A 72,089-nucleotide genomic window follows, 5' to 3' on the forward strand; every position below is an offset into this window, starting at 1 on the left:
TAGCCGAGTACATGGGGCGTACACCAAGCGTACGTGGGGTGTACTAGTGAAGAAGGAGTACGCTGGGCGTACTGACCAGGATGGTCGCGAATGTTCTTCGGAGTATGTTGGGCGTATGCCAATCAGATCAGAACCCTATTTTAGGGTCTTGGACCATATTTAAACACCTTATCTCATAACCTAACCCTAATATCTTCAGCCTCCACCCCTCTAAACCCTAGAAATCGTCCTCAATCATCCATGGTGACATTTTGGAGCTCATGGGGTCCATTTTTGGAGTATTTGGTCCATTTCCAAGAAGGTGGAGTTGATGCAAAGATGGGGGATCAAGGAGAAGCTTATGGATCTGGGTTTTGTGACTCATTTTCAGCTTAATGAAGGTATAAAGTTTTGAACTTGATCATTCACCTCGTAGATCTATCATTTATGGGTTTTGGTTCCTTTTTGGTTGCAAGGATGAAGCTTTATGGTTCAAATCTGATTCTTAGGCTTAGGGTTGCCACCCTTGGTGTTATTTGAGTCCCTAAGGCAGAAAGTTTCCATCTTCGAGGTCTTAATGGGTTCATGCTAGAGTTATGGCTATTTTCAAGAAAGTAGATTGCTATACTTTGAGTATTGGGTTCATGTGGGTCATATAAGTCACCAAGTCAGTAACTTTATGGATTAAGACGTTAAGTAGAACTCATATCTGTAATTTGGTCCCTTGGTTTGAAGCAGTAAGTGCTTAATAGCAAAAAGGACTTAACAGAGGAGTACGCTTGGCGTACAAGCTGGTACGCACAGCGTAGAAGTCACGAACCTAGTACGTGCTGCGTACAGATGAGTAAGTCGTGCGTACTCAGTCAAGATGGGTTTCACTTATTGGGCTTCAGTGTAGGCCAATTGTTGGGCTTGTTTATTTTGGGCCGTTGGGCCATCTGGTTGTGGGCTGTTAGTGATGTGGGAAAAGGCCCCGAAAGCATTTGGGCCTCATGGAAAGGCCCATGTAGAGGTTGGGCCCAATTTGGAAAATTGGGCCATTGATGGATTTATGGACATTATAGTGTTGGGCTTTTGTTCGAGTTGGGCCATAGTTTTAGGATCATACTGGGCCAGGGGTACAATGGTCATTTTACCCCCATGCATGGATTAAGGGTTTTAGTAAGGGACCCAATTGCTAATTGGGTATATTGATCGGTATTGATAGCTCTGGAAGTGGACAGGGCAGCAGCTAAGGATTTCTTTCAGGAAGCTTCTGCATTCGAGGTGAGTTACCTCACTATACTAAGGGGTCTAAGGCACCAAGGCCGGCCCATTGGATATGATATTCTAGCAGTTGGTAGTATGTTGATTATGAGTTAGTGTTGCATGCTAGTTGATATGCCAGTTAGGTAGATCTGTAGGACTACCTGTATTATTATGTGATTATTTGTATGCGCATTAGTTGAGATATCTGTCGACATATGATGTGGGGTGGGTTGAGGTGATACTGCTCCGTGCGATAACCTACAAACCCGGGAGCATTCCAGATACGAGCTGAGGGCCAGGTGGGGCATGCCAGACTCGTACTGTGGGGTCGGGAGCATTCCAGATACGACCTGAGGGAGACTCGTACTGTGGGCTCGGTGGCAATCCAGATGTGAGTTGTAGGCCCAGAAGGCAATCCAGAATCACACTGCGGGCCCAGGGTTAATCCAGATGGTAAAGCTGTGGACCCAGTGCATGTTGTTATTTATATATGTGTTATGCGCAGTGTATCGGTATTTGGGGTTAACTCACTAAGCTTTCGGGCTTACAGTTTCAGTTTATTGTTTCAGGTTCAGCGGATGGCCGCGGGAAGGCGAAGGCGTGACCGTACACTTCCTCGATTGATGATTATGATTTCTGGGAACTCTAATGTTTAAACTATTTTGAAAACAAATTGTAATGACTGAATGGTTTTAAATGATTTAAAAAGTTTTAAATTGGCTCGAATTTTATGGATGTTAGAGATGTTCAATTTAGTAGTCGAATGTAGTTCTCACAAATATTTGTTAGGAAACATAATATTGAATACTGAGATTGTCCCTTACTCATGTCTCAGATTCATAGATATATCCTGTTGAACAAAGAAATAGTTGGTGACTTGTCCAAGTGGGAGAACGTTGGAAAGAGCATCCAATGTCATTAACTTTTGGTAATATTTCTAATAATAGCAGGGTCCTTTTGGATTGCCCTCATGACCCAAATTTAGTAGAATAAATAAAGCAGAAATTAGTTTATTAATTATTTTGGTTTAATAATTAATTAAAAACTATTTAGGAATTAAGTTAATTCAAGGGATTGAATATTAATTAATCAATAGTCAGTTAATTGGAATATTCCAGAATTCCTTTTAAGGATAGGGTGAAGGAAATTTAGGGCTATCCCACATGGGATTGGAGTAGCTTTAGGCCTAAGAATCCGTATCCTATAAATAGGGTGCTAGGGACCACACCTTAATTGCTCATTCCTTTAGCTTGAATTTTTGCCTACCTTCTTCTTCTTTTTCTTCTTCTTCTTCTTTTGTTAGTCAGAGTTCTCACCCTCTCGAAGGTTTGACAAAATAGTTCCTCTCCTAGTTAAATTTATATCGCTCTTTAGTGTTCTTGAGCATGAACCGAAAGATTGATTCTGGTTTGGGTCCTTACATCAAAACAAGGTGGCACACAAGAGGTCTCAAGAAAGGAGGTCATTAGCATCGAAAGAGGTATGTAATTCTTCCTTCTTCATGCTTTTGTAGGGTAACAGTAATATCATGAAACTTAGATCCTTATGATGCATGAACACATATGATTATTGTTTTGTTTTGCGGTGCCATGGTTTCGTGTTTGCATGGATCAAAAACCTAACATTAGAATTCTTAGCTACAACCCTCATGTCATTGAATTTGAAGCTTACAACCACACCCCTACTAGGTGGTACCACCATACATATACAACAAACTCCACCACCGGTAATCATGGTTGTTTTTGGTGAAGTATTTGGTGGTTTAGCATATGAAAATCTGAAGATGATGGAGAAAATGATGAGAAATCATACCACTCCGTGAGCCTCTTGCATCACCACCTTTTCTCTCATATCTTTTCTGTTTGAAATAGGTGTCTAATGTGATACTAACTGGTATAACTTTCAGAATAATAAAAAACTTATTCTTGAGTTCCCCACAATTGCTATAACAACTAGAAATAAACTTTGAGAGAGTGAGATAATTAGTTTATTAGTTTATTTCAGGTTAATAAATTAAATAGAAACTAGTTTAAGTTAATTAGAATTAATTTGGAATTAATTGAAATTAATTTGGAGGTACATGGGCTAAATGTTAATTTCTCAATAGTTGAGAAAATGAAACATTTTGGAACTCCGTAAAGGTGGACGGTTTGGAGAGTTTCCAGAAGGCTTCCAGAATCTTTCCAGGTAAAAGATAAGGATAAAGATTTGAATTAGGATTAAATATGATTATTTAATTGTTGTAAATCAAGATTATCCGAAAGTTACCATAGCTATATAACTACCCTTGTAGACCTTCATTAAACCGATTTTACTCTTCCCAAGGTTGGAATTTTTGGGTTTCTCAACCTTTTGTCTTCCATACTAAAGTTTCTAGAGTTTTAGTGTTTTGGGTGTGAGCAATTAGAGGCATTCCTACTTTGGATGCTAGATCTTCCAAGAGCAACAGAGGAATTCAAGATATTCCAGGATTCACATATATATATGATTAGAGTTGAAAGGTTAGTAAATCTATTCCTTTTGATAGTTCAAATTCATAGATTTGAAATTACGTTGCTATAATATTAAAACCTAGATCTAGGGCGCATGTACACTTACGATTATTTATTGAAGGCTTTTGTTTCCAAATTTCTTTGTATAGATGCATAAAAAAACCCTTCAGTGGTATTAGATCCATTAGGTTTTAAGTATAGACACTACTTGAAAAAACTGAGAAAAACTGAAGAAACATGCTATACCCTGTCACTCTGAAGTCATCACTGCCACGAAGGGTGAGCACCCAGTCCTTAGTCCTTCGTAGATACATAAGAATGTTCTTAACTGTTGTCCAGTGAGCTCTACACGGGTTCCCTTGATATCGGCTTACCATACTCAACGCAAAAGCCACATCAGGGCGAGTACATGTCATAGCGTACATGATCGAGCCAACGACGGACGCATATGGCCCTCGACTCATTTCCACTATCTCAGCATCGCTACTCGGACTCTGAGTCTTACTCAATTTAGTATTGCTCTAGATAGGAAACTCTCCTTTCTTGGAATTCTCCATGCTCGTTTCAGCACCTCGTTTCAGTACTCTGAGTAAGTCCAATTAATCTTTTACTCTTATATATCAAGATCCTTATCCCTTGAATATAAGCAACTTCCCCTAGATACTTCATAGCGAAACACTTTCCAAGCCAGGACTTAACTTCCTGCAAGGTCGGAACGTCGTTTCCTATGAGCAGTATGTCATCGACATAAAATACTACAAAGCTAACTATACTCCCACTAGCTTTGACATACATACATGACTCATCCTCACTTCTAGAGAAACCAAACTCTTTGACTTTCTGATCCAAGCAAAGATTCCATCTTAGAGACGCTTGCTTCAATCTATAAATGGATTTCTTAAGCTTGCACACTCTATTGCGGGTATATAGCATCCACAAAACCTTCTGGCTGACACATGTAAACATCTTCAGCCAGCTTCCCATTAAGGAAAGCAGTTTTGACATCCATCTACCATATTTTATAATCATGAAATGCAACGATAACTAACATAACCCTAATAGACTTGATCTTGGCCATTGGCGAAAAGGCCTCATCATAGTCAACCCCTAGGGTTTGAGTAAATCCCTTCGCAACCAGCCGTGCCTTGAACGTGTGCACCTTTCCATCCATGTCGGTCTTCTTCTTGAAGATCCATTTGCACCCAATTGTCTTTCGACCTGGTACATTGTCAACCAAGTTCCAAAATTGATTGTCATACATGGACTGGACCTTGCTGTCTATTGCCTCTTTCCATTTTCCAGACTTAAGGCCTGTCATGGCTTCCTTGTAGTTAGTAGGCTCATCCAAATTTACCACTGTACTACCACTGATAAACGTATCACCTTCCGTAGTAATATGAAAACCATAAAACTCCGGTGCCATTCTAACTCGAGTGGAACGTCGAAGAGGTAATGACTTGTCAATCGGTTCAACAGGAATCTCTTCTTCTGGTTGAGCGCTAGTGTTACACGTTCCGTCATTGATTTAATATCGAAGCTATTCAAGATCAATTGTCCTCCCACTGTCCTCTTGGCATATGAGTTCCCTCTCACGGAAAACCCCTTTCCTTGCTACGAAGACCATGTTGTCACTAGGTCTGTAAAAAAGATATCAAAATGATTTATGTGGGTAACCGATGAAAATACACCGCTCATTTCGAGGTTCAAGCTTGCCGTGAGTCTCTCATCTTACGAAAGCTTCACAACCCCAAACCTTGATATGTGCCAACGAGGGAACCTTCCCTGTCCACATCTCGTGAGGTGTTTTGGCAACCTTCTTTGTCGGGACTAGATTAAGGTTATGGGCAACAGTCTCTAAGGCATAACACCAGAATGACATTGGAAGCAAAGCTCGACTCATCATGGAACGAACCATGTCTAACAAGATTTGATTTCTCCTCTCAGCTACACCATTTAGCTGCGGTGTCCTAGGAGGTCTCAATTGTGAAACAATTCCACATTCCTTAAGATAGTCGTGGAACTCGATGCTAAGATACTCACCACCCCTATCGGATATGAGCATCTTGATCTTCCTGCCCAATTGATTCTCCACTTCTTGCTTAATCTCTTTGAACTTTTCAAAAGTTTCTGATTTATGCTTGATTAAGTAAATATATCCATATCTGCTATAATCATCGGTAAAAGTCACATAGAAGCGGTTTGCATCCCTTGTCGTGGATCTGGAGGGCCCACACACATCTGTGTGTATGAGATCCAACAATCCATTTTAAACCACTTTCAGCGGCTCTCAGCAGACCTTGAAGTTTGCTTAAGCTGACTTCTTCCTTGCTCAAATGATAAGTCATCTTGATTTGATCATAGCAGGGAGGAAAATAGTGTAGGAATATGTTAATAGCCAACTCTTCATCAATGTTCACATTCAGCTTGAGCAGACGATCAACATATCTCTGCATACGTTGCAGGTGGGTCGTGATGGACTCTCCATCCTTCATCTTGGTTTTGATGAATTGCATGACTATCTCGTACCTCTCTTGACGTGCGCTTTCATGGTACTTTTTCATCAAGTCCTGGCACCTCTCGTAAGGTCAATAGTCTTCGTAGAAGCGCTGCAGTTAGGGAGTCATAGTGGCAACCATAATGCACGACACTTTGGTCACATCTTTGACATGGGCCTTATGCTCAGCAATTTCTTCGCGAGTTGACTTGGACTCATCAATCTCGTTCAGCTCTTTATCGAGGACATACTCTTGGTCTTCGAATCGCAAGTCCATGCAGATGTTGTGGATCCAATCATTGAAATTGGACCCATCGAATGTCACCTTCGCGCAGATGCTCAAGAGTGAGAAAGTGTTGGAGGAGTTGTTCTTGTTTGAGGAGCCAGAAACGTTATTTGAAGAAGAGATCCGCAAAAGAAGAAGGACAAGTTTTGATTAGATATGGAAATCCTCAATATAACACCCAAATGAAATATCAAGGCTAGGACCCAACAGAATAATTCACAATTCGGAAGATGGATGCCATAATCTAATTGTAATTTATTTGAAGGTAGGTAAATGACGATTTACTAATTCCACTACGAAAATGAAATTTAATAAATTAGGTTTTATTAAATGAAATTTCTAGATCTTTTGAGATTCATTGAACCTTTCAATGTCATGTTTAATCTCGATTATGCCCTTCAATTTTGTGACTGGGATACCGAGGATCACAAACAAGGTGTGAATAACCATACAAATTAGCTTGGTACTCTCGTTGCTATTTACCACCTAATCAATGTGCCGGTTAACCACACACGTTTCATTGATCAATGATAATTTACGAGCTACCCATTGCCACACTTTTCTAGTCCAAGTTAGTGTGCCGGTTAACCACACACGCTCTATTAACGACTTGGCAAAGTGCAATGTGCAATTTCATGGATTAGCATCAAATTCACATTTTCCTAAAGTATCTAAGATTGGGAATTTATAAAAACATTTAGTTACTTTATATTTATCATTATACTTATTAATGAGAGAATTAATGTCCTATCCTACCCGTTCGGCTAACAACCCTTCACTAGTCAAGAGTGTGGTGGGTAAGAGTGGATACCCAATGACGGTCATTTTATAGGCCGCTTCCTTAAACACCGTTTATAGACCAGCTTCGTGAATAAGGCTTACTAACGGTAAGACTGACTCATCTTATATATATATATATATATATATATATATATATATATATATATATATATATATATTAATCTTTTAATATTATAATAGTATAAAGTTTGTATTTTAAACTTTTAAAATACTAGGGTTTTAGAATTTAATATTTCAAAATTAATCGTTTAATTAAATTTTAAATTACAAAACTTAGAGGGTGCAATTTGAAACTTTAGAAATTACTAGATCAAATTTTAAATAATTAGTTAATCATATAGTTAGACATTATCTTAAAATTTGACCAAATCCATCTATTTTGATAAGGAAATCAGATTACCATTCTATAAAATCAATTTATGGATATAAAAGCGAGTTATGGTAATTATCCGAATCCAAAATAGATCAAAATTCAGAAAATCAGCTAACAGACGAGCCAACTTGTCGAGTCAGGGCACCGACTCATCGAGTTCATCGAACTCGTCGAGTTCATCAAACAGATTGCGAATCTGCTTTCATTTCTGGTTTGGAAAAATCACTATTGCATCAAATATAACAGAAAAACATCCTAGGATCTGATACCACTTATAGGTTTTGAGAATAACAACATTCGTATGTGTTCATGCAAACCTAATTACTTTGGATCTAAGTTTTTCTCTAGTTATACATATAAATAGATCTTCCAAAGGAATAACCCTAATACTAACATATAATTTTGAAATTCAATATGAAAATAGGGTTAGAATGTTACCTTGCTTGTTATCTCGTAATAACAAGGATTCCACTGATGATCTTGACTCTTGAATGCTTGAGTACCCCAAATGTTACACCTCCAACGGAGTCATAAACACCAAAAGCAAAGGATGAGTGAGAGAGAGCACAAATTCGGCTAGGGTTTCTCTTGGGAAGCAGGTGCCAAAAATTGGAGGTCAGGGGGTCCTTAAATAGTTGTGGCTGCTAGGGTTTTCAGGTGGAAACCCTAATCCTTGCTTAGGATCCAAGCAACCCATGAACCCACCTTCTAGAAGGCCTTGGACGATTTCTATAGGGCCTCCTACAGATTTTGTCCAACCCTTTCCAAGGGAGTCCATCAGCCCAATACTGCAACTATCATTGGTTTGCAATATCAGTCCCCGTACCTTTAATCAGTTCCTTTAATCCCAAAATTAGTACCAAATTAATTTCTGATTAAATACTAATTAAATAATATGATTTTTAATTAATATATTATTCTTCTAATATATTAATAAATCATTAAATAACCTCTTTTTCTAAAAGTCATCCTGTCAAGTTGCTATGGTGAAGGCAACCCAAAAGGACCATGCTACTATCCAACATATTCAACCTCCTTGATGGTAAGCTCGAGTTGGAGGGAAACGAGTTGATCGAGCTGGGCTTTCCTTTCAACAGTTGAAGGTCTGCAATTTGTGGCTTCAGACAAAGAGTTTAAAATTGCATCTAGCTTGGAGTCGAGACCATAAACCTTTTCATCAATCTTGTAATATCCCAACCGTCAGGTATTATTAATTTTTCCTTTTAGACTTCATGTTTAAGGTCTACTCGACGAGTTGGCGCTATGACTCGTCGAGTAGAAGCGGGCCAGGACACGTCAATTAATGAGTGACTCGTCGAGTCGGCATGGGGGACTCGACGAGTAGGAGCTGGCAGTGGAAACCCTAATTTTCAGGGTTTTGCACCCTATATATTGGACCATTAGCGCCTCCTACTGTCCTCTATCACCCTCTTGAGACCCAGAAACCCTAATTGCTGTGAGTGAGAGCTTGGAGAGTGTTTGGAGCTTTGGGGAGTGACTTTTGTGAAGGAAACTTGTAGATCAAGAGGCTAGCATCAAGATTTCCGTGTGGATCCAGAGTCTACTTCAGTTTGGGCACGTTTTGGAGGTAACTAACTGTTACCTTAACCTCTTTTTCTTCTAGAATCATTCATATGTGAAAACTAGGGCTTTCTTTAGTTATTCATGAAGGGATGTTGGTATGAGAGCTAGATCTGAAGTTGAAACTTCAGATCTGAACCTCTTTTGAGTCCTAAGTCCATAAAGTTTCCAGCTTTTTCAAGGACGAGACTTTCCTATGGTGTAAATCTCCATTAGAAGCTTAGATTGGTCATTTAGAGCCTTTAGGGCCTTGCATCTGTGTAAAGTTTGCAACTTTACGTGTTAAACATGCCTTAGAAGCTTGGATCTGTAATCTGGAACCTTGGCATGGCTTAAAAAGTGTCTGCATTGATGAAGGTCTGCAAGGACTCAACGAGTTGCATAGTCAACTCGGCGAGTCATATGAAGACGGCCGTGAACTCGTCGAGTTGATGAACAAACTCGGCGAGTCCGTTGAAGATTGCCTTGAACTGGGCGAGTCGTTCGAAGACTCGGCGAGTCGGCTAGGGTTTCTCCCAATTCTTGGACACGTATGAACTCGGCGAGTTAAAGGGGAACTCGACGAGCCAATCAAGGATTTCACAACTTCTCGAGTTCAGGAAGGACTCGACGAGTCGGTGAACTGCACTCGACGAGTCAAGTCCACACGGACTGTTGACTTTGACTGTGGACTTTGACTTTGACCAAGAGTTGACCAGTTGACTTCTGAGAGTATTCTGGTAATTTGGAGATTTACGAAAAAGGGTTTTATGGTAACAATAGGTGGTGGAGTTAGTGTTGGTGATCCGGGAGTTGAGCTTCTAGTTTCAGACGACAGTTGTGAGGTGAGTTTTCCTCACTATACTCAAGGGTCTAAGGCACCAAGGTCGGCCCTTTGGATTATTATATTGTTATGTTATGCTAGTATGATCTGTTAGATCGGTATCCTAGAGGGTAGGATAATATTATATGATATGTAGTATGATATGTTAGATTGACATCCTGGTAGATAGGATGGTGTTATGTGCTATATGGTAAGATCCGTTAGATCAAGTATTATCTATAGACTGTTATGTGATTATCTATTATATGTGCACATGTTGTTTGGCGGTTGAGGCTTATCTGCTTGGTGCGAAGGCCAATAGACCTGGGCATTCCAACCTATAGGTTGTGGGCCGTGAGTATTCGATCCCGAGGATGATTGGACTCAGAGTATGTAGGCATTCCAACCTGTTGGTTGTGGGCCTGGGGTATTCCAACCTGATGGTTGATTGGACCCATAACGTGTTGGCAATCCAACCTGTTGGTTGTGGGCCTGGGGTATTCCAACCTGATGGTTGATTGGACCCATAATATGTTGTTATGATTCTATGTGTATTGTTGCGGGTATGGGTATTTTGGAGGAACTCACTAAGCTCTCGTGCTTACAGTTTCAATTTATTTTTTCAGGTACATCATGGGATCGTGGCAAGGCGAAGGCGTGATCGTACAGCTCCTCATGTTTTGTCTATGTTTCTGGGAAAACTCTGATATCATACATTTTGAAAACAAAGTTGTAATGATTTTTAGTGGTTTGAAATGTGTTTAAAAGTTTAAATTGGTTGAAAGTTATTGGGTGTTACAAGTTGGTATTAGAGCCTTGGTTTGAGTGAATTGGAGGAACATGCGTGTGAATCTAGTCTCAAAACAAGGAAAGGTTTTCAAAATGATTTCTAAAATGGTTTTCAAAATATGTAAATGAGGATACAGGATATACGATCACCCGGAGCCAGTAAGTAGCCCCAAAATACCATGCAGTTATTTGATATGTTAGAACAGCATGCTAGTGCTAGGCTAGGGGTCTTCAGGAATTGCATGATAGAATTGCCTGATTGTATGATGCCTGGTAGCCTAGGGTTTCCCTTATATGAAATTGACATCATTATTGTAGTTGCTTAGTGTATGCATCATGGCCGTACATAATTAAGATCTTATAGCCTCAGAATGTTTGATTTAGCCTTATGTTCTGTTCTTGTTTGATTGGGAGCTTAGGGTACGATTGGATATTCGAAAGTCTATAGGGTCTAGCGTTATGTATGACTGGCATACACTAGGGCTGCAGGGGTTGGTGGAAGTTTCATGGATAGGTGAGTTGTAGGGGACTGGTAGGTCAGTTGTGAGATCAAGAGGCTAGCATCAAGATTTCCGTGTGGATCCAGAGTCTACTTCAGTTTGGGCACGTTTTGGAGGTAACTAACTGTTACCTTAACCTCTTGTTCTTCTAGAATCATTCATATGTGAAAACTAGGGCTTTCTTTAGTTATTCATGAAGGGATGTTGGTATGAGAGCTAGATCTGAAGTTGAAACTTCAGATCTGAACCTCTTTTGAGTCCTAAGTCCATAAAGTTTCCAGCTTTTTCAAGGACGAGACTTTCCTATGGTGTAAATCTCCATTAGAAGCTTAGATTGGTCATTTAGAGCCTTTAGGGCCTTGCATCTGTGTAAAGTTTGCAACTTTACGTGTTAAACATGCCTTAGAAGCTTGGATCTGTAATCTGGAACCTTGGCATGGCTTAAAAAGTGTCTGCATTGATGAAGGTCTGCAAGGACTCAGCGAGTTGCATAGTCAACTCGGCGAGTCATATGAAGACGGTCGTGAACTCGTCGAGTTGATGAACAAACTCGGCGAGTCCGTTGAAGATTGCCTTGAACTCGGCGAGTCGTTCGAAGACTCGGCGAGTCGGCGAGGGTTTCTCCCAATTCTTGGACACGTATGAACTCGGCGAGTTAAAGGGGAACTCGACGAGCCAATCAAGGATTTCACAACTTCTCGAGTTCAGGAAGGACTCGACGAGTCGGCGAACTGCACTCGACGAGTCGAGTCAACACGAACTGTTGACTTTGACTGTGGACTTTGACTTTGACCAAGAGTTGACCAGTTGACTTCTGAGAGTATTCTGGTAATTTGGAGATTTACGAAAAAGGGTTTTATGGTAACAATAGGTGGTGGAGTTAGTGTTGGTGATCCGGGAGTTGAGCTTCTAGTTTCAGACGACAGTTGTGAGGTGAGTTTTCCTCACTATACTCAAGGGTCTAAGGCACCAAGGTCGGCCCTTTGGATTATTATATTGTTATGTTATGCTAGTATGATCTGTTAGATCGGTATCCTAGAGGGTAGGATAATATTATATGATATGTGGTATGATCTGTTAGATTGACATCCTGGTAGATAGGATGGTGTTATGTGCTATGTGGTAAGATCCGTTAGATCAAGTATTATCTATAGACTGTTATGTGATTATCTATTATATGTGCACATGTTGTTTGGCGGTTGAGGCTTATCTGCTTGGTGCGAAGGCCAATAGACCTGGGCATTCCAACCTATAGGTTGTGGGCCGTGAGTATTCGATCCCGAGGATGATTGGACTCAGAGTATGTGGGCATTCCAACCTGTTGGTTGTGGGCCTAGGGTATTCCAACCTGATGGTTGATTGGACCTATAGCGTGTTGGCAATCCAACCTGTTGGTTGTGGGCCTGGGGTATTCCAACCCGATGGTTGATTGCACCCATAGTATGCTGTTATGATTCTATGTGTATTGTTGCGGGTATGGGTATTTTTGGGGGAACTCACTAAGCTCTCGGGCTTACAGTTTCAATTTATTTTTTCAGGTACATCATGGGATCGTGGCAAGGCGAAGGCGTGATCGTACAGCTCCTCATGTTTTGTCTATGTTTCTGGGAAAACTCTGATATCATACATTTTGAAACAAAGTTGTAATGATTTTTAGTGGTTTGAAATGTGTTTAAAAGTTTAAATTGGTTGAAAGTTATTGGGTGTTACAAGTTGGTATTAGAGCCTTGGTTTGAGTGAATTGGAGGAACATGCGTGTGAATCCAGTCTCAAAACAAGGAAAGGTTTTCAAAATGATTTCTAAAATGGTTTTCAAAGTAAGTAAATGAGGATACAGGATATACGATCACCCGGAGCCAGTAAGTAGCCCCAAAATACCATGCAGTTATTTGATATGTTAGAACAGCATGCTAGTGCTAGGCTAGGGGTCTTCAGGAATTGCATGATAGAATTGCCTGATTGTATGATGCCTGGTAGCCTAGGGTTTCCCTTATATGAAATTGACATCATTATTGTAGTTGCTTAGTGTATGCATCATGGCCGTACATAATTAAGATCTTATAGCCTCAGAATGTTTGATTTAGCCTTATGTTCTGTTCTTGTTTGATTGGGAGCTTAGGGTACGATTGGATATTCGAAAGTCTATAGGGTCTAGCGTTATGTATGACTGGCATACACTAGGGCTGCAGGGGTTGGTGGAAGTTTCATGGATGGGTGAGTTGTAGGGGACTGGTAGGTCACTTGTGAGACGGTTAGCCTTCCTCTAGGAGTGAGGATTGAGTGTTCTCTATGATATGTATGTTGTTAGGGTGTTGTGGTGATACTTGAGACAAATATGGGTAGGTGTGGAAGGTAGTATGGGCCCGTACAACTGAAAGCACAGGACCCATACGCGTAGCAAGGAAGTCACAACCCCTAGGGATTAGTCGGGAGTTGGTTCCCAGTTACTTATGCGGATTGTCCGATATCTTCCTGTTATGTTTCAGAATGGCAGTTACGAGGCGTTTCACGTCGGGATCCGGATCAGGATCAGGACAGGGTGATCAGGAGGCCCCAGTGGCACCTGAGGTTATCGGCCAGGAGGGGCCAATGTTGACAGAGGATCGGGTCAGGGAGATCATCCGTGAGGAGGTGGTCGAGATTGTCCGGAGTCAGATTACGGAGTTATTCGGGACTAATAAGTCCGCTATAATGGAGTATTTCGACGATAGATATGCAGCCCTCGCTGAGACAGCTGCCGCTGCAGCCACCGCGGCTATAACAGCGGCGGGAGGGGGAGCGGGACGAGTTTTTCAGTACAGGGACTTCGATAACACGAAGCCCCCTACTTTTGATGGGACGCAGGATCCCATCAAGGCTATGAGGTGGATCTCGGATGTGGAGGGGTGTTTCTTCATCTGCTCGTGTACTACTGACCAGAAGGTCAGGTGTGCTCTAAACCTGCAAAGGTCCGTGGCCAAGGACTGGTGGAGACTTACGACTGGGTCGTACACTGATGACCAGAGAGCTGCTGTTACTTTGGAGCAGTTCAGAGACATGTTCCGCGCCCGTTACATTTTGCGGGTCGAGCGGGAGCATTTAGCATAGGAGTTTCTGAGTTTGAGACAGGATGGGGAGTCGATGACGGAGATCACCCGTATGTTCACTGAGAGGGCGATGTTTTGCCCGGAGTTTGCTTCTGAGCAGGCTCAGATGACCCGTTATCTGAGCATGCTCAAGACTAACATCCGTCAGTTTGTGTCTACCCAGCGATGTGATACACTTCTAGAGTTGCAGGAGGCTGCTAGACGGCGTGAGTTGGAGATTGAGCTGCAGTTGAGGGAGCAACGACAGGCCCCGACACAGTCGTAGCCGGCGCCTAAGCGGTCCAAGACCGCTGATACGAGGACTGGGGGACAGCCAGGCCGCACTTGTGGGAAGTACGGGAAGGATCATTCAAGGATGTGCCAGACAGGGAGTGGGTGCCACCGATGTGGCAAGCAGAGCCATTTGGCCAGGGATTGCGGGCAGCCGACTAAGACTTCCGGAGTCAGGCTTTGCTATCATTGCGAGCAGGTGGGCCATATGAAGGCCCAGTGTCCTCGACTAGCCGCCAAGCCGGCGCAGGCTCCAGCGCCGACTACCTTGACGATCACGGATGGGAGACCAGTCAGGGCAGAGCCTCCGAAGGCTCAGGGCCGTGCTTTCCAGTTGACCGCATAGGAGGCCAGGGCAGCGCCAGATGTGGTTGCCGGTATGTTTCTCCCCTCTATCTCATTTATTATAATTGTGTTATGCTTATCTGTTGTACCTGGGATTAGGTACGTTTTTAGTGAACTCTTTGCCTGCTTTGGTTTTATTTGACTCGGGGGCGAGTCGGTCTTTCGTATCTCAGTCATTTAGTAGGGATAGAAGTCTTAGAGGCTGCCAAATGGAAAGAGAGCATGGAGAGCAAGATTCAGTCCATGAATGATAACCAAGTTTGGAATTTGGTTGATCCCACACCAGAAATAAAACTGTTGGGTGAAAATGGATGTTCAAGAAGAAGTCCGATATTGATGGGATTGTCCACACATTAAAGGCTAGGTTGGTTGTGAAAGCTAATACTCAAACTTAAGGGGTTGATTATGAGGAACTATTTTCACTTGTAGCTAAGATCATATCTATTAGGATATTACTTGACACAGTTTCCTTCCTAGTGGGAGTATTGTAGTCTTCCTAGTGTTGTATGTTGATAACATCCTACTTATAGGAAACAATATCCCAACGTTGCAAAGTTTTAAGACTTGGCTTGGGATTTGTTTCTATTTGAAGGATTTAGAAAAGACTACATACATACATGGTATACGAATCTGTAAAGAGAGATCAAAACGTCTAATAGAGCTTAGCCAAAGTACATACTTGGATAAGATCTTGAATAGGTTCAATATACAAGACTCCAAGAAAGGGTTTCTACCCATGCAACATGGCATAACATTGAGTAGATCAATTTCCCAATACTACTGATGAAGTAGACAAAATGAGTTGAGTCCTATATGCTTAAGCTATATGATCGATCATGTATGCCATGGTATGTACTAGACATGATGTCTCATATGTACTGAGCATGTTGAGTTTTTATTTGGAAATCCTGGCGATTGTCAGTGGACAACAATAAAGAACATTTTGAAATACTCGAGAAGAAAAAAATGATATAATCTTGGTGTATTTAGGCAGAGAAGAACTAATAGTTACAGGTATAGTGATGCATGTTCCCAGACTGATAGAGATTACTCAGGTTCACTGTCAAGATGGGTATTATTGATTAGTGGACAAGAGGTCACTTAGAAGAGCTCTAACCAATAGATAGTAGCAGACTCTATGTGCAATTCAGAGTATATATATCTGCCAATGAAGCTACAAAAGTGGCTACATGGTTGGAAAATTCATCGATGATCTTTGTGTCATTTGAGCCTCAAGGATTCCATGGAAATCTTCTTTGATAACGGGGGTTCATTCGCATTGGTTAAAGAACCTAAGGATCATGGGAACTTGAGACATATACTTAGAAAGTACTACTGCATAAGGAAGCATATATATATATATATATATATATATATATATATATATATATATATATTGGTTGAACATAATGGTTGAACATAACATGGAGATTGCGACTAACACTCATGTATACTTAATGGAGATTTAAGTATTGGACTAACCCATAAATAGAGATTACTTCATCGATATTGTCACACGTAATTGTAAGATGATAATATCTTCTATTTTTCAAACAAAGATACATGGGGTTTTGCGCTACGATTAATTTATGAATTGGTTTACTCCAATGCTGTCCATAACTATTAGTAATAAAGGGTATGTGACATGATGACTAGACAGAAACTATGTAGTTCAATTTTATTTGTACTTTCTATCTTAATAGGAGAAGCGATATATATATATATATATATATATATATATATATATATATATATATATATATATATATATATATATATATATATATATATATATATATATATATATATATATATATATATATATATATATATATATATATATATATATATATATATATATATGGCCCCCTTGACGATTTGTTGCTGACATCATAAGTACATGGTTGGGTCGTGACTGGAATTAAGATGTTGTAACGCCCTGTTTCGAATAAAGTCCTAATTCGAGGCTGTAGCATGAAGAGCGGCCATCATAAGGATTAGGGCCTTTATAAAGATAAGATTTAGGCCGATTTGGATATGGGTAATGTAGGTATGTGACCTAATAGCTCGGTTTGTACTTTGGGGTCAAGGGTAAAACCGGAATATTGTATTTCAGACCTCTTTTATGAAATTTTGGATTTTACTTCGGTTGGTTTTTAGGTTAAATAAAGTTTATAGAAGTGTGGGGCTTCTCGTTACCTTTCTATGGATATAAGGATCATCGGAATCAGATTTATAACGAAGAAGTTACGGCCTTCGGATGTTTTGTGGTTTTCAGGCTTAGCCGAGTACACGGGGCGTACACCAAGCGTACGCGGGGCGTACTAGTGAAGAAGGAGTACGTTGGGCGTAGCTTGGAGTACGCTGGGCGTACACGAATCAGATCAGAACCCTATTTTAGGGCATTGGACCCTATTTAAGCACCTTATCTCATAACCTAACCCTAATATTTTCAGCCTCCACCCCTCTAAACCCTAGAAATCGTCCTCAATCATCCATGATGACATTTTGGAGCTCATTGAGTCCATTTTTGGAGTATTTTGTCCATTTCCAAGAAGGTGGAGTAGATGCAAAGATGGGGGATCAAGGAGAAGCTTATGGATCTAGCTTTTGTGACTCATTTTCGGCTTAATGAAGGTATAAATATTTGAACTTGATCATTCACCTCTTAGATCTATCATATATGGGTTTTGGTTCCTTTTTGGTCCCAAGGATGAAGCTTTATGGTTCAAATCCGATTCTTAGGCTTAGGGTTGGCACCCTTGGTGCTATTTGAGTCCCTAAGGCAGAAAGTTGCCATCTTGGAGGTCTTAATGGGTTCATTCAAGATTTATGGCTATTTTCATGAAAGTAGATTTCTATACTTTGAGTATTGGGTTCATGTGGGCCATATAAGTCACCAAGTCAGTGACTTTATGGATTAAGACGTTAAGTAGAACTCAAATCTGTAATTTGGTCCCTTGGTTTGAAGCATTAAGTGCTTAATAAAAAAAGGACTTAACAGAGGAGTACGATGGGCGTACAAGCTGGTACGCGCATCGTACAAGTCACGAACCTAGTACGCGCTGCGTACAGATGAGTACGCCCTACGTACTCAGTCATGATAGGTTTCGCTTATTGGCCTTCGGTGTAAGCCAACTGTTGGGCTTGTTTATTTTGGGCCGTTGGGCCATCTGGTTGTGGGCTATTAGTGATGTGGGAAAAGGCCCCGGAAGGATTTGGGCCTCATGGCAAGGCCCATGTAGAGGTTGGGCCCAATTTGGAAAATTGGTCCATAGATGGATTTATGGACATTATAGTGTTGGGCTTTTGTTCGAGTTGGGCCATAGTTTTGGGATCATACTGGGCAAGGGGTACAATGGTCATTTTACCCCAATGCATGGATTAAGGGTATATTGATCAGTATTGATAGCTCAGCAAGTGGACAGGGCAGCAGCTAAGGATTTCTTTCGGGAAGCTTCTGCATTCGAGGTGAGGTACCTCACTATACTAAGGGTAGTATGTTGATTATGAGTTAGTGTTGCATGCTAGTTGCTATGCCAGTTAGGTAGATCTATAGGACTACCTGTATTATTATGTGATTATTTGTATGCGCATTAGTTGAGATATATGTCGACATATTATATGGGGTGGGTTGAGGTGATACTGCTCCGTGCAGTAACCAACAAACCCGGGAGCATTCCATATACGAGATGAGGTCCAGGTGGGGCATGCCAGACTCATACTATGGGCTCGGGAGCATTCCAGATACGAGCTAAGGGAGACTCGTACTGTAGGCTTGGTGGCAATCCAGATGTGAGCTGTGGTCCCGGAAGGCAATCCAGACTCACACTGTGGGCCCAGGGGTAATCCAGACGGTAAAGCTGTGGACCTAGTGCATGTTGTTATTTGTATATCTGTTATGCGGAGTGTATCGGTATTTGGGGGTAACTCAGTAAGCATTCAGACTTACAGTTTCAATTTATTGTTTCAGGTTCAGCGGATGGCCGCGGGAAGGCGAAGGCGTGACCATACACTTCCTCGATTGATGATTATGATTTCTGGGAACTCTGATGTTTAAACTATTTTGAAAACAAATTGTAATGACTGAATGGTTTTAAATGATTTAAAAAGTTTTAAATTTGCTCGAATTTTATGGATGTTACAAGTTGGTATCAGAGCCTTGGTTTGAGTGAATTTGAGGAACACTCGTGTGAATCCAGTCTCAAACTAAGGAAAAAGTTTTCAAATGATTTTAAATGGTTTTCAAAATAAGAAAAGGAGGATGCAAAGTGTACGATCAGCCGGAGCCAGTAAGTAGACCCCAAAATACCATGCAGTTATTTGATTATGTGATATGTTAGAACAACATACTAGTACTAAGAAAGGGATCCTCAGGAGTCGTATGATAGAATTTCCTGATCTTTGATGCCTTATCTTAGGTAGAGTACCTTAGTGATTGTTTATGACTCTTTCGCATGTGGACTAACTATTAGGTGAATACTCTAAGTCACATGCTACATGGATTAAATGGTCTTAGGGTAAGGGATTTGGTCCTGCTGCGCAGTTCTTGTCTAAGTCCAACCGTTGAAGGATTAAATCTTTTAGCCTAAGATTGTTTAAGCCGTGCGTCATGTGATTGTATTCATGCAATAGTTAACTGGCACCAATGGAGGGTCGTTTGGCAGTTCATGGATGGATGGGTAGTGAGAGGCCGGGAGGCTAGTTATGTGATATTTAGCATTCCTCTAGGAGTGAGGATTAAGCGCTCGCTATGATTATGTATATTGTTTGGGCGTTGTGATGATACTTGAGACAAATATGGGTAGTGTGGAAGGTAGTATGGGCCCGTACTACTGAAAGCGCAGGACCCATACACGTAGCAAGGAAGTCACAACCCCTAGGGTTTAGTTGGAAGTTGGTTCCCTGTTTTGGATTATCCGAGACGTCTTGAGACCGGATCTAGGCTAGGATCGGGAGCTGGCAGCCAGGATAGGCCAACATTTTCAGAGGATCGTGTTAGTGAGATCATCCGGGAGGAGGTGATCAAGATTGAACATGGATAGTTGCCGGAGATGTTCGGGTCTATTGGGACCTCCATGGTTGAGTATTTCTACGAGCGTTATGCAACCGCAGTAGCTGTAACGACGGCAGGGGGAGGGGTTGGTCGAGCTTTCCAGTATCAGGACTTGTTTCTGGGACATATTTTTGATGAGTAGAGGACTGTAGTTACTTGAGATCAGCGAGATGTTCTATGCTTGTTGCATTCTGCGGGTTAAGTGAGAGAGGCTGGCACATGAGTTTCTAGATTTGAGGCTCGGGGGCTGCTCGAGGCCGGAATGTGAGTCGCGGGGACTCCGGAAAGGAGTAATGATTATGTTCAGCTGAGGTTTTGCAGTTGAAAGTGGAATGGTTAATTGATGGATTGGACTGTCGTTTCATAGGGCAAGGATCTTTCCCTTCCAGTTTTTTCGAGCTCGAAGGAGTGAGCAGGCTTGTGACCCCAGGATCAGGTTGTCTTCTAGCTCGGGGTTAGTTTGTTGAAGGGATTGGCGATATTATTTCAGCTTCGTTGAGCGCAGGTGGGTCGATGTGGCATAAGTATTTTGTGATGTCCGGTTTGCCTTGGATCTCTTGTATCGGACGGTAAGGGTTGATTGTGCGATCTATTGCACTTTTGGGATTGTAGACTATGTCTTGGAAAGTAGTTGTAGCCGGTTTAGGGCAAAGGTCGTTCCAGTTACTGTAGTTCAGTTGTGGACGTGTGAGCGGGTGAGTGAGTCAGGGTGCGAACCCTGAATGGAATGATTTCTAGAGCCTGAGAGCGGGAGACTTGTTGGGAGCACTTTGGGAAGAAGGGTATTTAGGTGGGAGGTCTGCGGACAGGGTTCCACAGGATGGTTATTCAATATTGTTAGGAATCAGTGGTTTTTGTAACAGTTATTGATTGGCAGATGAAGGAGCCAAAGGAAGTAGCTCGGCGCTGAGGTAATAGATGGAGTAACTGTCTTTTGGTCATCAAGATTTGAGCGTGCGATCATTCAAGAATTTCGGACAGTCGGTTTTACTGGGATTCAGGAAGTGTTCATCTAGTTCTTAGAAGTATGTGATCATTTGGGGTTGGCTAGTAATGGAGCGCCAGTTAGAAGAGTTAGTTGTTATCAGATCGATCGTCGAAAAGGGAGAAAGGTTGGGAATTCTCCAATTTTCGTGTATTGTGAAGACTTAGTCGAATCTAAGTGGGGGATAATCGTCCCAGGATACAGAAGCAGGAGCGGTATTAGAAAGCGGATAAGTCTCACATCGTGGTCAGGAAGGAAGACAACCCAAGTGGCTGTTTGGTTTGAGGGTTGTGTGAGTTTGGAGTTCGGTAAAACTCTCCAGCATGTGTATCACGTATTCTAGGTTGTTGATAACAGAACTTGGGGAACCAGGTTGGAGTTCTAGTCATGAATTGAGTTCAGTTCGAGTATTCGGTCGAGGGTGTGCTCGACTCTAAGGGTTTTTGGATTGATAGATTGAGGGGTTTGTTTGCTGCCAGGGCTCGGCAGTACTTTCAGCACGGGGTGCGGGTTATTTAGTGTATGTGGTAGATACGCGGGTCAGGGAATAGACCCCAGATTTCCGAGAGGGTGGACGATCGACATGAGGCCTAGGGTTAGGCCGGGGTTAGAGTTCACAAAATGGATCAGGAGTTCGGAACCCCAAGTGGGTGAACAGTCGACATGGGAATGATCACCAGAATGGGGTGGTCCTAGGAGATGCTCAATAGTTTAGAGCGGTCCGGATAGACTGAAGGCCTGGTGAGGCGGTCCAGTCATGCTGAAGACTCCGTATGTGTTGGTAGATCTATGTGCGGGTATTAGGTATGCTGCTATGCTATAGCAATCAGTAAGCCTATCCCCAAGTTTTGAACATGGTGATGGAGTATGCTGAAGACTTTGTATGGGTTCTGTTAGTTATATGATCAGGTTCTGAGTATATATGTGTTATGGGGTAGCAACTTGTTCTACAAGTGGATAGTGTAGGGTGAGGTTTCAGCACTGTGACACTTGTTGGTGTGGTGAAGGACATTGATTAGGCCTTCTTTGGCAATGAGGGAGGTGAGTACCTCCAGGATGGAGTGCTGGACAATTGAAGCGACGACGTCAGTGTCGATAGGTTATCAGGAGCATTCCAGTCATGAGTTTAGGGTCGGAGAGGGCATACCAGACTCATGCTGTGGGCTCAGAGGCAATCCATACCTATGTTGAGGACCTTGTAGGGGTATTCCAGTCATATGCTGTGGGCCTAGTGATCTTAGTAGTTCACTTCTTCTGTTGGATCGCTTTCAGAATGGACACATTGTTAAGGTTCAGATGAGTGTTACTCGGTTGTGACGAATCAGAGGATTTTGGATGAGATGCAAGGATAGGTCCTTGGATTTCATGTTATGGGTTAGACCCGAGTTATGTATATAGTGGTATTCCAACCTAGGGTATTCCATCGTGAGGATGACTGGACCCATTGTAGGCATGCCTGGTATTCCAGCCCGAGGCCGATTGGGCCAGGTATGAGTGTTCGTGCTTGTGAGATGATTGTTATCTATATGATGGTTCGGGAGTTAAAGGAAGCATTGTCTTGTCGGCACTTAAGGGTTCACCTCTCAGTTTGTCTGCCATTGTTCATCGTATCCTTGGAAATATTGTCATCAGAATTAGCTTCCTCCAGAAGGATTATCGAGTCTCTTTTATCCAGTAAGGAGTTCTTGGTAGTAGAGTATGATCTGTGGTTCTGTACTCTGGTAGGGACCTCAGGTTATCAGTAGTAGAGTAGCCAGTTGGGAGTTAAGTGCAGTGAATTTTGCAATGATCCAGTGGGGGCGGTCTGTCAGGGAGCCAGATCCTCTCGAGACTTCAGATTTCAGATTGAGTAGTGTGATAATATTGCAAGGGATTCGTTTATCTTCAGTTTTAGAACCCTAAGAGGGTTGGTTATGGTTGCATTGGAAAGGCTAGGGTTATGCTTGGGATTATGTGTTTATTTTCTTCGGATTGGAATTTTCGTGGAGTTAGCCTCCCTAGAAGATCGTCATACGTTATGGTTGTGAATGTGCCCCTCGAGATTTCGGTTTGCCAGGATTGGTGAGAAACGATTTCGAGGACAAAATCAAATTTAAGTGGGCAGAGTTGTAACGCCCTGTTTCGAATAAAGACCTAATTCGAGGCTGTGGCATGAAGAGCGGTCATCATAAGGATTAGGGCATTTATAAAGATAAGATTTAGGCCCATTTGGATGTGGGTAATGTAGGTATGTGACCCAATAGATCGGTTTGCACTTTGGGGTCAAGGGTAAAACGGGAATATTGTATTTCAGACCTCTTTTATGAATTTTGGATTTTAGTTCGGTTGGATTTTAGGTTAAATAAAGTTTATAGAAGTGTGGGGCTTCTCGTTACATTTCCATGGATACAAGGATCGTCGGAATCAGATTTATAACGAAGAAGTTATGGCCTTTGGAAGTTCCGTGGTTTTCAAGCTTAGCCGAGTACATGGGGCGTACACCAAGCGTACGTGGGGTGTACTAGTGAAGAAGGAGTACGTTGGGCGTACTGACCAGGATGGTCGCGAATGTTCTTCGGAGTATGTTGGGCGTATGCCAATCAGATCAGAACCCTATTTTAGGGTCTTGGACCATATTTAAACACCTTATCTCATAACCTAACCCTAATATCTTCAGCCTCCACCCCTCTAAACCCTAGAAATCGTCCTCAATCATCCATGGTGACATTTTGGAGCTCATGGGGTCCATTTTTGGAGTATTTGGTCCATTTCCAAGAAGGTGGAGTTGATGCAAAGATGGGGGATCAAGGAGAAGCTTATGGATCTGGGTTTTGTGACTCATTTTCAGCTTAATGAAGGTATAAAGTTTTGAACTTGATCATTCACCTCGTAGATCTATCATTTATGGGTTTTGGTTCCTTTTTGGTTGCAAGGATGAAGCTTTATGGTTCAAATCTGATTCTTAGGCTTAGGGTTGCCACCCTTGGTGTTATTTGAGTCCCTAAGGCAGAAAGTTTCCATCTTCGAGGTCTTAATGGGTTCATGCTAGAGTTATGGCTATTTTCAAGAAAGTAGATTGCTATACTTTGAGTATTGGGTTCATGTGGGTCATATAAGTCACCAAGTCAGTAACTTTATGGATTAAGACGTTAAGTAGAACTCATATCTGTAATTTGGTCCCTTGGTTTGAAGCAGTAAGTGCTTAATAGCAAAAAGGACTTAACAGAGGAGTACGCTTGGCGTACAAGCTGGTACGCACAGCGTAGAAGTCACGAACCTAGTACGTGCTGCGTACAGATGAGTAAGTCGTGCGTACTCAGTCAAGATGGGTTTCACTTATTGGGCTTCAGTGTAGGCCAATTGTTGGGCTTGTTTATTTTGGGCCGTTGGGCCATCTGGTTGTGGGCTGTTAGTGATGTGGGAAAAGGCCCCGAAAGCATTTGGGCCTCATGGAAAGGCCCATGTAGAGGTTGGGCCCAATTTGGAAAATTGGGCCATTGATGGATTTATGGACATTATAGTGTTGGGCTTTTGTTCGAGTTGGGCCATAGTTTTAGGATCATACTGGGCCAGGGGTACAATGGTCATTTTACCCCCATGCATGGATTAAGGGTTTTAGTAAGGGACCCAATTGCTAATTGGGTATATTGATCGGTATTGATAGCTCTGGAAGTGGACAGGGCAACAGCTAAGGATTTCTTTCAGGAAGCTTCTGCATTCGAGGTGAGTTACCTCACTATACTAAGGGGTCTAAGGCACCAAGGCCGGCCCATTGGATATGATATTCTAGCAGTTGGTAGTATGTTGATTATGAGTTAGTGTTGCATGCTAGTTGATATGCCAGTTAGGTAGATCTGTAGGACTACCTGTATTATTATGTGATTATTTGTATGCGCATTAGTTGAGATATCTGTCGACATATGATGTGGGGTGGGTTGAGGTGATACTGCTCCGTGCGATAACCTACAAACCCGGGAGCATTCCAGATACGAGCTGAGGGCCAGATGGGGCATGCCAGACTCGTACTGTAGGGTCGGGAGCATTCCAGATACGAGCTGAGGGAGACTCGTACTGTGGGCTCGGTGGCAATCCAGATGTGAGTTGTAGGCCCAGAAGGCAATCCAGAATCACACTGCGGGCCCAGGGTTAATCCAGATGGTAAAGCTGTGGACCCAGTGCATGTTGTTATTTATATATGTGTTATGCGCAGTGTATCGGTATTTGGGGTTAACTCACTAAGCTTTCGAGCTTACAGTTTCAGTTTATTGTTTCAGGTTCAGCGGATGGCCGCGGGAAGGCGAAGGCGTGACCGTACACTTCCTCGATTGATGATTATGATTTCTGGGAACTCTAATGTTTAAACTATTTTGAAAACAAATTGTAATGACTGAATGGTTTTAAATGATTTAAAAAGTTTTAAATTGGCTCGAATTTTATGGATGTTAGAGATGTTCAATTTAGTAGTCGAATGTAGTTCTCACAAATATTTGTTAGGAAACATAATATTGAATACTGAGATTGTCCCTTACTCATGTCTCAGATTCATAGATATATCCTGTTGAACAAAGAAATAGTTGGTGACTTGTCCAAGTGGGAGAACGTTGGAAAGAGCATCCAATGTCATTAACTTTTGGTAATATTTCTAATAATAGCAGGGTCCTTTTGGATTGCCCTCATGACCCAAATTTAGTAGAATAAATAAAGCAGAAATTAGTTTATTAATTATTTTGGTTTAATAATTAATTAAAAACTATTTAGGAATTAAGTTAATTCAAGGGATTGAATATTAATTAATCAATAGTCAGTTAATTGGAATATTCCAGAATTCCTTTTAAGGATAGGGTGAAGGAAATTTAGGGCTATCCCACATGGGATTGGAGTAGCTTTAGGCCTAAGAATCCGTATCCTATAAATAGGGTGCTAGGGACCACACCTTAATTGCTCATTCCTTTAGCTTGAATTTTTGCCTACCTTCTTCTTCTTTTTCTTCTTCTTCTTCTTTTGTTAGTCAGAGTTCTCACCCTCTCGAAGGTTTGACAAAACAGTTCCTCTCCTAGTTAAATTTATATCGCTCTTTAGTGTTCTTGAGCATGAACCGAAAGATTGATTCTGGTTTGGGTCCTTACATCAAAACAAGGTGGCACACAAGAGGTCTCAAGAAAGGAGGTCATTAGCATCGAAAGAGGTATGTAATTCTTCCTTCTTCATGCTTTTGTAGGGTAACAGTAATATCATGAAACTTAGATCCTTATGATGCATGAACACATATGATTATTGTTTTGTTTTGCGGTGCCATGGTTTCGTGTTTGCATGGATCAAAAACCTAACATTAGAATTCTTAGCTACAACCCTCATGTCATTGAATTTGAAGCTTACAACCACACCCCTACTAGGTGGTACCACCATACATATACAACAAACTCCACCACCGGTAATCATGGTTGTTTTTGGTGAAGTATTTGGTGGTTTAGCATATGAAAATCTGAAGATGATGGAGAAAATGATGAGAAATCATACCACTCCGTGAGCCTCTTGCATCACCACCTTTTCTCTCATATCTTTTCTGTTTGAAATAGGTGTCTAATGTGATACTAACTGGTATAACTTTCAGAATAATAAAAAATTTATTCTTGAGTTCCCCACAATTGCTATAACAACTAGAAATAAACTCTGAGAGAGTGAGATAATTAGTTTATTAGTTTATTTCAGGTTAATAAATTAAATAGAAACTAGTTTAAGTTAATTAGAATTAATTTGGAATTAATTGAAATTAATTTGGAGGTACATGGGCTAAATGTTAATTTCTCAATAGTTGAGAAAATGAAACATTTTGGAACTCCGTAAAGGTGGACGGTTTGGAGAGTTTCCAGAAGGCTTCCAGAATCTTTCCAGGTAAAAGATAAGGATAAAGATTTGAATTAGGATTAAATATGATTATTTAATTGTTGTAAATCAAGATTATCCGAAAGTTACCATAGCTATATAACTACCCTTGTAGACCTTCATTAAACCGATTTTACTCTTCCCAAGGTTGGAATTTTTGGGTTTCTCAACCTTTTGTCTTCCATACTAAAGTTTCTAGAGTTTTAGTGTTTTGGGTGTGAGCAATTAGAGGCATTCCTACTTTGGATGCTAGATCTTCCAAGAGCAACAGAGGAATTCAAGATATTCCAGGATTCACATATATATATGATTAGAGTTGAAAGGTTAGTAAATCTATTCCTTTTGATAGTTCAAATTCATAGATTTGAAATTACGTTGCTATAATATTAAAACCTAGATCTAGGGCGCATGTACACTTACGATTATTTATTGAAGGCTTTTGTTTCCAAATTTCTTTGTATAGATGCATAAAAAAACCCTTCAGTGGTATTAGATCCATTAGGTTTTAAGTATAGACACTACTTGAAAAAACTGAGAAAAACTGAAGAAACATGCTATACCCTGTCACTCTGAAGTCATCACTGCCACGAAGGGTGAGCACCCAGTCCTTAGTCCTTCGTAGATACATAAGAATGTTCTTAACTGTTGTCCAGTGAGCTCTACACGGGTTCCCTTGATATCAGCTTACCATACTCAACGCAAAAGCCACATCAGGGCGAGTACATGTCATAGCGTACATGATCGAGCCAACAACGGACGCATATGGCCCTCGACTCATTTCCACTATCTCAGCATCGCTACTCGGACTCTGAGTCTTACTCAATTTAGTATTGCTCTAGATAGGAAACTCTCCTTTCTTGGAATTCTCCATGCTCGTTTCAGCACCTCGTTTCAGTACTCTGAGTAAGTCCAATTAATCTTTTACTCTTATATATCAAGATCCTTATCCCTTGAATATAAGCAACTTCCCCTAGATACTTCATAGCGAAACACTTTCCAAGCCAGGACTTAACTTCCTGCAAGGTCGGAACGTCGTTTCCTATGAGCAGTATGTTATCGACATAAAATACTACAAAGCTAACTATACTCCCACTAGCTTTGACATACATACATGACTCATCCTCACTTCTAGAGAAACCAAACTCTTTGACTTTCTGATCCAAGCAAAGATTCCATCTTAGAGACGCTTGCTTCAATCTATAAATGGATTTCTTAAGCTTGCACACTCTATTGCGGGTATATAGCATCCACAAAACCTTCTGGCTGACACATGTAAACATCTTCAGCCAGCTTCCCATTAAGGAAAGCAGTTTTGACATCCATCTACCATATTTTATAATCATGAAATGCAACGATAACTAACATAACCCTAATAGACTTGATCTTGGCCATTGGCGAAAAGGCCTCATCATAGTCAACCCCTAGGGTTTGAGTAAATCCCTTCGCAACCAGCCGTGCCTTGAACGTGTGCACCTTTCCATCCATGTCGGTCTTCTTCTTGAAGATCCATTTGCACCCAATTGTCTTTCGACCTGGTACATTGTCAACCAAGTTCCAAAATTGATTGTCATACATGGACTGGACCTTGCTGTCTATTGCCTCTTTCCATTTTCCAGACTTAAGGCCTGTCATGGCTTCCTTGTAGTTAGTAGGCTCATCCAAATTTACCACTGTACTACCACTGATAAACGTATCACCTTCCGTAGTAATATGAAAACCATAAAACTCCGGTGCCATTCTAACTCGAGTGGAACGTCGAAGAGGTAATGACTTGTCAATCGGTTCAACAGGAATCTCTTCTTCTGGTTGAGCGCTAGTGTTACACGTTCCGTCATTGATTTAATATCGAAGCTATTCAAGATCAATTGTCCTCCCACTGTCCTCTTGGCATATGAGTTCCCTCTCACGGAAAACCCCTTTCCTTGCTACGAAGACCATGTTGTCACTAGGTCTGTAAAAAAGATATCAAAATGATTTATGTGGGTAACCGATGAAAATACACCGCTCATTTCGAGGTTCAAGCTTGCCGTGAGTCTCTCATCTTACGAAAGCTTCACAACCCCAAACCTTGATATGTGCCAACGAGGGAACCTTCCCTGTCCACATCTCGTGAGGTGTTTTGGCAACCTTCTTTGTCGGGACTAGATTAAGGTTATGGGCAACAGTCTCTAAGGCATAACACCAGAATGACATTGGAAGCAAAGCTCGACTCATCATGGAACGAACCATGTCTAACAAGATTTGATTTCTCCTCTCAGCTACACCATTTAGCTGCGGTGTCCTAGGAGGTCTCAATTGTGAAACAATTCCACATTCCTTAAGATAGTCGTGGAACTCGATGCTAAGATACTCACCACCCCTATCGGATATGAGCATCTTGATCTTCCTGCCCAATTGATTCTCCACTTCTTGCTTAATCTCTTTGAACTTTTCAAAAGTTTCTGATTTATGCTTGATTAAGTAAATATATCCATATCTGCTATAATCATCGGTAAAAGTCACATAGAAGCGGTTTGCATCCCTTGTCGTGGATCTGGAGGGCCCACACACATCTGTGTGTATGAGATCCAACAATCCATTTTAAACCACTTTCAGCGGCTCTCAGCAGACCTTGAAGTTTGCTTAAGCTGACTTCTTCCTTGCTCAAATGATAAGTCATCTTGATTTGATCATAGCAGGGAGGAAAATAATGTAGGAATATGTTAATAGCCAACTCTTCATCAATGTTCACATTCAGCTTGAGCAGACGATCAACATATCTCTGCATACGTTGCAGGTGGGTCGTGATGGACTCTCCATCCTTCATCTTGGTTTTGATGAATTGCATGACTATCTCGTACCTCTCTTGACGTGCGCTTTCATGGTACTTTTTCATCAAGTCCTGGCACCTCTCGTAAGGTCAATAGTCTTTGTAGAAGCGCTGCAGTTAGGGAGTCATAGTGGCAACCATAATGCACGACTCTTTGGTCACATCTTTGACATGGGCCTTATGCTCAGCAATTTCTTCGCGAGTTGACTTGGACTCATCAATCTCGTTCAGCTCTTTATCGAGGACATACTCTTGGTCTTCGAATCGCAAGTCCATGCAGATGTTGTGGATCCAATCATTGAAATTGGACCCATCGAATGTCACCTTCGCGCAGATGCTCAAGAGTGAGAAAGTGTTGGAGGAGTTGTTCTTGTTTGAGGAGCCAGAAACGTTATTTGAAGAAGAGATCCGCAAAAGAAGAAGGACAAGTTTTGATTAGATATGGAAATCCTCAATATAACACCCAAATGAAATATCAAGGCTAGGACCCAACAGAATAATTCACAATTCGGAAGATGGATGCCATAATCTAATTGTAATTTATTTGAAGGTAGGTAAATGACGATTTACTAATTCCACTACGAAAATGAAATTTAATAAATTAGGTTTTATTAAATGAAATTTCTAGATCTTTTGAGATTCATTGAACCTTTCAATGTCATGTTTAATCTCGATTATGCCCTTCAATTTTGTGACTGGGATACCGAGGATCACAAACAAGGTGTGAATAACCATACAAATTAGCTTGGTACTCTCGTTGCTATTTACCACCTAATCAATGTGCCGGTTAACCACACACGTTTCATTGATCAATGATAATTTACGAGCTACCCATTGCCACACTTTTCTAGTCCAAGTTAGTGTGCCGGTTAACCACACACGCTCTATTAACGACTTGGCAAAGTGCAATGTGCAATTTCATGGATTAGCATCAAATTCACATTTTCCTAAAGTATCTAAGATTGGGAATTTATAAAAACATTTAGTTACTTTATATTTATCATTATACTTATTAATGAGAGAATTAATGTCCTATCCTACCCGTTCGGCTAACAACCCTTCACTAGTCAAGAGTGTGGTGGGTAAGAGTGGATACCCAATGACGGTCATTTTATAGGCCGCTTCCTTAAACACCGTTTTATAGACCAGCTTCGTGAATAAGGCTTACTAACGGTAAGACTGACTCATCTTATATATATATATATATATATATATATATATATATATATATATATATATATATATATATATATATATATATATTAATCTTTTAATATTATAATAGTATAAAGTTTGTATTTTAAACTTTTAAAATACTAGGGTTTTAGAATTTAATATTTCAAAATTAATCGTTTAATTAAATTTTAAATTACAAAACTTAGAGGGTGCAATTTGAAACTTTAGAAATTACTAGATCAAATTTTAAATAATTAGTTAATCATATAGTTAGACATTATCTTAAAATTTGACCAAATCCATCTATTTTGATAAGGAAATCAGATTACCATTCTATAAAATCAATTTATGGATATAAAAGCGAGTTATGGTAATTATCCGAATCCAAAATAGATTAAAATTCAGAAAATCAGCTAACAGACGAGCCAACTTGTCGAGTCAGGGCACCGACTCATCGAGTTCATCGAACTCGTCGAGTTCATCAAACAGATTGCGAATCTGCTTTCATTTCTGGTTTGGAAAAATCACTATTGCATCAAATATAACAGAAAAACATCCTAGGATCTGATACCACTTATAGGTTTTGAGAATAACAACATTCGTATGTGTTCATGCAAACCTAATTACTTTGGATCTAAGTTTTTCTCTAGTTATACATATAAATAGATCTTCCAAAGGAATAACCCTAATACTAACATATAATTTTGAAATTCAATATGAAAATAGGGTTAGAATGTTACCTTGCTTGTTATCTCGTAATAACAAGGATTCCACTGATGATCTTGACTCTTGAATGCTTGAGTACCCCAAATGTTACACCTCCAACGGAGTCATAAACACCAAAAGCAAAGGATGAGTGAGAGAGAGCACAAATTCGGCTAGGGTTTCTCTTGGGAAGCAGGTGCCAAAAATTGGAGGTCAGGGGGTCCTTAAATAGTTGTGGCTGCTAGGGTTTTCAGGTGGAAACCCTAATCCTTGCTTAGGATCCAAGCAACCCATGAACCCACCTTCTAGAAGGCCTTGGACGATTTCTATAGGGCCTCCTACAGATTTTGTCCAACCCTTTCCAAGGGAGTCCATCAGCCCAATACTGCAACTATCATTGGTTTGCAATATCAGTCCCCGTACCTTTAATCAGTTCCTTTAATCCCAAAATTAGTACCAAATTAATTTCTGATTAAATACTAATTAAATAATATGATTTTTAATTAATATATTATTCTTCTAATATATTAATAAATCATTAAATAACCTCTTTTTCTAAAAGTCATCCTGTCAAGTTGCTATGGTGAAGGCAACCCAAAAGGACCATGCTACTATCCAACATATTCAACCTCCTTGATGGTAAGCTCGAGTTGGAGGGAAACGAGTTGATCGAGTTGGGCTTTCCTTTCAACAGTTGAAGGTCTGCAATTTGTGGCTTCAGACAAAGAGTTTAAAATTGCATCTAGCTTGGAGTCGAGACCATAAACCTTTTCATCAATCTTGTAATATCCCAACCGTCAGGTATTATTAATTTTTCCTTTTAGACTTCATGTTTAAGGTCTACTCGACGAGTTGGCGCTATGACTCGTCGAGTAGAAGCGGGCCAGGACACGTCAATTAATGAGTGACTCGTCGAGTCGGCATGGGGGACTCGACGAGTAGGAGCTGGCAGTGGAAACCCTAATTTTCAGGGTTTTGCACCCTATATATTGGACCATTAGCGCCTCCTACTGTCCTCTATCACCCTCTTGAGACCCAGAAACCCTAATTGCTGTAAGTGAGAGCTTGGAGAGTGTTTGGAGCTTTGGGGAGTGACTTTTGTGAAGGAAACTTGTAGATCAAGAGGCTAGCATCAAGATTTCCGTGTGGATCCAGAGTCTACTTCAGTTTGGGCACGTTTTGGAGGTAACTAACTGTTACCTTAACCTCTTTTTCTTCTAGAATCATTCATATGTGAAAACTAGGGCTTTCTTTAGTTATTCATGAAGGGATGTTGGTATGAGAGCTAGATCTGAAGTTGAAACTTCAGATCTGAACCTCTTTTGAGTCCTAAGTCCATAAAGTTTCCAGCTTTTTCAAGGACGAGACTTTCCTACGGTGTAAATCTCCATTAGAAGCTTAGATTGGTCATTTAGAGCCTTTAGGGCCTTGCATCTGTGTAAAGTTTGCAACTTTACGTGTTAAACATGCCTTAGAAGCTTGGATCTGTAATCTGGAACCTTGGTATGGCTTAAAAAGTGTCTGCATTGATGAAGGTCTGCAAGGACTCAACGAGTTGCATAGTCAACTCGGCGAGTCATATGAAGACGGCCGTGAACTCGTCGAGTTGATGAACAAACTCGGCGAGTCCGTTGAAGATTGCCTTGAACTCGGCGAGTCGTTCGAAGACTCGGCGAGTCGGCTAGGGTTTCTCCCAATTCTTGGACACGTATGAACTCGGCGAGTTAAAGGGGAACTCGACGAGCCAATCAAGGATTTCACAACTTCTCGAGTTCAGGAAGGACTCGACGAGTCGGTGAACTGCACTCGACGAGTCGAGTCCACACGGACTGTTGACTTTGACTGTGGACTTTGACTTTGACCAAGAGTTGACCAGTTGACTTCTGAGAGTATTCTGGTAATTTGGAGATTTACGAAAAAGGGTTTTATGGTAACAATAGGTGGTGGAGTTAGTGTTGGTGATCCGGGAGTTGAGCTTCTAGTTTCAGACGACAGTTGTGAGGTGAGTTTTCCTCACTATACTCAAGGGTCTAAGGCACCAAGGTCGGCCCTTTGGATTATTATATTGTTATGTTATGCTAGTATGATCTGTTAGATCGGTATCCTAGAGGGTAGGATAATATTATATGATATGTGGTATGATATGTTACATTGACATCCTGGTAGATAGGATGGTGTTATGTGCTATATGGTAAGATCCGTTAGATCAAGTATTATCTATAGACTGTTATGTGATTATCTATTATATGTGCACATGTTGTTTGGCGGTTGAGGCTTATCTGCTTGGTGCGAAGGCCAATAGACCTGGGCATTCCAACCTATAGGTTGTGGGCCGTGAGTATTCGATCCCGAGGATGATTGGACTCAGAGTATGTGGGCATTCCAACCTGTTGGTTGTGGGCCTAGGGTATTCCAACCTGATGGTTGATTGGACCTATAGCGTGTTGGCAATCCAACCTGTTGGTTGTGGGCCTGGGGTATTCCAACCCGATGGTTGATTGCACCCATAGTATGCTGTTATGATTCTATGTGTATTGTTGCGGGTATGGGTATTTTTGGGGGAACTCACTAAGCTCTCGGGCTTACAGTTTCAATTTATTTTTTCAGGTACATCATGGGATCGTGGCAAGGCGAAGGCGTGATCGTACAGCTCCTCATGTTTTGTCTATGTTTCTGGGAAAACTCTGATATCATACATTTTGAAAACAAAGTTGTAATGATTTTTAGTGGTTTGAAATGTGTTTAAAAGTTTAAATTGGTTGAAAGTTATTGGGTGTTACAAGTTGGTATTAGAGCCTTGGTTTGAGTGAATTGGAGGAACATGCGTGTGAATCCAGTCTCAAAACAAGGAAAGGTTTTCAAAATGATTTCTAAAATGGTTTTCAAAGTAAGTAAATGAGGATACAGGATATACGATCACCCGGAGCCAGTAAGTAGCCCCAAAATACCATGCAGTTATTTGATATGTTAGAACAGCATGCTAGTGCTAGGCTAGGGGTCTTCAGGAATTGCATGATAGAATTGCCTGATTGTATGATGCCTGGTAGCCTAGGGTTTCCCTTATATGAAATTGACATCATTATTGTAGTTGCTTAGTGTATGCATCATGGCCGTACATAATTAAGATCTTATAGCCTCAGAATGTTTGATTTAGCCTTATGTTCTGTTCTTGTTTGATTGGGAGCTTAGGGTACGATTGGATATTCGAAAGTCTATAGGGTCTAGCGTTATGTATGACTGGCATACACTAGGGCTGCAGGGGTTGGTGGAAGTTTCATGGATGGGTGAGTTGTAGGGGACTGGTAGGTCACTTGTGAGACGGTTAGCCTTCCTCTAGGAGTGAGGATTGAGTGTTCTCTATGATATGTATGTTGTTAGGGTGTTGTGGTGATACTTGAGACAAATATGGGTAGGTGTGGAAGGTAGTATGGGCCCGTACAACTGAAAGCACAGGACCCATACGCGTAGCAAGGAAGTCACAACCCCTAGGGATTAGTCGGGAGTTGGTTCCCAGTTACTTATGCGGATTGTCCGATATCTTCCTATTATGTTTCAGAATGGCAGTTACGAGGCGTTTCACGTCGGGATCCGGATCAGGATCAGGACAGGGTGATCAGGAGGCCCCAGTGGCACCTGAGGTTATCGGCCAGGAGGGGCCAATGTTGACAGAGGATCGGGTCAGGGAGATCATCCGTGAGGAGGTGGTCGAGATTGTCCGGAGTCAGATTCCGGAGTTATTCGGGACTAATAAGTCCGCTGTGATGGAGTATTTCGACGACAGATATGCAGCCCTCGCTGAGACAGCTGCCGCTGCAGCCACCGCGGCTATAACAGCGGCGGGAGGGGGAGCGGGACGAGTTTTTCAGTACAGGGACTTCGATAACACGAAGCCCCCTACTTTTGATGGGACGCAGGATCCCATCAAGGCTATGAGGTGGATCTCGGATGTGGAGGGGTGTTTCTTCATCTGCTCGTGTACTACTGACCAGAAGGTCAGGTGTGCTCTAAACCTGCAAAGGTCCGTGGCCAAGGACTGGTGGAGACTTACGACTGGGTCGTACACTGATGACCAGAGAGCTGCTGTTACTTTGGAGCAGTTCAGAGACATGTTCCGCGCCCGTTACATTTTACGGGTCGAGCGGGAGCATTTAGCACAGGAGTTTCTGAGTTTGAGACAGGATGGGGAGTCGATGACGGAGATCACCCGTATGTTCACTGAGAGGGCGATGTTTTGCCCGGAGTTTGCTTCTGAGCAGGCTCAGATGACCCGTTATCTGAGCATGCTCAAGACTAACATCCGTCAGTTTGTGTCTACCCAGCGATGTGATACACTTCTAGAGTTGCAGGAGGCTGCTAGACGGCGTGAGTTGGAGATTGAGCTGCAGTTGAGGGAGCAACGACAGGCCCCGGCACAGTCGTAGCCGGCGCCTAAGCGGTCCAAGACCGCTGATACGAGGACTGGGGGACAGCCAGGCCACACTTGTGGGAAGTACGGGAAGGATCATTCAAGGATGTGCCAGACAGGGAGTGGGTGCCACCGATGTGGCAAGCAGAGCCATTTGGCCAGGGATTGCGGGCAGCCGACTAAGACTTCCGGAGTCAGGCTTTGCTATCATTGCGAGCAGGTGGGCCATATGAAGGCCCAGTGTCCTCGACTAGCCGCCAAGCCGGCGCAGGCTCCAGCGCCGACTACCTTGATGATCACGGATGGGAGACCAGTCAGGGCAGAGCCTCCGAAGGCTCAGGGCCGTGCTTTCCAGTTGACCGCATAGGAGGCCAGGGCAGCGCCAGATGTGGTTGCCGGTATGTTTCTCCCCTCTATCTCATTTATTATAATTGTGTTATGCTTATCTGTTGTACCTGGGATTAGGTACGTTTTTAGTGAACTCTTTGCCTGCTTTGGTTTTATTTGACTCGGGGGCGAGTCGGTCTTTCGTATCTCAGTCATTTAGTAGGGAGTTCAGTGTGCCAGTGGGCGAGTTAGAGTGTCCGTTGCGAGTGTCTATCGCCAACGAACACGGGGTTTCTGCTTCTTCGGTTTATCGAGGGTGTGATTTGGAGATTTTCGGGGTGTCCTTTCCGATAGATTTGATTCCAATTCCGATGGGGGAGGTGTGCGTGATTGTAGGCATGGATTGGCTCAGTCAGTTCGGTGCTATGATTGATTGCAAGGGCCAGCGAGTGGTAGTTCGAACCCCAAGTGGGGGAGAACTGACTGTATATGGTGAAGGCACCAGAGTGGGATTAGGGTTTTGTTCAGCTGCCAGGGCTCGGCAGTACATTCAACACGGGTGTGCGGGTTATCTAGCGTATGTGGTAGATACCCGGGTCAGGGATCAGATTTCGGTTTCCGATGTACCGGTGGTCAGGGAGTTTACAGATGTGTTTCCGGAGGAGTTGCCAGGGATACCTCCGGAGAGGCAGGTCGAGTTCAGGATCGACCTGGTGCCAGGTGCGGCCCCTATCGCTAAGGCGCCGTACCGATTGGCACCACCAGAGCTGCAGGAGCTGTCGTCACAGCTACAAGAACTGCTAGGCAAGCAGTTCATTCGTTCGAGCAGTTCTCCATGGGGAGCATCGATTCTTTTTGTCCGAAAGAAGGACGGTTCGCACCGGATGTGCATTGACTACCGGGAGTTGAATAAATTAACGGTGAAGAACCGTTACCCACTCCTGAGGATAGACGATCTCTTCGATCAGTTGCAGGGTGCATCTTGGTTTTCCAAGATAGACTTGAGGTCTGGGTATCATCAGGTCAGGGTCAGAAAGGAGGATGTGGAGAAGACCGCTTTACGAACTTGTTATGGACATTACGAGTTCGTGGTGATGCCGTTTGGGCTCACCAGCGCGAGCGGTTTTCATGGACCTGATGAATCGGGTCTGTAGACCGATGCTCGATCGCTCGGTCATAGTGTTTATAGATGATATATTGGTGTATTCCAAGACCCAAGAGCAGCAAGAGGAGCATTTGCGGGAGTTGTTGGGAGTTCTGAGACGAGAATGGCTGTGCGCCAAGTTCTCGAAGTGTGAGTTTTGGCTACGAGAGGTCCAGTTCCTCGGACATCTCGTTAACCAAGAGGGGATTTTGGTCAATCCGGCCAAAATCGAGGTGGTTATGCAGTGGGAGGTTCCGAAATCTCCCTCAGACATCAGGAGCTTTTTGGGATTGGCAGGGTACTACCGGAGATTCATATAGAACTTCTCCAAGATTGTGGTACCCCTCACTCGTCTGACGAGGAAGGGGGTGGATTTCCGATGGGGCCCTGAGCAGCAGAGGGCGTTTGAGACCCTCCGACAGCGGTTCTGCAAGGCCCGAGTCTTGACACTCCCGGAGGGAGTTGAGGATTTGTGGTGTTCTGTGATGCATCCATAACAGGGTTAGGGGCGATCCTCCTGCAGAAAGGACGAGTGATAGCTTATGCGTCGCGGCAATTGAAGCCGCATGAGACAAGATACCCTACGCATGACTTGGAGTTGGGGGCGGTGGTATTCGCCCTCAAGATATGGAGACATTACCTTTATGGGGTACGTTGTACCATTTACACGGATCACAAGAGCTTGAGACATATCATGGATCAGCCGAACCTGAACATGAGGCAGCACAGGTGGCTGGATGTAGTCAAGGACTACGATTGCGAGATCCTTTACCACCTTGGTAAAGTGAACGTGGTTGCGGATGCCTTAAGCCGCAAGTCAGCTGGTTCTTCCACCCCAGCGGTATGTATGAGGATAGCAGTGGACTACCCGCTTGTGAGTCTGATCAGAGATGCCTAGGTTGAGGACATGCGACCGGAGAATTGGAAGCTGGAGAGGATCAAGGGTGAGAATACACAGTTTGAGCAGGATAGTCGGGGATTATTGACCCGATGCGGTCGGGTTTGGGTTTCGATGTCTGGCGGGGTTAGGCAGACGGTTATGGAGGAGGCTCATAAGTCTCATTTCTCTATTCACCCGGGGGCAACCAAGATGTTCCGGGATTTGAGTTTGAGCTATTGGTGGCCGTGCATGAAGCGAGAAATCGCTTGGTACGTCGAGAGGTGCTTGACCTGTAGGATGGTCAAGGCCAAGCATCAGAGGCCGCATGGCAAGCTGCAGCCCCTGGAGATCCCCATGTGGAAATGGGAACATATCACGATGGATTTTATTGCCAAGTTGCCGAGGACGGCAAAGGGGTTTGATGCTATATGGGTCATCGTGGATCGATTGACCAAGATTACCCATTTCTTGGCCATACGGGAGAGCTCATCGGCCGAGAAATTGGCCGACATGTACGTTCGCGAGATCGTGTCTCGCCATGGGGTTCCCGTTTCCATTGTCTCTGATCGGGATGTCAGGTTTACTTCCTGCTTCTGGCTGAAGTTTCACGAGGAGCTGGGCACGCGGTTGCACTTCAGCACAGCATTCCATCCGCAGACTGATGGTCAGAGCGAGCGGACCATTCAGACCCTCGAGGATATGTTGAGGGCGTGTGTCATCGATTTCGGTGGGAGCTGGGATTCCCACCTACTGCTTGTAGAGTTCGCCTACAACAACAGCTATCATTCCAGCATTGGCGCCCCACCATTCGAGCTGTTGTATAGGCGGAGATGTCGCACCCCGGTTTGTTGGGGTGAGGTTGGTCACAGGGTGATGGGTCGGACGGAGGTGGTCTTGCAGACTACCGAGAAGATTCAGCAGGTTAGACAGCAGCTGCAGACCGCTCAGAGTCGGCAGAAGAGTTACGCGGACCGACGCCGATCCGAGTTAGAGTTTCAGGTTGCTGACATGGTACTCCTGAAGGTCTCGCCCTGGAAGGGTGTGATCCGCTTCAGGAAGATGGGAAAATTGGGTCCCCGATATATTGGGCCGTTCAGGATCATTCCCAAGGTTGGCAAGGTGGCTTACAGACTAGAGCTGCTGGAGGAGCTTAGTCAGATCCACAGTACTTTCCACGTTTCGCAGCTACGAAAGTGCATTGTGGACCCGGAGGCAGTGGTGCCACTGGATGACATTCAGGTTGATGAGCGCCTGAATTATAGTGAGAGGCCGATTGCCGTTTTGGAAAGGAAAGTGAAAGTCCTGCACAACAAGGAGGTTCCGTTGGTAAAGATACAATGGGAGCATCGGAGGGGATCCGAGTGGACATGGGAGCCGGAGGCTGACATGCGGGAGCATTACCCGAAGTTATTCGCTACAGCTGACGTCGAGGACGAAGTCTAAGTCAAGTGGGGGAGAATTGTAACATCCAACCGTCAGGTATTATTAATTTTTCCTTTTAGACTTCATGTTTAAGGTCTACTTGACGAGTTGGCGCTATGACTCGTCGAGTAGAAGCGGGCCAGGACACGTCAATTAATGAGTGACTCGTCGAGTCGGCATGGGGGACTCGACGAGTAGGAGCTGGCAGTGGAAACCCTAATTTTCAGGGTTTTGCACCCTATATATTGGACCATTAGCGCCTCCCACTGTCCTCTATCACCCTCTCCAGACCCAGAAACCCTAATTGTTGTGAGTGAGAGCTTGGAGAGTGTTTGGAGCTTTGGGGAGTGACTTTTGTGAAGGAAACTTGTAGATCAAGAGGCTAGCACCAAGATTTCCATGTGGATCCAGAGTCTACTTCAGTTTGGGCACGTTTTGGAGGTAACTAACTGTTACTTTAACCTCTTTTTTGTAACATCCGGATTCCTAGGTATCTTATTTTAGTTATTTATTTTGGGTTTTATGGAGGGACTCGGCGAATAGACGCTCAGACTTGCCGAGTAGGATCGCGAGTTCTTGACTGGATTAATGACCGGACTCGACGAGTAGATACGTGGACTCGGCGAGTCCGCGCTGTAAAGTGAAACCCTAAATCCCCAGGCCTGTGCCCTATTTAAAGGCCTTTATGGCCTCCATTTGCGGCCAATGCACCCCAGAGAAACCCTAGAGAGAGCGGTGAGAGAGTTGATAGCAAGAAGAGGCTAATACATCACTTTTGGTGTAGTTTTGCTAGAAGGAAGAAGGAAACACCCATCTAGAGCGTGAAGGGAGCTTGGATCTGGGCTAATCATCTTGAAGGTTCATCTATGGAGGTATAATCCCTTCTATTTCGTGTTGATATGATAGATTTCATGATTTTAGGGTTTTTACCTCCATTTTATGTAAGATCTAGTGAGTATGAGGCCCCCTTTGTGTTAATAGCATCAGATCTGGACCATGAGAGGTCCATAGAGTCACTATCCCTCAGCTTTATGCAAGCAAATGAAAGATTGGGGACTAGGTTGCCATTTTTAGAGTTATTTCTCCATTTATGACTTGTTGTGGGTTGCATGCACGTAAAGGTTGCACCTTTACGTGACATTTGAACATTTGAAGGGTAGATCTGATAGTTAGGGAAGCAAATCTGACCTTAGGAGGTCATTTGAGGATGAACATGGAGGCAACTCGCCGAGTCCATAAGTGGACTCGACGAGTCGAGTCGGGGTTGCCCTGCGATTCGTGGCAGGTGTAACCCGTCGAGTGGAAGGATGACTCGACGAGCCAAGAGAGGCTGAAAGTATTCAGAGGACCCGCATGGACTCGCCGAGTCGCCCTTGTGCACTCGACGAGTCGGGTCAAAGTTGACCATTGACTTTCGTTGACTTTAGGGTTCTGGTCAAGACTGATTCAAGAGAGTTCAGGGAAGGGTAGAATGGCCTTCTACCCAATCTGTAGAGATGAGATCATGAGTGAATATTGATCGGGGATGTTATTTGAATAATAGGAGGAGGCTAAGTCGGGACGTTGAGCACGAGAGTTTATCCGATTTCATTGAGGTGAGTCTTCTCACTATACATTACCTAGAGTGGTATTTATGTGTAGACTAGAGGGTCTTGTATGCTTTGTGTATATATATGAGTTATGTGCATTGTGTTGTATGTATGATATGTGTTGAACAGACCGGGCCGGAGGGCCCAACGATATAGACCGGACCGAAGGGTCCAATGACACAGACTGGACCGAAGGGTCCGACGAGCTATGACCGGACCAGAGGGTCCAACGAGCTACGGGACTGGAGGGTCCCGCTGAGACACATCGACCGGAGGGTCGTATTGTAGCCTCGAGTGGCGTATGTGTTGCATGTGGTATTTTGGGGAACTCACTAAGCATTTATGCTTACAATTGTTGTGTTATGTGTTTCAGGTACTAGCGAGGATCGCGGGAAGGCGCCGGTATGATCCGTACACGCTGAGAGGATTTATGTATTTGAGGATCTTGGGATTTGTTTATTGAGATAACATGTGTTACATTGGATTACTATGATATTTTATGAATGAGAGTATGTTTTTAAAAATGAAAAATTGTTTTGGAAATTTACGTTGTTACAAGTTGGTATCAGAGCCTTGGTTTGAGAGACTCGGATACACCTCCGGGCGTATCTGAACTCAAACTGAGGATTTGAGAGAATTTTTCATAAAAGAAACAATTTTTCCGAAAGAGTAAAGGACTTTTGAGAAAAGCGGAACGGAGTAGTGTGTACGATCAGCCAGCGCCCGAACGGTGATTTCCCAAAATACCCTTACATTATGTGTTATGAGATATTATGTGATATGTTATGCATGCTAGAGTAGGCTAGGTATTCATGGTTAGGACTAGAGTGGGCCTGATTTATGATGCCTTAGCCTAGGAGTTACTGCTACTATGAGATACTTCGAGAGTAAGTAGGTAGCAGCGAGGAACTTATGAGTGGTCTACCAGAGAGTAGCCTGAGTTTAGTGAGATGTAGAGTACTTGTGATCTGGGATCCTAGGAGGAGGACTTGGGGTGAATACCGATGCGTTGTGGAAGGTAGTATAAGGGCCCGTACTACTGGAAATACCGGATCGGTGAGCAGTCCAAGTAAGAATTCTCAGGGTACTAAAGAACAAGTAGGGTTGAGTATCGAGTGTGAGTATACTCGAACGAGTCTCTGATTCTTTTGTGTTGTATTTTACAGACATCATGGTTGGGACGCGCCACCACCCAGGAGGCAGTGGTACCAGTGGTACCAGCGATGAGGAGATTCGTAGGTTGATTCACGAGGAGGTGGCTGCGGCCATTCGAGCTGAGATACTTGAGATTTTCGGGTCTATCAAGACCACGCTGATCGAGACTTTTGATGAGCGGTACGCTGCTCTTACTGAGGCTGCTGTTGTTGCGGCCACCGCAGCTGTCGCTGCTACCAGGCCCCAGGGAGGTGACTCGTTGTTGTACCGAGAGTTCAGCAATACGAAGCCACCAGAGTTTGATGGGACGCAAGACCCGATTTCTGCGATGAGGTGGATTTCTGACATCGAGGGACGCTTCTACACCTGCTCGTGTCTGGATCATCTAAGGGTTAGGTTTGCGCTTAACCAGCTTCGCTTGGGAGCGAAGGATTGGTGGAAGTTTGTGACGGCAGACTTTGTAACGCCCGTAGATCCGCGCTAGTCAATTTAGAGATAATAGGGGTCGAAAACGACTTTTTGACAAAAGATTATTTAGAATAAATAATCTTAACGAAGTTGTATAATACGTCTCAAGGGTTCCGTACATATAAAGAACGTTGAAATCAGAGTTATAACGAAAAAGTTATGGTACGTCGAAGTTTTACGGCAAAACCGGCACGACACCGGGAGAAGTAAATAGTGAATTTACGATGGAGGACTTTTTAGCCTTAGAAATCTAAACAAAGTTTTAGTATACGTTAAACCGAGAACATACAAAAAAAGAACGCCCAAATCTGACTTCGTATGAGGAAGTTATGAATTTGCTAAGATTTGGCTTAACAGTATACAGCCCGAAACTCGAATTTTAGATCGAGCGGCTTTTGGCCTACGCGAAAACAGAGTTCGAATGTAGAAGTTAGATCGAGCGGCTTTTGGCCTACGGTTATGAATTTGAAGATCTCATTAATAGGAACTCAACGGTAAAAAGACAAACGAAAACAGAGTTCGTATGTAGAAGTTATGAATTTTACGCGGACATTTAACAATATAATCTCCTCGTACTGTTAAATTTAAGATCGGTCGAGAATTAGCTGACGAAGTCAAAATGAAAGTTATAGATCGTATGTGAAAGTTACGGATTTTAGAAGTCGGAAGTGTGCTGTGCGAAAATGGGTGATGTGGCACAATCTTGGCCATTGCTTTCTCCCCAAGTCTTGCCACTAGATGGTGACATGTGGCACCAAGTTCAGCCATTTTTCACCCTATAAATAGAACCTCTCCCACCCTCATTTTCTTCACACCTTTCCCATTGTTTCTTCTCTTTACTCTCTCTCTAGAACCTCTCTCTAGCCCCGAAACCCCCCGAAAAGCCTAGGGAACCTCCCTAGCACGAGATTGAAGCCCCGGAGTGCTCGACGGCTCCGAGAAGAAGAGATTTTCGGCTCGGAAATGCTGCTCCAAGCAAAGCCCGGTTTTCTATAAAACCCGCTGTAAGTGAGCTACGCCTACGCTATTTTTAATATAGTTTTTATTTAATTATAGTAACGTTATTAGGAACTTATAATAAGTACTTGAGCTATTATTATGGGTTATATAAGTATTGTTTAATGCTTATAAAATAGTAATAATAACTAGACTATTAAATAGGCTCGGTGAATAATAGACTAAACTCTAGTGGTAATAATATTAGGTTTCGTCGAAGGAAATTATTTTTTTTAAGAAGCGAAGCGCTGTCTGAGTTCAGAATCACCACCTTTTCAAGTGAGTGCATGGTTACTTTCATCTTACACATATATATGAAGTATTTTATAAATTACGTGCTATGTGTGCATATTATCTGTATACTTGCTATCTATGTTGGATGAACGATTTTATACATGTTTTAAATGATTTAAACTATATATGTATTTTATATCTACAAAATGTGTTGGGTAAAACATGGGTAGATGTAATAGTTGCTGTGTGAGAAAATAAAATAATGAGAGACCTCGATGTCATTGATGATCTAGTCATCTAGCGAAGTATAGATGACGACCACAGACTATTCTAGACAGTCTAGTGGAACACTAGCAGGCTCGTAACTTGTAGGTGTTTTTAAACTACGTATTCACTAGGTATTTTTGAACTAAGTGTTCACCATATGTTTTGAACTAAATGTTCACTATACGTTTTGAACTACGTGTTCACCATATGTTTTGAACTACGTGTTCACCAGATGTTTTGAACTGCGTGTCCACCAGATGTACCCTGTTGTATAAACCCTGGCGACTATACGACTTAGTGTTTGTTGTATAAACCCTGGCGACTATGCCACATAGTGCTTGTTGAGTAAACCCTGGCAACGATGAATTTCGTGCCGATTCCTTACGATGATCCTTAAGAATGAATAAACGAGGAATAGTTGATTCTTAGGGTAGATCCTTAAGAGTAAAGAAGATAATGGGGATGGGTAATTAGGTTGATTGTTTGATGTTTAAACATAATAATTATATTATTGTGGGTTGAAAACCCTATGTACTCACCAGGTTTCCCAACCTGACCCACTCAAGCTTATTTGTATCACAGGTGTCGATATGAAGCTACTTTACACTGAGAGACTTAAAAGAGATGTAGATCACTAGTGTAAATGAATGTAAGTTCTGTTTATGCTTATGTTTCTGTATTGACGATGACATCCTAAGGTTTTGAAAATGAATAAAAATACATTTCTTTAGAAATGCTTTGATAATGTATTTATCATGTTTTTCTGGGAACAAATTCCGCAACATTTTTATTAAAAGAGGTACTCTGATTTTTATAAAGCATAAACAAACACGGTCTTTTCTGGCCGTGAAAATGCGGATGTCACAGTTGGTATCAGAGCATTAGTTTAAGCGAACTAGGAATATGGATTTATTTCTAGACTTAAACTTAGAATGCTAAGCAAGGATCGTGAGGAGTGTGTCTAATAAAATTTAGGTAAAGCACCTGAATAGACACAAGCACTAACTAATTTAGGGAAAATGCCTAACATGCTTTTATGTGCTAAATGATTCATTATATGCATTGTATGATTGGATCTATGGTCTGTTGCCGACCGGATCTAGAAACTTTATGTGTTCAGATTTCTAAACGTTTAATTACGGTATTAGAACTGGCATATAACTTTTCGGAGAAATAGGGAGAATTACACGTCGATCATAAATAAAATCTTTCCTATCTTAATTCTCGTCATTGCACACCGAACGTATGATTTGGTATATAGATCGAAATGGCAAGAACCCGTAGTGGAGCCGGGAATGCAAATGGGAACAGGAATCAACCACCAGTGATTGAACAAATACCTGTTGTAGCAGATGCTCCTGAGCCAATTACAATGGCCGGAGTACAAGCCATGATACGGGCTATGTTGGTTGAAAAATGGGAAGAGATGAGGCAAATGTTGCATGAAAATAGGGACGAACCTACAATGCCAGTTGAGCAGCCCGAATTGAACGATGGGCAGTCAGAAGGAGGGAACTACAGTGGGACCGTTGGTCAAGCCAACCCACCAATAGTTCGACAAAACAACCAATATGACGGAGTCGAGAGGAATGGATGCAAGTACAAGGATTTTCTGACTTGCAAGCCATCGACTTTCACTGGAAAGGAATATCCGATCGGAGTCATGGATTGGATCTCGGAGATGGAGTTAGCTTTCATGACTTGTGGTTGCAGAGGCAAGTTACAGACCACCTTTGCAGTACGTCAATTTCGAGGAGGTGCTGTGCGCTGGTGGAATACCCTGGGGAAGACTCTGAGCCCCAATGAGCCCCTGCAACTGACATGGGCAGAGTTTTTGGTGCAGGTCAAACGCAAGTACTGCTCAGCCCAAAACCTGCTCGAGCTAGAGAACCAGTTCCTGACCTCGAAGAAAGGAAGCATGTCAATTGATGAATACACCAACAACTTCACAGAGAAGATGGAGTTCGCCTTGAGTCTTGTTCCGGATGAGCTGACGAAAATCGACAAGTACGCAAAGGGACTTCCATGGGAGTACGCGGTGCCAGTGCGTCAGGCACCTACTCTGGAGGCAGCTATCTGGGCTGCCAAGTCTGTGGAGGATATGATTAAGGGAAGAGCTGCCAACAAGATTGAGGTTGGCGAAAAGAGGAAGTTTGAGGGGTCTACAAGGCCTAATAAGAAGATCAAGTTTGGTTCAAAGGAGTTTAGCGGAGGAGGAAACAAAGTGAAATGGTGCGAGAAGTGCAAAAAGAAACACTTCGGGAAATGTAGCGAGGAAGTGACTTGCTACAAGTGTGGGAAGACCGGACATTACGCCAACGAGTGCACCGCCAGCAAAAGGGTGTGTTATGAATGCCGTGAAGAAGGGCACGTTGCTAAGGATTGCCCGAAGAAGAAAGAGGCGACAAGACCAAACATTCCACCGAAACCGAAGGCAAGAGCGTTCCATATCATCCTTGACGAAGAAGATGGAAATGAAATGGACCAGGAATGAGGATCTATGAAGTAGTCGTGTAAATAGTACCACGTGGTGTAGCCTATTAGAGGCATAGTGTAGGTTGAACTTGAACACCTATGTAATCGTTTCAAGGAATAATATAAAACCTTCGTTTTGTTATCTAATGTGTCAAGTTGTTATGTGATTTTCTTGTATGGTGACTTGGGTGAACTGCAAGACAATACTTGGGACGAGTATGAGTAGGTGTGAAAGGTAGTAGAGGCATATACTACCGGAAGCACAGGACTCACGCTTGGATCAGGGAAAGTCACAAGGTTACCAAGAAGCTAGTAATTGATACCGTTTTATTCAAATATGTCGTTACCATCGTTTCGGTAATGACTAAGAGGATGATTATTATTCCGACCCTAGTGGTCATATCGAATTGAGTCCGACTACGATAAGTATGTTACGTGGTTCAGAGAACCAAGTTTGATGTAGCATCTGACTTAAGTCGGAAGATTGAAATAAAAGATAATCAAAGTGTTCGGTAAGGTATCGCGATAGTTGCTTGTAGCTACAAATGCTACCTTTTAAGATGTGATTAGAACATGAAGAAATGTATAGTCTATTCTGGAAGACTCTCAGAGACCTGAGTCTAAGCGTGGGAACATACGATGATAAGTCATTAGAATATGACACATCGGTCCATTTTAGTAATAAAATAACTTATCTTAAGTTTGTTAAGAAGAAGAAGCAGTCTCCAGTAAGGATCGAGATTGTGACTTGAAGGTCATAATTTGGAGTCTAACGTGAGATAGGGAGCAAGTGCAAGATCGAGCACCGCTTGCAATCAGGAAGTCTTAGAGTTAGATATTCGTTCGAAGAAACATCAAAGTTACGGTTATTACTTAGGATGAAGAGATAACATATGGAGTCATCATGTGAGCCCTGTTTCGTTGATGATTTCGGGACGTAATCATCCTAAGGGGGAGATAATTGTAACGCCCGTAGATCCGGGCTAGTCAATTTAGAGATAATAGGGGTCGAAAACGACTTTTTGACAAAATATTATTTAGAATAAATAATCTTAACCAAGTTGTATAATACGTCTCAAGGGTTCCGTACATATAAAGAACGTTGAAATCCGAGTTATAACGAAAAAGTTATGGTCCGTCGAAGTTTTACGGCAAAACCGGCACGACACCGGGAGAAGTAAATAGTGAATTTACGATGGAGGACTTTTTAGCCTTAGAAATCTAAACAAAAGTTGTAGTATACGTTAAACCGAGAACATACAAAAAAAGAACGCTCAAATCTGACTTCGTATGAGGAAGTTATGAATTTGCTAAGATTTGGCTTAATAGTGCACAGCCCGAAACTCGAATTTTTGATCGAGCGGTTTTTGGCCTACGCGACCTAAATGAGAATTGAAGATCTCATTAATAGGAACTCAACGGTAAAAAGACAAACGAAAACAGAGTTCGTATGTAGAAGTTATGAATTTTACGCGGACATTTAACAGTATAATCTCCTCCTACTGTTAAAATTTAAGATCGGTCGAGAATTAGCCGACGAAGTCGAAATGAAAGTTGTAGATCTTATTTTTACCTACGCGTGAATATAAAGAACGTCAAAAACGGAGGTCGTATGTGAAAGTTACAGATTTTAGAAGTCGGAAGTGTGCTGTGCGAAAATGGGTGATGTGGCACAATCTTGGCCATTGCTTTCTCCCCAAGTCTTGCCACTAGATGGTGACATGTGGCACCAAGTTCAGCCATTTTCACCCTATAAATAGAACCTCTCCCACCCTCATTTTCTTCACACCTTTCTCATAGTTTCTTCTCTTTACTCTCTCTCTAGAACCTCTCTCTAGCCCTGAAACCCCCCGAAAAGCCTAGGGAACCTCCCTAGCACGAGGCGGAAGCCCCGGAGTGCTCGACGGCTCCGAGAAGAAGAGATTTTCGGCTCGGAAATGCTGCTCCAAGCAAAGCCTGGTTTTCTATAAAACCCGCTATAAGTGAGCTACGCCTACGCTATTTTTAATATAGCTTTTATTTAATTATAGTAACGTTATTAGGAACTTATAATAAGTACTTGGGCTATTATTATGGGTTATATAAGTATTGTTTAATGCTTATAAAATAGTAATAATAACTAGACTATTAAATAGGCTCGGTGAATAATAGACTAAACTCTAGTGGTAATAATATTAGGTTTCGTCGAAGGAAATTATTTTTTTTAAGAAGCGAAGCGCTGTCTGAGTTCAGAATCACCACCTTTTCAAGTGAGTGCATGGTTACTTTCATCTTACACATATATATGAAGTATTTTATAAATTACGTGCTATGTGTGCATATTATCTGTATACTTGCTATCTATGTTGGATGAACGATTTTATACATGTTTTAAATGATTTAAACTATATATGTATTTTATATCTACAAAATGTGTTGGGTAAAACATGGGTAGATGTAATAGTTGCTGTGTGAGAAAATAAAATAATGAGAGACCTCGATGTCATTGATGATCTAGTCATCTAGCGAAGTATAGATGACGACCACAGACTATTCTAGACAGTCTAGTGGAACACTAGCAGGCTCGTAACTTGTAGGTGTTTTTGAACTACGTATTCACTAGGTATTTTTGAACTAAGTGTTCACCATATGTTTTGAACTAAGTGTTCACTATACGTTTTGAACTATGTGTTCACCAGATGTGTTGAACTACGTGTTCACCAGATGTTTTGAACTGCGTGTCCACCAGATGTACCCTGTTGTATAAACCCTGGCGACTATACGACTTAGTGTATGTTGTATAAACCCTGGCGACTATGCGACTTAGTGCCTATTGAGTAAACCCTGGCAACGATGGATTTCGTGCCGATTCCTTAGGATGATCCTTAGGAATGAATGAACGAGGAATAGTTGATTCTTAGGGCAGATCCTTAAGAGTAAAGAAGATAATGGGGATGGATAATTAGGTTGATTGTTTGATGTTTAAACATAATTATATTATTGTGGGTTGGAAACCCTATGTACTCACCAGGTTTCCCAACCTGACCCACTCAAGCTTATTTGTATCACAGGTGTCGATATGAAGCTACTTTACACTGAGAGATTTAAAAGAGATGTAGATCACTAGTGTAAATGAATGTAAGTTCTGTTTATGCTTATGTTTCTGTATTGACGATGACATCCCAAGGTTTTGAAAATGAATAAAAATACATTTCTTTAGAAATGCTTTGATAATGTATTTATCATGTTTTTCTGGGAACAATTTCCGCAACATTTTTATTAAAAGAGGTACTCTGATTTTTTTAAAGCATAAACAAACACAGTCTTTTCTGGCCGTGAAAATGCAGATGTCACAGACTTCACTACGGCAGAGCTTACTGCGGTGACCTGGGAGAGGTTCACCATGATGTTTCGAGATGAGTATGTTCCCCCCTGTGGAGAGGGAACGTCTAGCCCAGGAGTTCTTATCCCTCAAGCAGGGAACTAAGTCTTTGACGGTGATTACGAGGATGTTTCACGAGAGGGCGTTGTTTTTCCCTGAGCACGTGTCGATTGAGCAGGCACGTATGAGCCGGTACTTGAGCATACTGAGGAGGGATATTCGTGAGTTCGTGGCGAACTCGTCATACCGGACATTTGCCGAGCTTCAGGCAAATGCCCGGAAGAGAGAGATTGAGCTGGAGACTCAGGTCAGGGAGGAGGCCGAGTCTCAGAAGAGGGACAGGCGACCGGCACAGGCGTAGCCGGCAGCCAAGCGGGCAAAGCCTGCTGATTCGAGATCTGGGGGTCCGAAGGGCCGCACTTTTGGGAAGTGCGGCAAGAGTCACGAGGGGGTGTGCAGAGCTGGGGTGTGTTACAAGTGTGGGAAGGAGGGGCATTTCGTGAGGGATTGCCCCAAGGGATTCTCGGTTTGCTTTCATTGCAACCAGACCGGCCATCGGAAGGCCGAGTGCCCTCAGCTACTACAGGGATCAGCACAAGGTTCTACACCTGCTGCTAGAGCTATCGAGGTCCGGCCAGCAAAGGCCGAGGCACCGAAGGCTCGCGGGAGAGCCTTCCAGTTGACAGCGGAGGAGGTCCGCGCAGCGCCCGATGTCATGGCCGGTATGTATTCTATTACTTACCTATTTTGAGTTTGAGATTTTGTGCTTATATTGTGTTATGCTTAGGTACTTTTCTTGTGAGTTCTGTACCTGCGTTGGTGTTATTCGACTCGGGTGCGAGTCGATCTTTCGTGTCATTAGCATTTAGTCAGCACATCAGTGTTCAGCGAGCAGCGTTGAGTCGACCTCTACGAGTTTCTATAGCCGACGAGCGAGCGGTATATGCTACTGATGAGATCCGGGGATGTGTACTCGAGATCTTCGGCGTTGAGTTTCCGATTGATTTGGTCTCGATTACGATGGGAGATGTCTGTTTCATCGTGGGCATGGACTGGTTGAGCAGGTTTGGAGCGGTTATCGACTGCGAGCGACAGTTGGTGACCATACGAGACCCTAGTGGGGGAGTTCTTATGGTGTACGGCGAGGGTACCCGTTCAGGGTCAGCATTCTGTGCGGCTGCTAGAGCGAGGCAGAGTCTACAGCAGGGTTGTAGTGGGTTTGTGGCCTACGTAATGGACACACGAGTAGCAGCGGAGAGGCCTAGTTCTGTTGATGATGTGCCGATAGTGCGTGAGTTCCTGGATGTTTTCCCCGAGGAGTTGCCGGGTGTGCCTCCCGAGAGGCAGGTGGAGTTTCGCATCGATTTGGTTCCGGGAGCGGCGCCTATCGCCAAGGCGCCCTATCGCCTTGCGCCACCAGAGATGCAGGAGTTATCCTCACAGCTTCAGGAGTTGTTGGGGAAGGGATTTATCAGACCGAGTAGCTCGCCATGGGGAGCGCCGATCCTTTTTGTCAAGAAAAAGGATGGTTCACACCGGATGTGCATTGATTACCGGGAGTTGAATAAGTTAACGGTGAAGAACCGTTACCCACTGCTGAGGATTGATGATCTGTTTGATCAGTTGCAGGGAGCGTCTTGGTTCTCCAAGATTGATCTGAGGTCTGGATATCATCAGATGAGAGTGCGTGATGAGGATGTCTAGAAGATGGCGTTCAGGACTCGTTACGGGCATTACGAGTTCGTGGTGATGCCTTTCGGGCTCACCAATGCACCGGCAGCGTTCATGGATCTCATGAACAGGGTGTGTAGGCCGATGTTGGATCGATCGGTGATCGTGTTCATCGACGACATATTGATGTATTCGAGATCCAGAGAGCAGCATGAGGAGCATTTGAGGGAGATCCTCGGAGTTCTGAGATCGGAGAGTTTCCTGGGGTTGGCCGGCTATTATAGGAGATTTATTAAAGATTTCTCCAAGATCGTCGTGCCTTTCACCAGGTTGACCCGGAAGGGCGTTACTTTTTCGTGGGGTCCTGAGCAGCAGGCCTCGTTTGAGACTCTTCGCCAGAGGTTGTGCGAAGCCCCGGTGTTATCCCTTCCAGAGGGAATGGAGGATTTTGTGGTGTACTGCGACGCATCGATATCAGGGTTGGGTGCGGTGCTTATGCAGAGAGTGCATGTGATAGCGTATGCATCGAGGCAGCTGAAGCCTCATGAGACGAGGTATCCCACCCACGATCTGGAGTTGGGGGCAGTGGTGTTCGCCCTCAAGATCTGGCGCCATTACCTATATGGGGTTCGGTGTACCATATACACGGACCATAAGAGTTTGAAGTATCTCATGGATCAGCCCAACCTGAATATGCGCCAGAGGAGATGGGTGGATGTGGTAAAGGATTACGATTGTGAGATCCTGTACCACCCGGGCAAAGCTAATGTTGTAGCTGATGCGCTGAGTCGTAGGGCGGAGAGTGCCCCGATTCGAGACACTTGTATGCGATTGACAGTGATGACTCTGGTGTTGGACACCATTCGGGAGGCCCAGGCAAAGGCCGTGAGACCGGAGAACCGCAAGAGAGAGCAGGTGATTGGGCAGGTACCTGAGTTTGTTACCGATAGTCGTGGGCTGATGACCTTACAAGTTCGGATTTGGGTGCCGTATGCAGGCGGGACGCGCACCACTTTGATTGAGGAGGCGCACCGATCGAGGTTCTCGATCCATCCCGGGGCCACTAAGATGTATTTGGACCTGAATAGGGACTATTGGTGGCCCTGTATGAAGAGGGATGTAGCATGGTTTGTTGAGAGGTGCTTGACCTGTCGCAGGGTTAAGACCGAGCACCAGCGTCCGAATGGCAAGTTGCAGCCACTTGAGGTTCCCCAATGGAAGTGGGAACAGATTTCTATGCATTTCATCACCAAATTGCCGAGGATCGCATGGGGTGTTGACGCAATTTGGGTGATCGTCGACCGGCTAACGAAGAGCGCGCATTTTCTTGCTATCAGTGAGAGCTCTTCTGCTGAGAGGCTGGCAGAGTTGTATGTGAGGGAGGTGGTATCGCGGCATGGGGTGCCGATCTCGATTGTGTTAGTACCGCCTACCACCCCCAGACGGACGGACAGAGTGAGCGGAGGATTCAGACACTCGAGGACATGCTTCGAGCATGTGTGTTGGACTTCGGGGGAAGTTGGGACACATACTTGACGTTGGCTGAGTTTTCCTACAACAACAGCCACCATTCGAGTATTGGTATGTCTCCCTTCGAGTTGTTGTATGGGAGGAGGTGTCGGACTCCTATTTGCTGGGGAGAGGTAGGGCAGCGTGTGATGGGTAGCACCGAGATAGTGCTTCAGATGACAGAGCAGATACAGCAGGTTAGACAGAGGTTATTGACGGCTCAGAGTCGTCAGAAGAGTTATGCGGATAGGCGACGTCCCGAGCTTGAGTTCCAAGTGGGAGACTTCGTACTCCTGAAGGTGTCTCCTTGGAAAGGAGTGATTCGGTTCAAGAAGAGGGGCAAGCTGGGGCCCCGGTACATCGGTCCGTTCAGAGTGACCGCGAGAGTGGGCAGGGTAGCGTATTGTTTGGAGCTACCTGCGGAGTTGAGCCATATTCATGATACCTTCCATGTGTCTCAGTTGAGGAAGTGTATAGCCGATGAGTCAGCGGTAGTGCCGCTGGAGGACATTCAGGTAGATGCGAGGTTAAATTATGTCGAGAAACCGATCGCGATTTTGGATCGGAAGATCAAGGTTCTGAGGAACAAGGAGGTGCCCCTGGTTCAGGTCCAGTGGCAACATCGGAGAGGGTCCGAGCTGACTTTGGAGCCGGAGTTTGAGATGCGGGAGCAGCATCGAGAGTTGTTTGCGGGGCAAGACTTCGAGGGCGAAGTCTGATTCTAGTGGGGGAGAATTGTAACATCCGGATTCCCAGGTATCTTATTTTAGTTATTTATTTTGGGTTTTATGGAGGGACTCGGCGAGTAGACGCTCAGACTCGCCGCGTAGGATCGCGAGTTCTTGACTGGATTAATGACCGGACTCAACGAGTAGATACGTGGACTCAGCGAGTCCGCGCTGTAAAGTGAAACCCTAAATCCCCGGGCCTGTGCCCTATTTAAAGGGCTTTATGGCTTCCATTTGCGGCCAATGCACCCCAGAGAAACTCTAGAGAGAGCAGTGAGAGAGTTGAGAGCAAGAAGAGGCTAATACATCACTTTTGGTGTAGTTTTGCTAGAAGGAAGAAGGAAACACCCATCTAGAGCGTGAAGGGAGCTTGGATCTGGGCTAATCATCTTGAGGGTTCATCTCTGGAGGTATAATCCCTTCTATTTCGTGTTGATATGATAGATTTCATGATTTTAGGGTTTTTACCTCCATTTTATGTAAGATCTAGTGAGTATGAGGCCCCCTTTGTGTTAATAGCATCAGATCTGTACCATGAGAGGTCCATAGAGTCACTATCCCTCAGCTTTATGCAAGCAAATGAAAGATTGGGGACTAGGTTGCCATTTTTAGAGTTATTTCTCCATTTATGACTTGTTGTGGGTTGCATGCACGTAAAGGTTGCACCTTTACGTGACATTTGAACATTTGAAGGGTAGATCTGATAGTTAGGGAAGCAGATCTGACCTTAGGAGGTCATTTGAGGATGAACATGGAGGCAACTCGCCGAGTCCATAAGTGGACTCGACGAGTCGAGTCGGGGTTGCCCCGCGATTCGTGGCAGGTGTAACCCGTCGAGTGGAAGGATGACTCGACGAGCCAAGAGAGGCTGAAAGGATTCAGAGGACCCGCATGGACTCGCCGAGTCGCCCTTGTGCACTCGACGAGTCGGGTCAAAGTTGACCATTGACTTTCGTTGACTTTAGGGTTCTGGTCAAGACTGATTCAGGAGAGTTCAGGGAAGGGTAAGTCGGGACGTTGAGCACGAGAGTTTATCCGATTTCATTGAGGTGAGTCTTCTCACTATACATTACCTAGAGTGGTATTTATGTGTAGACTAGAGGGTCTTGTATGCTTTGTGTATATATATGATTCATGTGCATTGTGTTGTATGTATGATATGTGTTGAACAGACCGGATCGGAGGGCCCAACCATATAGACCGGACCGAAGGGTCCAACGACACAGAGTGGACCGAAGGGTCCGACGAGCTATGACCGGACCAGAGGGTCCAACGACCTACGGGACTGAAGGGTCCCGCTGAGACATATCGACCGGAGGGTCGTATTGTAGCCTCGAGTGGCGTATGTGTTGCATGTGGTATTTTGGGGAACTCACTAAGCATTTATGCTTACAGTTGTTGTGTTATGTGTTTCAGGTACTAGCGAGGATTGCGGGAAGGCACCGTCATGATCCGTACACACTGAGAGGATTTATGTATTTGAGGATCTTGGGATTTGTTTATTGAGATAACATTGGATTACTATGATATTTTATGAATGAGAGTATGTTTTTAAAAATGAAAAATTGTTTTGGAAATTTACGTTATTACATTTTTCTTCTAGAATTATTCATATGTGAAAACTAGGGCTTTCTTTAGTTATTCATGAAGGGATGTTGGTATGAGAGCTAGATCTGAAGTTGAAACTTCAGATCTGAACCTCGTTTGAGTCCTAAGTCCATAAAGTTTCCAGCTTTTGCAAGGACGAGACTCTCATGTGGTGTAAAGCTCCATTAGAAGCTTAGATTGGTCATTTAGAGCGTTTAGGGCCTTGCATGTGTGTAAAGTTTGCAACTTTACGTGTTAAACATGCCTTAGAAGCTTGGATCTGTAATCTGGAACCTTGGCATGGCTTAAAAAGTGTCTGCATGGATGAAGGTCTGCAAGGACTCGGCGAGTTGCATAGTCAAATCGACGATTCATATGAAGATGGTCGTGAACTCGTCGAGTTGATGAACAAACTCGGCGAGTCCGTTGAAGATTGCCTTCAACTCGGCGAGTCGTTCGAAGACTAGGCGAGTCGGCTAGGGTTTCTCCCAATTCTTGGACACATATGAATTCGGCGAGTTAAATGGGAACTCGACGAGCCAATCAAGGACTTCACGACTTCTCGAGTTTAGGAAGGACTCGACGAGTCGGTGAACTGCACTCGACGAGTCGAGTCAACATGGATTGTTGACTTTGACTGTGGACTTTGACTTTGACCAAGAGTTGACCAGTTGACTTCTGAGAGTATTCTGGTAATTTGGAGATTTACGAAAAAGGGTTTTATGGTAACAATAGGTGGTGGAGTTCGTGTTGGTGATCCGGGAGTTGAGCTTCTAGTTTCAGACGACAGTTGCGAGGTGAGTTTTCCTCATTGTACTCAAGGGTCTAAGGCACCAAGGCTGGCCCTTTGGATTATTATATGGTTATGTTATGCTAGTATGATCTGTTAGATGGGTATCCTAGAGGGTAGGATAATATTATATGATATGTGGTATGATCTGTTAGATTGGCATCCTGGTAGATAGGATGGTGTTATGTGCTATATGGTAAGATTCGTTAGATCAAGTATTGTCTATAGACTGTTATGTGATTATATATTATATGTGCACATGTTGTTTGGCGGTTGAGGCTTATCTGCTTGGTGCGAAGGCCAATAGACCTGGGAATTCCAACTTGTAGGTTTTGGGCCGTGAGTATTCCATCCCGAGGATGATTGGACTTAGAGTATGTGGGCATTCCAACCTGATGGTTGATTGGACCCATAGCGTGTTGGCAATCCAATCTGTTGGTTGTGGGCCTGGGGTATTCCAACCCGATGGTTGATTGGACCCATAGTATGCTGTTATGATTCTATGTGTATTGTTGCGGGTATGGGTATTTTGGGGGAACTCACTAAGCTCTCGGGCTTACAGTTTCAGTTTATTGTTTCAGGTACATCAGGGGATCGCGGCAAGGCGAAGGCGTGATCGTACAGCTCCTCATGTTTTGTCTATGTTTCTGGGAAAACTCTGATATTATTTGAAAACAAAGTTGTAATGTTTTTTAGTGGTTTGAAATGTGTTTAAAAGTTTAAATTGGTTGAAAATTTTTGGGTGTTACAAATCTTGGCATCGAGTCCGGGCACAGAGGTTTCAATTGATTCGACTTTCTTTATAGCATCAGAGACATTGTCTCGGAGTTCCAAAAGGGAAAAGGGATCAACATAATTACTAGCTGATAATCCCGTGTCCGAAGTGGAGGTCCGAGACTTGGCTTTATAGTCATCATGAAAAACAGGTGGTTCGGAGGGGCCAGCTTGAGTTACATTATCTGTATTGTCTGCCTTGGGAGGAGTAGACTCTATTTCACCGCTGGGATGCTTTTGTGCTTGATCATCAATTTGGATCTCTTCATCAATAGGTTCTGAAGAAGAGGAGGAAAGCCCAAAATCATACACAAGTCTTGAAGATGATGGCTTCGATGGAATATGAAGTGAGGAGAACAGTGAAGGAGTTGCAATGGATGCACTATCATCATTGAATAAGTATTCATCGGAGTGTTCTTCATCAGGATATTGATGGAAGGCGTCATGGTGAGAAGTTCTGGGAGGATTGTTTGAGACTATGTTGTGTTGTGTTTCTCCTGAGGTGAACTCTAGATCAGTGATATCATCAGTTGGAGCAACAAAGGGTAAATTGCTCTGAATGGCCCTGTTTCTCATCGAAATGAGAGTTGATTCTACCTAGGATCGTGTAAATTAAGGATGCCTCGATTGTTCCCTGCCAACAAAATCTTCCCAAAGAGGATCATGAACACCTGGTCGTCATGTACCCTTATCGGGTATCAGACAAGTTATGGCTTCCGAGGTAGGAGGGACAGCTCCTTCTTCTGAATGCTTAGGGTTCGAGACAAGGATCTTGGACCGTGCTTGTGATGAAAGAATGGGGTTTTCTAAGTTGACTCGTGGGTTTGTTCCAGGGGGTGCAAGGAACTATGTTCAACACCAGCAACACCTTGTTGGGAGACTCCCCGTGAGTGTGTGATTGTGATTTTGAAACTTCGAAGGGTACTTCGGAAGAGTGGGTAGGTGGGGTAAGAGGATGGCCAGAGTCAGCCAGAATGTATTTGGTTCCTTTCTGGTGAGAGGAAGAACCGATTGTGGTTCTCTTTCTGGCTTTGGGTTTAGAAGGAGAGGAGTTGCGTTTAGTAGATTTTTTTTTCTTACCACCAGATGGAACATCCTTGGCCATGTCCGAGATAGGCTCAATGGAGACCGGGGTGGATTGTGTAGGGATATACACAATCAAAGTCTCCAAATGTTGTTTTAAATGAATGGACTCAGAAGGTAGAATGGCTAGCATGTGTTCCAACAATCGCCTAATGGGTCCGAAAGATGTTTGGTCCGGAAGGTGATAAGTGTGACATCCCCATTTTCACGGCCAGAAAAGACCGATTTTGTTTATGCTTGTTTGAAAATCAGAGTAACATTTTAAATAAAAGTGTTGCAGAATTTGTCCCAAAACAAAATATGATAAAGATTTATCAAAAGCATTTCCAAAGAAATGTATTTCATTAAAAGACTCGGGATGTCATGTTCGATACAGGACAAAAGCATAAACAGTACAACATAAGCCTTACTACAATATTTCGTATTTACAGGCCTATAATCCCTTATCTCTCATCCAAACATCTATGCTCATGCGCCACTACCTGTAATACAAGAAACTGTGTGGGTAAGGCTTGGGAGCCTGGTGAGCACATAGGGTTTTCAACCCACAATAAATAAGTTTATTAATTTTATCAAACCAAACAAACCCGATTATCCGTTCCCGTTATCCTCACTATACGTCCCTAAAACATCTAACACAAGGGACCTAGTCTAAGGACTTTCATCGGGGTGACAACACATGCTTCGGGGATTCCTCAGCAATTCATGTCAAATAAGGCAACCATGTGGGGGATGGAGTACTGCTGGTAAACACACAGTTCAAATAAACACCTACAGGTTGCAAGCCTGCTAGCGTTCCACTGGACTGCCTAGAATAGTCCGTTTCCGTCTGTCTTTTTATCGATACACTACTATTAACGAGATCTTCGATTCTCGTTTAGGTTGTGTCGGCTAAAACCGCTCGATCTAATATTCGAACTTCGGGTTGTACACTGCTAAGCCGAAACTTCGAAAAATCATAACTTCCTCATACAAAGTCAGATTTGGGCGTTCTTTTTATGGACGCTCTCGGTTTAACATATTCTACGACTTTCATTTAGATTGCTAAGGCTAAAAGTCGCTCTATCGTAAATTCACTATTAACGCTTCTCGGTATCGTGCCGGTTCCGTCGATAAACTTCGACGGGTCATAACTTCTTCGTTATAACTCGGATTTCGGCGTTCTTTACATCCCCGAAATCCTGGTTTCGACCACTACAACTTTATGTAAAGATATCGGGCTTATCTCAAACTTTAATTTTGACGCTTATTTTTATTCTTTATTAATTATACATTTATAAATAAATAATAAGCATATAAATTCACATAATTCACATAATACTCAAATATTTCATCTTTATTACATCAAAAATAGTTACAACAGTTGACCTAGACTATTACATCATCTAAAAATGCTTAGCCCCGAAACCCGGGCGTTACAATTCTCTCCCCCTTAGGATGATTCCATCCCGAAATCATGCGTCAGCAAACAGATGCGGATAGCGACTCAGCATGTCATCCTCTGTTTCCCAAGTGAGATTCGGCCCATTCGAATGTTTCCATTGGACTAGCACTAAGTCGACCCTCTTGCGTCGTAACTTCTTAGTATTACGGTCAACAATTGCCTCGGGCTCTTCAATCAGCCTCTTGTTCTCATCCATTCTTAATTCTGAGATTGGAATTATGTCGGGAACTTATCTCGTGAATTTCCTCAGATAACACACATGGAAAGTGTTATGAATACCATCTAGTTATTCGGGTAATTTGAGCTTGTAAGCTTGGTTCCCAATCTTCTGTAGAACTTTGAATGGTCCAATAAACCTTGGACTCAACTTTCCTCGTTTTCCGAATCTTATAAGTCCCTTCTACGGTGATACTTTAAGCAAAACCGAATCACCAACTTCGAAGGTCATCGGTCGTCTTTTCTTGTCAACATAGCTCTTATGACGATCCTGAGCTGCTAACATTCTTTCCCTAATTACCTTCAGCTTCTCAGCAGTCTCATGGACTATCTCGGGGCCCATAAACTGCTTTTCTCCAGCCTCAAACCAACAAGACGGCGTACGACACCTCTGTCCGTACAAGGCTTGATAGGGTTCCATCTTGATGCTCGAGTGGAAACTGTTATTGTAGGAAAACTCTACCAATGGTAAGTGCTCATCCCAGTTCCCTTGGAACTCCAGGGTACATGCTCTCAACATATCTTCCAGTGTTTGAATCGTTCTTTCGCTCTGACCATCAGTCTGCGGATGGTAAGTTGTACTCAGACACAACTTCGTACCCAGTTCCTCTTGTAGACTCCTCCAAAACCTCGATGTGAAACGACTATCACGATCGGATACAATCGTTAGAGGAACACCGTGAAGTCTCACAATTCCTTTACGTAAGCATTTGCAAGCTTATCCATAGACCACCTTTCGTTGGCAGCTATGAAGTGTGCACTCTTTGTGAAACGATCCACGACTACCCAAATCATGTCGTGACCGCTCTTCGTCCTGGGCAGTTTAGTCACAAAATCCATGGTGATGTCTTCCCATTTACCCATGGGTACAGGTAAAGTTTCTAAACTCTCGTATGGTTTCTGATGTTGTGCCTAAACTCTCGCACATGTTACACACTCAGTCACATACTTCGCAACATCGAGCTTCATTGTCGGCCACCAGTAGTAGGGTTTTAGGTCCCTATACATTTTAGTGCTACCGGGATGAATTGAGTACATGGTCTTGTGAGCTTCTTCCATCAGGAGATCTTTTATTCCTCCTGTCTTAGGTAGCCAAATCCGATCTTGGAATACCTTCAGTCCTTGACGGTTTGTACCGAATACCAACGTCCTTCCCAAACGTTCTTCCTTTCGGTCATTCTTTTCTAAAGTTTCTTCTTGAGCTTTCTTGATACTTTCCACAATTGTTGAGACAACTTCAATTCTCAAGGCTCTTCGCCTTTTCCTTTCAAGATTGACTCTTCGACCGAGAGCATCAGCAACAACATTTGCTTTACCGGGGTGGTAAAGTATCTCACAGTCGTAATCCTTGAGTAATTATAGCTAGCGTCCTTGTCTCATGTTCAATTCTTTCTGATTAAAGAGATACTGGAGACTCTTATGATCAGTGAAAAGCTTGCACTTCGTACCATAGAGGTAATGCCTCCATATCTTTAAGGCGAATACTACCACTGCCAACTCCAGATCATGAGTGGAGTAGTTCTTTTCGTGCTCTTTCAATTGTCGAGAGGCATATGCCATCATTTTTTCTCTTTAGGTCAGAACACAACCCAACCCGACTCCCGACGCATCGCTATACACCGTAAACTCGTCAGCTCCATCGGGTAGAGAAAGAATCCGTGCTTCGCATAACTTATTCTTTAGCTTCTCGAATGCCTCTTCGTGTTTCTCATTCCACATATATGTCGCTCCTTTGTGGGTCAACGTTGTCAATGGAGTAGCTATCGAAGAAAAGCCTTGGATAAATCATCGGTAATATCCGGCTAATCCTAGAAAGCTTCGAATCTCTGTGGGACTCTTTGGACGTTCCCACTTCAATACAGCTTCGATTTTTGCTGGGTCAACCATTATTCCCTCCTGGTTAACCACATGACCCAAGAATTGGACTTCTCGGATCCAAAAATCACATTTGGAGAACTTAGCGTAAAGCTTCTCCTTTTTCAAGACTTCCAACACTTCTCGTAGATGCTGGCCATGCTCCTCCTGGCTTCTCGAGTAAATGAGAATGTCATCTATGAATACTATCACAGATTTGTCGAGGAATGGTTTACAAACCCTGTTCATCAAATCCATGAATGTTGTTGGAGCATTGGTTAGTCCAAATGACATAACCAAGAACTCGTAGTGTCCATATCTCGTTCTGAATGCAGTCTTCTCAATATCCTGATCTCTCACTTTCAGCTGATGATAGCCTGACCTAAGATCGATCTTTGAGAAGTAGCTCGAACCTTGTAGCTGATCGAATAGGTCATCAATCCTTGGCAAAGGGTACTTATTCTTTATCGTTGCCTTGTTCAGCTCTATGTAGTCTATGCACATTCTCATGCTCCCGTCTTTCTTCTTCACGAATAGAACCGGAGCTCCCCAGGGTGATGAACTAGGTCAAATGAAACTGTTGTCCAACAGTTCCTGAAGTTGCGTCATGAGCTCCTTCATCTCCGTCGGTGCCAATCGGTATGGTGCCTTTCCTATCGGTGTTGTACCTGGTAACAAGTCTATCCGAAACTCCACTTGTCTATCAGGTGGTAATCCGGGAAGATCTTCAGGAAAGACTTCCAGATAATCACACACGACCGGTATATTCTGCACCTCTTTCTTTTCCTTCTTAGCATCGATTACGAATGCCAAGTATGATGCACATGCCTTGGACAAACATTTTCTGACTTTCATCAGGGAGATGATTCCAGAATTTACTCAGCGTTTGTCCCCGTACACCATAAATGATTCTTTTCCGGGTGGGTTTACCCTTACTATCTTCTTTCGGCATTGAATCTTAGCATCGTTGTCGCTAAGCCAATCCATACCCAAAACGATATCGAAACCGTTCAACTCTATGGGTAATATCTCTTCATGGAATTCGTTTCCGTTTAGGTTGATGACGATGTTCCTAATACGGGTACTAATAGGTACGAACTTGCCACTGGCAACTTCCACAATTAGGGCATTATCAAGTTTTTCTACAGGCAATGCTAGTTTCCCACCAAATTTATGCGACACAAAGGAGTAGTTGGCTCCGGAATCAAATAGTATATTGGCAGGCAATCCATTTACAAGAAAGGTACCTAAAGCGACGTCTGCTGCCTCCTTTGCAGCCTCGAGCGTCATCTGGAAGGCTCTCGCCTTTAGCTTTGGTAGAATGTTGGGCCTTGCCGCGTCTTTCTTCTTTGGGCAATCCTTAGCAATATGCCCTTCTTCACAGCACTCGTAGCACACCCTCTTGTTGATGGTGCACTCATTGGCATAGTGCCCCATTTTCCCACACTTGTAGCAGGTCACTTCCTCGCTACATTTTCCCGAGTGCTTCTTTTTGCACTTCTCGCACCATTTTGCTTCGTTCCCTCCTCCTCCAAACTTGTTGGGTTTAGCAGACCCTTCAAATTTTCTCTTCTCGCCAACCTCAACCTTGCTGGCGGCCCTTCCTTTAATCATATCCTCCACAGATTTGGTAGCCCAGATAGCTGCCTCCAGAGTATGTGCCTGACGTACCGGCACCGCATACTCCCATGGGAGTCCCTTGGCGTACTTGTCGATTTTTTTTAGCTCATCCGGAACAAGACTCAAGGCAAACTCCATTTTCTCTGTGAAGTTGTTTGTGTATTCATAGATTGACATGCTTCCCTTCTTCAGGGTCAGAAACTGGTTCTCTAGCTCGAGCAAGTTGTGGGATGAGCAGTACTTTCGTTTGAATTGCACCAAAAACTCGGCCCATGTCAGTTGCAGGGGCTAATTGGGGCTCAGCGTCTTCCCCAGGGTATTCCACCAACGCACAGCACCTCCTCGGAACTGACGCACTGCAAATGTGGTATGTAGTTTTCCTCTGCAACCACATGTCATGAAAGCTAACTCCATTTCCGAGATCCAATCCATGACCCCGATCGGATCTTCCTTTCCAGTGAAAGCCGATGGCTTGCAAGTCAGAAAATCCTTGTACTTGCATCCATTCCTCTCGACTCCGTCATCCTGGTTGTTTTGTCAAACTATCGGTGGGTTGACTTGACCAACGGTTCCACTGTAGTTCCCCTCCTCAGACTGCCCTTCGTTCAACTCGGGTTGTTCGATCTGTATGGTAGCTTCCTCTCGATTTTGTTGGAGCAAACGTTTGGTTTCCTCCATTTGACGATCTAACATCGCCTGGATCATCGCTTGCACTCCGGCCATCGTTATCGGCTCAGGAGCGGCTACCACAATCGGTATTTGCTCAATCACTGGAGGTTGGTTTCTGTTTCCATTTGCATTCCCGGCTCCACTGCGGGTTCTCGCCATTTTGATCTATACACCGAATAAGGTGAATTTAGATCTTTATATAGGATGGTCGTTTAAACCGTCCTTATCACTCCGAAACGTTTACATGTTAGTTCTAATATCGTAGTCGTACGTTTAGAATCCTAAACACATGAGGTTTCCATATCCGGTGGGCAACATACCATAGATCCGAACAAATAACAGCATATCAGGCACAAAGCATTTAGCAAATAAAAGCATTTTAGGCATAATTCCTAAAATAAGCTAGTGCTCACATCTCACAATCATCGGTTAGCATTCTAAGTTTAATTCTAGAAATCCTACAAATTCCTAGTTCGCTTAAACTAATGCTCTGATACCAACTGTGACATCCCCATTTTCACGGCCAGAAAAGACCGATTTTGTTTATGCTTGTTTGAAAATCAGAGTAACATTTTAAATAAAAGTGTTGCGGAATTTGTCCCAAAACAAAATATGATAAAGATTTATCAAAAGCATTTCCAAAGAAATGTATTTCATTAAAAGACTCGGGATGTCATGTTCGATACAGGACAAAAGCATAAACAGTAGAACATAAGCCTTACTACATTATTTCGTATTTATAGGCCTATAATCCCTTATCTCTCATCCAAACATCTATGCTCATGCGCCACTACCTGTAATACAAGAAACTGAGTGGGCCAGACTTGGGAGCCTGGTGAGCACATAGGGTTTTCAACCCACAATAAATAAGTTTATTAATTTTATCAAACCAAACAAACCCGATTACCCATTCCCGTTATCCTCCCTTTACGTCCCTAAAACATCTAACACAAGGGACCTAGTCTAAGGACTTTCACCGGGGTGACAACACATGCTTCGGGGATTCCTCAGCAATTCATGTCAAATAAGGCAACCATGTGGGGGATGGAGTACTGCTGGTAAACACACAGTTCAAATAAACACCTACAGGTTGCGAGCCTGCTAGCGTTCCACTGGACTGCCTAGAATAGTCCGTGGTCGTCATGTATACTCCGCTAGATGACTGCATCATCAATAACATCTATAACGAGGCCTCTCATTATTTTATTTTGTCACACAGCTACAATTACATCTTCCCATGTTTTACCCAACACATTTTGTAGATATAAAATACATATACAGTTTAAATCATTTAAAACATGTATAAAATCGTTCATCCAGCATAGATAACAAGTATACAAATAATATGCACACACAACACGTAATTTATATAAAATACTTCATATGTATGTGTAAGCTGAAAGTAACTATGCACTCACCTGAAAGGTGGTGACTCTGCACTTGAATAGCGCTTCGTTATCTCGAAATAATTTTCCCTCGACAAAACCTAGTATCAATACCACTAGGGTTTAGTCTATCGTTAACCGCGACTAATTAATAGTCTAGCTATTATTATTGTTATATAAGCGTTAAACAACACTCTATATAACTCATAATAATAGCCCAAATAATTATTTTAAGGACCTAATAACATTACTATAATTACTTAAAAGCTATATTAAAAATTTCGTAGACGTTGCTCACTTACATCGGATTTTAAAGAAAACCGGGCTTCGCCTGGAGCAGCGTTTCCGAACCGAAAGACCCTTTTTCTCTGGACTCCGGGAGCCTCGGGGCTTCCTTTGGGTGCTAGGGGTTTTTCCTAGGGTTTAGGGGTGGTTTTGGATCTTAGAGAGAGAAAGAAACTAGGGAGAGAAAGAGAATTGGTGTGAAAAATCTGGAACTCTCGCCCCCCTTTTATAGCCTGCGAGGCCTCGGACTACGTTGGGCGTAATCCTTGGCTACGCTGGGCGTAGATCGGATAAGGGCTCCAGCTCGCGTACAGCTGGCTCGCACTCGGACTCGGAAGGGATAAGGCTAAAGGTACGATGGGCGTACCCAACCTCGGACGCGGCGTGTATGCGAGGTGACGTGTCTCCATCCGAAGCGAAGCCTTGGGCAACAAGCAACGGCTCAGATGCGGCCACGTCATCACCTTTCTTGCAGATTCGCAATTTTGCTTCTCGACTTCTAAAACTCATAACTTTCGCATACGAGCTCCGTTTTTGACGTTTTTTATATCCACACGTAGGCGGAACGTACTCTACAACTTTATTTTGGACTCCGTCGGCTAATTTTGACTTTATTTTAAAAGTTATATTTTTAACAGGCCGCGACAGGATTGGTCCGTTAAAAATTCATAGCTTCTTCATCCGACGTCCGTTTCCGTCTGTCTTTTTATCAATACGCTACTATTAACGAGATCTTCGATTCTCGTTTAGGTTGTGTCGGCTAAAAACCGCTCGATCTAATATTCGAACTTCGGGCTGTACACTGCTAAGCCGAAACTTCGAAAAATCATAACTTCCTCATACGAAGTCAGATTTGGGCGTTCTTTTTATGGACGCTCTCGGTTTAACGTATTCTACAACTTTTGTTTAGATTGCTAAGGGTAAAAGTCGCTCTATCATAAATTCACTATTTACGCTTCCCGGTATCGTGCCGGTTCCGTCGCGAAACTTCGATGGGTCATAACTTCTTCGTTATAACTCGGATTTCAGCGTTCTTTACATCCCCGAAATCCTTGTATTGACCACTACAACTTTATGTAAAGATATTGGGCTTATCTCACACTTTAATTTTGACGCTTATTTTTATTCTTTATTAATTATACATTTATAAATAAATAATAAGCATATAAATTCACATAATTCACATAATACTCAAATATTTCATCTTTATTACATCAAAAAGAGTTACAATAGTTGACCTAGACTATTACATCGTCTAAAAATGCTTAGCCCCGAAACCCGGGCGTTATAATAAGACTTGATAGTTTTAAAAGAAAGAAATACCTCTTTAGGAATCGTATCCATAGGAATTGGTTCACTTCTTTCACGGTACAGTTGTTGGATAGTCAGAGCCCTAAATATTGGACTCGAAATCTCATGAGGCTTGCGATTGATGGCAAACTTCCGAAAGTCTTGCCATCCTACTTATGTGAGATCTACAACATTGTTCTTCCAGGATAAAATACTGTACACGACATAAAGACAATCCTTGCTGAGAGTGTCTGTACCACCATGCTTCCCAGACAGACCTCTAAGAATGAAATGCATGAGGACTATCCAAAGACCTGAAATAACAGATTTCTTGAACTGCTTTTCCTTAAACTCTTTTGTATACCCAATGTGATTAAGAAACATCTGGAACTCTTCAGCAGATGGTTCTTGGACCTTGAAGCCTTCAGGGTTTTCTGGAATTCCAATCGCTTTCAAAAATGTGGATTTGTGAACAAGAACAATACGATCACCTTTTACTCTTGTCTCAAGAACATCATTCTCTATCTTGATTTGGTCAAAAGCAATGTGAAGAAGACGAAGTGGAATCGGTGGGGCTGGAATTTTGGTGAGAGGAACAATGATGGGATGATGAGGGATAAACTCTATCATGACCCGGATGCACTCGTCGTGGTCCATGGGGTCCAGAGAGAAGAGATGGGTTGTATCCCTAGGAAAGGGTTCTGTTGACGAAGAGAATGCAGAGCCTTTGGAGGATTTCTTTTTGGGGGGAAGATTTGATAACTTTGGGAATAGATTGTGAGGACGCCATTGTTGCAGGTTTTGAAGCTTTGAAGAACACTTAAGCAGAGATAAAGAAATATGAGGGTTTTGGGAGCGTAATGGGTGAAAGAGGTTTTGGGGTTCTTTTATAGGTTCAGGAATGGATGGGTCGGGTTAGAAAAGTAATGATGAAACTCGGATTTGGAAACGGATCACATTAAATATATTGCCGATATTGGATTGAGTTGACCTGTAATGACCAAAGTAAACTGTTGCATGATGTGCAAAATAGAAACTGTCACTTGGGTGATGGGATGTTTAATTTACGGAGTCATGTGCAAAAAGTGGCACAATTTTCGAGGATTAAAAGGGATAATCATCATTAAAAATTAACCGTTTGACTTATGTAAGAGAAAAATTGTTTTGAAGCAAAATGATGAAAAACCTTTTGAACTTCTCCTAAAAGAATTGATCTCGGAGCCATAAGATTCCGAGGCGTTTTGAAAAAGAATCTCTGACCGGGAAATATCCAAGAAGAATTTGTGAGATGGTCTCGAAACATAAAAAGGTTCGAGATGAGTTCATGAAGTGATCTCGGAGCACTAGGGTTCCGCGATGAATTTTATGAAGTGATCTCGACGCACAAAGGGTCTGAGATGGATAGACATAATATACTTCCAAGATTATAATGAAAACTCTTGTACATAATATAGAGTACGAGATTGCACAGACTAGAATTGAATATTAGAGGTAAAAGATGGGAAGATCTCAATTGTCTTAATTTAAACAGATTGAGGGACTCCGAGACAAGAAGGGTCTGATCTCGGACATAGAATGAGATGAAAGTTTAATATCGATCCAGACTTGAATTCTGAGATGATCTTCTTACCAAACTTATGAAGTAAGTTTTGAGATGAAATTAATACCAATGAGACTATATTGGTCATGAACTCCATATGATCAAGTGAGTTGTACAACTTAGAACTACAAGAGGTGGTTAGACAAAAAGACACAAGTTTCGAGATGAGATAAAATTTGACTCCGAAACTATTTTATTTTCTGGTGTTGTCATCAGAGAGTACAAAACTCTTGAAAGAACTAAGGATCAGGCCTCATCATACCCATTTTGTTCAGAAAACCATTGAATTTGGTTTCCTCTAATGCCTTGGTAAAGACATCAACAATCTCATCGTTAGATAGAACAAAAATAAGTTTGATGTTACCATTTAAAAAAAGATATTTAATGAAATGGTACCGTATGTCGATGTGCTTCATCATAGAGTGTTGAATTGGATTTTGTGAAATGGCAATGGCACTTTGCGAATTACAATAGATTTGGATTTGTTGAAACCGGTAACCATAGTCCAAGAGCTGTGATTTAATCTAAAGAACTTGAGATGTGCAGCTAGCAGCAGCAATGTATTCCGCTTCAGCTGTTGAGAGTGCAATGCAGTTCTGTTTCTTAGATGACCTGCTAACCAAACGACCACCCAAAAATTGATAGCCACCAGATGTGATTTTTATGTCCAATTGAAGAGCACCATAGTTCGAATCGGAATATGCTTGAAGGAGGAAAGACTCATTTGCTGGGTACCAGATTCCCAGACTCTTTGTGCCTTTGAGGTATCAGGATATTTTCTTAACAGCCAAGAGATGAGACATCTCTGGATTTACTTGAAATCTATCACACAAACATGTTGAAAACATGATGTCCGGATGACTTGCTATGAGGTAGAGTAGTGATCCAATCATTCCTCTATACTTCTTTTCATCAACAACAACACCTGAAGGGTCTGAAAAGATTTTATGTCTGAAACCCATAGGTACCTTGGCAGAGGCACAGGTGTCCATTGAGTATTTCTTGAGAAGTTCCGAGATGTACTTTTCTTGATGAATAAAGATTCCTCGATTGGTTTTCTTAATTTGGAGACCAAGGAAGAAACTTAATTCACGATTCATACTCATTTGTAATTGATTGACCATCAGTTTAGCAAAATGAGCAACCATTGATGAATCCGTGGATCCAAAAATGATATCGTCAACATAAATTTGGACAAGCATGAGATGTTTTCCATTAGACCTTCAGAACAGGGTAGGATCGAGAATACCTCTTTGAAAACCTGAACGCTTAAGGAAGTCAGTGAGAGTCTCGTACCAGGGGCGAGGAGCTTGCTTGAGGCCATAAACAACTTTTTGGAGTTTGTAGCAGTAGTTCGGATATGAGAGATTGACAAAATCGGGAGGCTGTTGGAGATATACTTCAGTATCAAGTTCACCTTTAAGAAAGGCACTTTTGACATCTATCTGGTAAACGTTAAAGCCTTTGTGAGCATCATAAGAAAGGAAGATTCTGATGGCTTCAAGATGGGCAACAACAGCAAAGGTCTCATCTTAGTCAAGCCCTTCGATCCGTGTGAATCCTTTGGCCACCAATCTTGCTTTATTCCGAATTATAACTCCTACGTCGTCTAGTTTGTTCCGAAACACCCATCTATCGAATTTTGCCAATTCTTCCTCCACGGCTGTAATACAATCAACATGTTCTAATGTTTCCTTGATGGATTTGGGTTCAACCGTTGAGATAAATGCTGAGAAATGAAATTCATTTTGAACACTTTTGGCAGAATGAGTTAGTACACCGGCGTTTGGATTTCCAATAACTTGGTTCGGAGGATGATCCTTAGTCCAAATGTGTAGTCTCAGAAGCTCCTGTGCAGCAGAGGATCTTATATCAACAATTGGGTTATGTTGCTCCCCTTGAATAATTTGAACTTGAGGATGATGCTCCCCCTGAAATTTTGAACCGGTCACATTTACTTCATCCTCAAGTGGGAAATTGAAGAAATTTTCATCATCATCGTTGTTGATAGGACGATCAAATTCAGCAAATTGATCAAATGCCTCTTGGAATCCATCTACATTTGATTGAAGGGAAGGTTGATAATTTCCCCCTCAACCTGAGAAGTTTGAAACGGTTCGATATCAAATGGAAGAAAACTGGGTGTCAGACCTAAAACATTTTGGGAAACAGAAGCTTCGGATGATGAGTTTTGTGTTGTTCGAGATTCCAAATCAAGAGTGGTTTTTGAAGGTCCGAACAGGGTTTCAAAGTCAACTTCATAAATCGTTTCTTGGTTCGGACATCCTGGTGTTGGAGCATCAGACTCCATGATGTGAGTTGTGACATGGGTTGGGCCAGAATTCCGAACGAAGTTGTCATCAAAGGTGACATCAAAGCTTTCTTATAGAACTCGAGTTCGCTGATTAAGAACTTGATAAACCTTTGATTTGGCAGAATACCCAAGAAAGATTGCTTCATCAACTTTGGGTTGAATATTTGTAAGCTGATCGTGGTTCTTTTTGGTGAGCCATCTACATCCAAAAACGTGAAGAAAATAGATACTTGGCTTTCAAACGTTCATAGCTTCGTACGGTATCTTGTTTAGGCATCGATAAATAATACTCCTATTCTAAGTGAAGAATGCAGGTTAAACAGCTTCAGACCAAAGATAGAGTGGAAGATTTGCAAAATTGAGCATGGATCAAGCAGCTTCAACAAGTGTTCTGTTGCGTCGTTTGACTACACCGTACTGTTGTAGGGTGTATGGAGCAAAGAAGTTGTGGTCAATAACTTTCTCAGTGAGGAAGTTATCAATAGTGGCATTGGTAAACTCCGAACCATTATCACTGTCGATTCGTCTTACTGGAAGTTTGATGAGAACTTCAATTCCTTTGATAAAGTTGATGCGTTTGGAGGCTGTTTCTGACTTGCGCCTAAGGAAGAAGACCCAGGTAAACCTAGAAAAATCATCCACAATCTACTGTTGAGGGTCCACACAGATCAATGTCCAGAAGTTATAACGGCTCTGAGATAGATTTTTCAATGATAACAGGATTCCCTTCTTTGATTGCTTTCCACACTCGCACACAGGACATAAATGGTGATTTTCAAACTTGAGGAGTGGAAAACCTCTTACCATCTCACCAGAAACAAGATCATTCATATATCGGAAGTTTAGATGAGCAAGTCTTCTATGTCATAGCCAACTGATGTCAGGAACAGCTTTTGAAAGTAAGCAGA

Source organism: Lactuca virosa, chromosome 1 (assembly GCF_052849685.1).
Source record: "Lactuca virosa cultivar CGN04683 chromosome 1, Lactuca_virosa_CGN04683_v6, whole genome shotgun sequence".
Lineage (NCBI taxonomy): Eukaryota > Viridiplantae > Streptophyta > Magnoliopsida > Asterales > Asteraceae > Lactuca > Lactuca virosa.